This window comes from Bidens hawaiensis, unplaced genomic scaffold (genome assembly GCF_021521415.1).
Source record: "Bidens hawaiensis isolate Kalapana, Puna unplaced genomic scaffold, B.hawaiensis_p1.1 tig00015444_1, whole genome shotgun sequence".
Lineage (NCBI taxonomy): Eukaryota > Viridiplantae > Streptophyta > Magnoliopsida > Asterales > Asteraceae > Bidens > Bidens hawaiensis.
Genome location: NW_027492376.1, coordinates 504,795 through 570,366, shown reverse-complemented (window position 1 = coordinate 570,366; position 65,572 = coordinate 504,795). Strand labels below are relative to the sequence as shown.

Below are 65,572 nucleotides of genomic sequence, written 5' to 3'. Positions count from 1 at the left end.
GCATATAACATTGTATGAATGAGTTGACAATTTTTAAAATTACTAACATTGTTTAACATTGTTTTTCAAGATTATCCAAATTTATACATCTCTTATATTACTAACGTATAAAAAGCTTTAGTTTTTTCTTTAGAAAAAGTCGAGAACTTATACAACTCAACCATATGCCGAACACTAAATGCATAAATAGGAGGTAGCTTACACCAAGATCTAAAAAGATGTTGACAAAATCATTAAACCTTTTTATTAGTTTTCTGATAAAGAAACCCTAAATAAAATGCAAATGATAATATCAATGGACCTTTATTATAGGTTATATCAAGTTTCATACACTAGCCGAGAATATGAAACTTTTCTGTAGGCCAACTTTTTTTAAAATGCCAGTCCCCTGAACTTCGATTATAAGATGATACATAAAATCCATCTAGTGTTACTAACCAATAACAATGTTGCGTCCCAAGGTATATAATACCGCATAGGTATCGAATCTTTTTATCAAACAATGCCAAAGATTGGAATTTTGAACCCGCCCAAAAATAGCCATAGAAAAGAGTGGTACCAAAAGCATTGTCACAAAAAGACCAAGTATAATATCCATTGAATGGAATTGTATGATTACCTAGATCATCATCTCCTGATTTGACATGAGCAACGATGTTATCCGTCATATTATTCAAAATATAAAGATTCCATTTTGGAGTAAACACAGTGCATGCACGAGTTATAGAGACAGTAAAAGATGATAAAATAAGAAGGGTGAAGAGACTACGCATTGCAAGAGAAGAAGAAATCAAATTAGTTTCAGGTTAGCTTTAAGTATTGAAAGTAATATACCCAAAATATATGTTGATGGTTAAGTAATATACCTAAAATATATGTTGATGGTTACTTATATGGTATGATTTAATAGTTGTATTAAATGTTTTGTAACTTCACTTTTTTTAACCTAGTAAATATTAAATTAAACAAATGAAATATATCGAGAATTCTTAATTATCAAGTTAAATTATTTTAAATGCATGGTTCTGAAACTTAAAAAGGAATTAGTTTTCTTTGTATCAAATTTATTTCGTTGTTCTATTTAGTCAACACATTTTATTTATTGGGAGCAAAACGTCCGTTAATTTAAAAGCATTTTCATTCATTCTCATAATTTTAAATTTAATATTATATTAAAACAAATTACATTCTCTTTTATTTTCAATTAAATAATATCTTTTAATTTTTATTATTATATTTTCTCTCTCGTTCATTTACAACTACTTTCAAAATATACTAAAAAATTTAAAAGGTGCTACACGAGCTTTTCATATATACAGAAAAATCACTGCATTTTCTGTATTCTCCACTCACAAACACCCTAAACCATTCCATGTATTATAAAACGCCACTAACTAAATTTGATCGACGGTTTGTGAATGCTCTAATTCAAGGAAATTCGTCGTTCCGGTCATTTATTTCTCCATGTTTATCGCCTGCCACAAATAAAACCAAAATTTAGTTTCATTTAATGTCTTAACGTATTGAAATATTTGCACTCTTTTTAACGACAAAATTCATTAAACAGAACCAACGGCTAGCAAGAAAGCAGATTACAAATCAAAGCATTTCCATCTATTCCAATCTAACGAAATAATCTTAAAACTAAGTTGGTAAGGGTTAACAAGTGTCATACCACTTCATGGGTTAAAGGCGTTAAATGAAATGCATGTTAACATATTAACGGGCTTTAAAATCCTCTACACACACAATAACTTAAGAATCAAATTTACATTAAATAAAGAAAGGTAAAGGGGATTAAGCAATTTCCTTGGGGGTAAGGTGAAGTGAAGTGGGATAAAGTAGGTGATGTGGTGTCTACGTGGGTCTACGTGGACTTAAGTTATATGTACTGAGGCGAGATGTTGCGCCAATTTAGGCAAATGTTGAGCGTAACACCGCCAACCCACCACCCCCCCCCCCCCCCCGACGATAAGATGTGGGGACATGAACTTGTCGCCTGATTTGTGAATAAAAATAATAATAATAATAATAATAATAAAGTGTCCGCTTGTTACGGTCAAAACCAAAAAAAAATTCAAAACGATACACACACACACACCCTCTTCTTCTCCAAAAAATACATATTTCATCTCCAACATTTTTAATATTTCAAACAAAAATACCATATTTCTTCTCTAAAAATACCTATAAAAATGAACCCTAGAAACAACTCGAACCATCCATTCCCCGGTTTTGAGCAATACCATACTCCACAAAAACCAACCGAACCTAAAATATTCATGGCTCGGTTTTCGGCAACACCATACTCCGCAAAACCAACAAACCTACTTCCCGAACACCGGAAACGAACCTAACCAAACTACCCATTTCATTTTCTAAGACCTGAACTTAAGCATGTACGCCAACTTTCTCAACCCCAAAAACTCATGCCGGTGTACGGGTCTTGCCAAACAAAGACGGTGTTGGAGACTAAACCGCCGCGGGCCTCCGATTCAACCCGAAAGGGGGGGGCGTAAACACAAAAAGAAGGAAGCAGGGGATCCGATTGCCCCACATGACAACATAACGTTGACGACGGATAAGGAACTAGCTCTCACACAAGCTTGGATCGACATTTCATAGTAGAGATGATCAAATTCGGTATTGGCACCGGTACTAGTACCGAATCGGTACCAAAGTTTTGAGTTTTCGGTACCAGTACAGCACCGGTATTTCCAGAATTTTACCTTAAACACCGGTACCGTTCCGGTACCAGCCGATACCGAACCGAACATTTCGGTACCGGTACGGTACCAAGCTCATCCCTATTTCGAAGGATCTCGAAGTTTTCAAGTTATTAATATTAAGTATTTATTTAACTTTATTTAGTATTTATTAAAAATTAATATTAATTGTAGCAAATTTTCAATCCTTCATAATATTTTTGACAAAAATCTTTTAACTTATGGGTCCAGATCTCTGGAAAATCGGGTGATTATCGGGGTAAAGAAGGGGTTCAAGCCCATTGGAATGTCATAAACCAATATTGCCAAAGATATCGTGGGATATACAACCGACTGAAGCAAGCTGGTTGGAGTAGAGGCAAAAACGACGTCAACATCCAATCTCGAGCGTTAGCCGATGTCACACCCCCCATCTTAGGCCTAGGAGTGCGACCAACAGTTGGTACAACATTTATATATAAATCAAAGTTATGGTTATATAGCGGAAGACATATAAAACATGTGGATTAAAGTTATATTACAAAAGATGGAACGAAAGTTCCATTTACGTTTTACTTGTTTATAATTTACAAACCAACATTCTTTAATATTTAAGTTAACAAAATATCCGAGCCATCGGAATCATGAGCACTTCGCCTCTACAAACGCTATTCTTGATTACCTCCAAAATGTTAAGAAAATACGTCAGCAACGAATGCTGGTGAATATGTTGACGCTAAAATATTTTATTTTACTTGATCGCCCCTCAAGACCACGTAAGTCTTGGCCCATCTTGGCTTAGGAATAATCAAGTTAAAACAAAATAATTTATAAACTCAAGTCTCTACACAAGTCACCCCAGCAAAACACCGCAGCGTTTCGACATACTTAGGTACCATATATATACACATGGTCAGTCTCACTCGAACGTACTTAGGTCCGGCCCATCGTGGCTGGAGGTCGTGACTAAGCGTGTGCGATGTGCCCACCGCATTTTACCACATATGTAAGGATCCAGACAAACGTATACTATAGCCTGAAGGCTAGGTTTTTACTCTTATTTATAAATGTTTTAGAGACACGTAGTCCCATGTAAACCCTTTTTCACATAACATGTTTGACTCATTTGAACTAGGTTTGTAAAGTTGAGGCGTATTCACCTTTTCGCTTTGGATCGGCTTCAACACCGTCCGAGGGTCTTTCCCTTTTGCTATCTCGCACCTATAGTACGAGTATAACCTTTTGTTAATCGGATATACAATCCGGCTTAAGACCTTTAGTCTTAGTTTTATAATCGCCACCTCGATTTACTTTAAAACCTCTAGTTTATAAACTAATCTCTTTTCTTTTTAAACCTTTAGTTTAAAAAATTTTTCTTTATAAGATAACCTATAGATATCTTATTTATAAAACCCTAGGTTTCTTCTTCTTTAAGAAACGTATATCTTTTCTTTATTATTTAAGAATACTCATTATTACTTAAATAATATTTATAAATAACAAAGAATAATCACTCATATATATATATATATATATATATATATATATATATATTGTAACATCCTACTTTCGGTTATAATAATAAAGTAAATTCCGTCTATTTTATAGCGGGTCGTTATCGGTTTAGATAAATAAAATGTGAGTTGGGCTAATATTGGGTTAATGGGTATAGGTTATGGACTTGGGTTATGAAAGAAAGAAGGAGAGTCCATGGGCTTGAGCCCATGATCCATAAATATATAAACCATAAACACCACTTAATTCCTCATTTACACATATTCCATACACCATTCAAAACACACACTTAATATCTCTCTCTAGTTCTTCCCTTTTCTCTAGCCGAAACCAAGAAGGAAACCGAGCACCGACCCGAGGTAATGATAGTTTAATATTATATGAGCTTAACCTTTAGATATAGTCACGAAACAACGAGCCGACACCGTTAAACCGTTTAAGTCACGAGATCCGGGTGGAATCGGGTATAAACCGAACCTATGATGAGCTTAGGGGTCACCCTAGCTCAGATCTGGATCAAATGGGACGAAAACGGTGAAAAACGAGCTAAAACTCGTTTTTCCGACGTGTTCGCGGTTTTCCAGCGGCTTTCCGGCAATGGCGGCGCCGGAAAAGTGTGTACGAGGATGTCAGGAATGTCAGGGAATGTTCTGACCTAACCCTAGTTCGCTATGGGAACCTAACGAATTGGAAGGTGATTCGCTAGTTGATTCGCATAAGGGAGCATAACGAACTAGCTCTCGTTCGTCCCTGATTCGTTAGGGGAAAAGGGTAACGAATTACCCTTGATTCGTGATGAACCAGTTCATTAGAAGAGATAACGAATTAAATGGACTAATTCGTTATATGGACTGGTTCGCTATGGAACTGATTCGTTAAGGAGTCCAGTTCGTTAAAGGGTCCAATTCGTTATAGGAACCTGTTCGCTAAGATAAGCCAATTCGTTATGAACCAGTAACGAATTAGAATTTTAACGGAATGACAAGAACAGTCCCTGGACTTAGAAAAAGAATGAATTAATTACAATAAAGCCCTTGAACTTTTGAGTTAGCGAATTAAATAATGATTTAAAATCCTAATGGAAAATGTGTTACGACGGTTAATGGAAATAAAATTTTTCCAAGCTGACCTGGCAGTTCGACCCTAGCCAGGGGCTCTGCCCCTTGGACCCTGCTAGGGGCTGCCGCCCCTAGACCCCGCTGCCAGGGGCGCTGCCCCCCGGACCCCTGTTCGTTATGTGTCATAAGTAGACTAGAAAGACGTTATAGATAGTGGTAGATAATTGATACGTGTAATTATTATACAGTTAGCCGTGCCCAACTGAAGAAAGGAATAACAATTAACGGTGAACGTAACCGACTTCAGGTGAGTTTCTAGCCCCATTCCTTGTTATGTTTTCGGGGCTGTGTGCATACTCGATGTGATTAGTTAATACACTTATCCTAAGTGATAAGTGTATGCCATATATGTATTATATGAAATGTGTGAATGATTTCTTGTTGATACATGAACGATCTTCGGAATTGCATGTATTGCCAGAAAATGGTTGATGTTATATGTATGTTGTAAGATGAAGAATGAATGATGTATGTATGTGAAAAACTTACGATTATGTATATAGAAAGTATGTTAAGGAGGTATGGAAGAAAGGGTACCGGACCCTAATAATATCCGAGGATGGAGGGTACCGGACCCTAATAATATCCGAGGATGAAGGGTACCGGACCCTAATAATATCCGAGGTATGTAGGGCGAATGCTCTTTATAACATAAGGTTAATTATGATTGTGTATGATGAATGAAGGACGGGTTAAGTATGTAATGCGTACCTTCGGGCACGTATATGTGTATGTAAAGTAAGTTATGTGATTAACTAGAACTCACTCAGCGTAGCTGACTTTTAGTATGCACGCAGGCAAATAGGTTGAGGCAGCTCGCGTGATTGAAGACACATGGCATGGAATCGAAGATACTAGTATCTCGAAGAAATGTTGTGATGTTTTAAAAGACTATGTTTTATGTTTAAATAAATTTGAATGTTTGTTATGGCAAGATTTGATAGTTTTGTAATATGTTATGGTTGAAGTTATATTTCGCGTAAAGTTTTAATTAACTCTGATATTTAGAACTGTGTTTATGAGTAAATCCAACACCAAATGTAGGGTACCGGTAACAGGGCCTTACATATATATATATATATATATATATATATATATATTCTTTTCTTTTTCTTTCTTTTCTTTGTTATATATTTCTTTTATTTATCGAGGTATCGAGTATAACCTCGACTTACGGTATTTAAGCCTTTATAATATTTTATTATTATTTTATTCGGGAATTATGCCTACCTTCGTCGGTTTATAATACTCTAAAAAGTCGAGCAGCACTTCGACGCCGTTTATCTCATTTCGACTCTTGTTTGATCAACACTTCAATTGAGCACGCAAATCGAGACACCAATACTTCACAACACGTACTTCGAGATGATCGTCGGAAATGTCGGGATGGTCTCACCTTCTTAATATGAACGTCGTCGGGTGGTGGCACAATTATCGAAGTATGGCACGGAAATCGAGGTGATGGTACGGGAAACGAGGGATCGAGGACACGTTTATCGAGGTGAATCGAGGGTTGGGTTCTTGGAGTTTAGAGAGATGTTTAGAGAGAGAGGGGATATCAATTTTGGTGTGAAAATATGAAATCCCGAGCTTGCTATTTATAGGCATTTTCTGGAAGCCCGCCGCGATACACGATGGCCTTATGCAAGCCCGTCGCGTATCGCGACGTAGCCTTGCTATGTCACCACGTAGGTCTGCCACGTGACGTTGTGCCACGTGTTGACACGTGGCGAACGGTGTGCCACGTGTGGCCATGTGGCGGGACACGTGACGAACGATGTGCCACGTGGCAGGCCACGCGTCTCGCTGTCAGACAACCCATCGCGATACGCAATGGGTTTCTCTTCTGATCCATCGCGTATCGCGATGGGTCAGGAAACCAGAATTTTTGATTTTGACCTTGAAGTTTGGAATTTGGCAGATTTGGTCCCTCGACTTTGGAATCTTGACATTTTTGGCTCGAAATTTCCGTGATGTTACAGCCGACTATTAAACTCAAGGGCAACAAGAAGGGTGGCAAGGAAGACATTAAAGTATTTAACTTCTTGGGAAAGACTTCGGTTTTGCCTGAAATGGAACGGGTTTTGGTCGCTCGACGATCTGGCACGCCATTCCAAGCATCATCACGAGCTCCAAAACGGTCGAAGACCTCGTCTTAGACAAATCCGAGCACACCTGCAACACCCTTGTCTTAGCCAATAAAAAACCGCCACGTGTTCACAATTGGGCATCCAATGGTTTGAACTTGATTGTATTACCTCGTCCAATGGCTTGAAATAAAGAGGTCCATGTATAACCCTCGTGTTCGCTATATGCTCTTAGCATTGCTCAACCAACTGTTAGGTAACATTCACTGTTAAAGCTAGCTACGTGTAGTCAAAACCATGACAGGTGGTCACAAATGGTCGTCTACTTGAACTCATTTAGCTTCTAATAACTAACGACCTAAATTGAGGCGTTTGTAAATCAAGTACCTTCCCCATAACCCCAATACATAACTACAGTCTACAGTAGGTCTGAATCAACATATATAACTTGTTTTTTTTTTTACCAAAATGCACTTGGACACAAATTATGCACATAAACAACACGCTTAGTTCAAAACCTAAATCAAGCCAAGCCAAACCAAACCAAACCAAACCAAACCAACGAGAGTGTGAATTACATTCACTCATTGGCTATTACTCATATAATTACAATACTTTTCATGCACAACAATATACCATATAGTCATAGGAGCTATATTAATCCAGTTCATTAGATAAAAATATATAAGATAGCCACTATATGTTTTTAAAAAAATCTGAATCCGAATTATTATAAATTACGGATATCCGAGATAGTGATTATGGAAATTTTCGGATACTTTGAATATCAGAAAACCTAATTTTTTTTAATTTATTATATATGTGTAAACCGTTTAGAAACCTAAACCCTTTGAAACTACACAGCCACCGTCATGACTCACTGGTGTGGCCTCACATTAACCCACTGGTGTGGCCTCACGATTATTCTCATTGAACCACCGGCCAACGTCATGACCTCACGACAGCCTCACGCTGTCGCGTCTTGCCTTCACCGATGGACGATTGGACACGTTAGAGGTTGCATCTCGCCTTTACCCTCGTCGCATCTCGCATTCACAGTTCGGAGGTCACATCTATTCAAACCTTCACCTTCGTATCCCACATTCAGTCCCTCTAGGTTGGATTTGATTATATGATAAGGATTTTGTTAACCGATAGCAATTGGTATTCTTTTAATTTGACAAATTTGTTATGGATTTATTAATATTTGAGATTCTTTGTAGATCTATGAAAAAAATGACAGATTTGTTACAGTATTGAATTTTATTTTATTTTTCAGATATTTGTTTCACTATCCAAACAGGTATCCTAACTTTGAATATCCTAAATTTCAGATACGAATTCGAATAGTAAAATCTACTATTCGAACTGTTTTGATATCCAAAACTCCGAATTTCCGATTGTGAGCACCCCTAATAGTAGGCACTATAGATTATATTTCTTCTTACACACTGAAAAAACACTACAAAAGATTAATGAACTTGTAAAAAGCTTATATAAAAGAGAAACAAGTGAAGATCAAACCTTTATGCTCACAAGTCATTGAACAACGAAGACCAAATAAAAGAACCCAAACTCAATCATAAAACATTTTTTCAAGTAAAACTACAAAGTTGACACTGATACACACAAATGACCAACTTCAATCAACTCAAATGCCAGCACAAGTTAACCAAATCACAATCAAATCATTGCAGCATACATAACAAAAAGAGCATAGAAACAAATCATGAATCCAAAGATGATATCAAAGATCCAAAACTTTTAGTCTTTACAAAAGCATAACAAATGTCACCACGCTAACATTTTGTGATCTCACCAAAAACAAGTAATAAAAAGCTAGCATAACATAACAAAGATCAAAACAGCTTTCTTGATCAATCACCCTTCCGCCGGAAAGAGCATCCTTCAGTGAGTCTTGCACGACCACCAGTCGGCTGGCACAATACCGTTTGGCAGTTTCCACATACCACCACAGTTTGAGAATGGCTAAATACAGTTGTTCTGAACAACCAGGTAACACATTTAACATAAATTACAATTCTAACAACAATATAGTGAGAAGAATAGAAATACTTACATATTGAAGCATCCTTGACACTTAACATCCTGTTTAGATGCAATTGAACAAGATTAGAACTTTGAAGTTTAAATAGGGCTTTAAACGAACCGCAAACTGTTGGGCAAGAAGTTTGTTTGTGTTTATTCGTTAAATAAATAAACAAACATGAACAAAGAATTTCAGTCAATTAAGAGGATGTTTGGCTGAGCTTATTTAACTCCAAAAGTGCTTTTGGCTATAGTGTTTATTTACTTATGGCTGTTCCAAAAGTAATTTATTTAAATGTTTTTGGATTAGCTTTCGTGGTTGGAAAAAAACAAAAAGTAGATAAAATGACCAAAGAGACATTTTTATATATTTGCTAGTTTTACAGGTAATGAAATGGTGACCGGCGAGCATATTTGTAATTTGATATCCAAAATGCAAAAGATAAAACAAAAGCTTAGATTTTTTTGCTTCTGAAAAACAGCTTTTTAACCCGTAACAAAAACCAAATAAGCAAGTTTTAATAAGCTTAGCCAAACATGCCCTAAATAAATAAGTATACACGAACAATGCCTATGTTTGTTCAATTGTATTCGTTAACACTCAATAATGTGTTCACTTACGTCCATCTTTTGAATTAGTTCAAATTTGTTTGTTTATTAAACCATCAGTATCTTATCGTGAAAATTAAAGAAAAATTATTAACTATAAAACAAAATTAGAAATCAATTAGACGTCTCATTTTGTTCGATTGGGTTCGTTTACAGCCCTAAATATAAAATATAATATCACAAAAACGGAATTACAGAGAGATAAATGAAAACTTACCATGAAGAAGGAGTTCGGAGACTGAACAAGACGCTTAAGCTTATGCTTCTTCTTCTCCAACTCAGCTGGAGGATTCAGCAGATCAACATCGTTAGGCAAAACCTGCAATTTTCATCAGATCAATTACATCAGTCAACGGCCGGTAGAATATTCGCAAATCAAATCACATCCGAGACTACTTACCATATTGATTACAGATTTGTGGACTGATGGCGGTTTTGAACAACGAATATGCACAAAAACCCTAGTTAATCATACGTGTAGATGCCTTTTATATATCTGCGTGTGGAGCGAGTCACAGCCGTTGGATATTGGTATGTAATATCGGCCGTTGGATCTAGGGTGAGCCCGGTCCAGAAAATACTATATTGTGGTTCGGTGGATAATAATTTGGGCCGCGAAACGGACTGCTTTTTCTCTCAATACAGGCCCGTTTAAAAATAGTGTAAATTACTGCTAGAACTGGGTCGAGTTCATACCCGGATTGGATACTGTTAGAATACCCAACCCTGTATGACCCGGGTATGAAAAACTTTAGATATTACAAAACCCGGTACAACCAATGGGGTTGAAGCTTGTTATGTGTACAAACCAAGTGCGGTTAAAAAAATCGAAAACAAATATGTGCATGTTGAGTAGGGTCCGGGTATGGTCGAACTGAGTATAGATCATTTACAGGTTTAAACCCTGTACGAATCTTGGCCAATCTTTTTCCTTCTCTCACAAAGACCGCCCCCTTACCTCCGGTTTGTGCATCGTCGATTGGCTATGATTACTCGGAGAAAGGATATCAAGATACCATATATTTCTTCATAAATTGTTTAATTTGAGTTTGCATCTTTAGTTAACATATAAGGTTAAGTTTGATATGATCTTACCTCGATTGCTTGTTTGAGGGCTTAACGAAAGATAATGGAATCCATTGCACAAGTTCAAAAGATTTGGGTAATAACGGTTTTAATATGCTAATTTGACCAGTTTTAATGTTGATATAGTGTTAATCTATATTGATTTTTTTCAAAAATTTCCTATAAGATAGTCTCTACCTTATGTAATCAGACATATACATACACACATGCGTGTGTTAACGAATCTTTCTAATTTGTAGAAGTTATGGAACAATTACTATTTATATCATATAGTAAAAATTGACTCATGCATACCCATAGTCAAATTATTATATATGAATGTACTTGAATTTGATGTTTGGAAAATTACAATTATGCAAAACAGTTAGTATTTAATGCACACGCACACACTAATGAAATTTTTTATTGGTAAAATAAATCAACTACTTAGGGTCTCATCGACTAAAAAGGATTTTCAAAAATTATATTTGGTTTAGATATGGTGAGTCAGAGTATGTACGTTTATTTAATTTATTACTTGTATTTAAGTTGGCAAAGAAGTTAGCTGTAATAAACATAATAGACAAGATTAAAGCAGAAACACAAATTTAAACTCAAAATTACAGACTTATAGTACACACTAGCAATACATTATTGTGCATATGTTGCGTGCCTCTTAAAAACCCAAAACAATTCTAAATTAATTAAATTTGTATGTAATTATTACATTATTATACTATCGACGTAACTTGTTATCAGTTTTTCTTTTTATCAATATAAACAGTACCTTTTTAATTTCATAAAACTATTCTTTTTTTTTTTCTGACGGATATCTTTTAATATTTTTAATGACATTATGAGTTGCCCTGCTAGGAATCAAATGCGAGTCTTTTCCAATGTGGTTTTTGTAACAGGAAGCCTGATTTTCTCAATAGTGTCTCATGTTTAATCCCTACAGACAATACTTTTGAGGAACGGAGGATGGGTGGGTGGCACAATGAAAAAAAACTGAAATATTTGTGATCTTTTGTTCGATTCTAATTGCGTCCGGTTTTCGCCACCGGTGGGCACTCAAGTGGGTGAGTTGTCTACGGAAGAACTGAAAAACGTGGTGGTGGGTCCAGGAAACAGCAATCCAACGGCAGTGATCCTCGCAAACACGTCACTCCGATCAAGCCCACCACTCTCCACTTTCCGACTCAATTCACTTCACTGAGATCCCATTCTCCGATCAAACTTATTATTATTATTATTATTCCGGCAAACATGCTCCCGCTGGACCTCCAATCCCGTCCGTACCACCCCTACAACTTCCCCACTACCACCAGTAACCGCCGTTCTCTCAACAACAACTCCTCTCGCTTCACTCCTTCATCCTTCACCCACAACGCTAGGCTTTCCATCACACTCGTCCCCTGCGCCGCCTTCCTCCTAGACCTCGGCGGCACTCCAGTCGTAGCCATCCTAACCCTAGGCCTTATGATCGCCTACATTCTCGACTCCTTTAACTTCAAGTCCGGTTCCTTCTTTGCCGTCTGGCTTTCGCTTATTTCCGCACAAATCGCCTTCTTCTTTAGCTCCTATATGTTCTCCTCTTTCAATTCGATAACTCTCGGTTTACTTGCTTGTTTAGTTTGTGCCCTAGCTAATTTTTTAATTGGAGTTTGGGCTTCTCTTCAGTTTAAGTGGATTCAAATCGAGTATCCGACGATTGTGCTCGCGCTCGAACGCCTTTTGTTTGCGTGTACTCCGTTTATCGGTTCGGTGCTTTTCACTTGGGCCACGGTTTCCGCTGTTGGTATGGCGAATGCTGCGTATTATCATATGATGTTTAATTGTGTGTTTTACTGGTTGTATTCCATACCTAGGGTTTCGTCGTTTAAGTTGAAGCAGGAAGTGAGTTACCATGGCGGAGAGGTTCCGGATGATAATTTAATACTTGGCCAGCTCGAGAGTTGTTTACACACGCTAAACTTGTTATTCTTTCCTTTGATGTTTCACATCGCGTCTCATTATTGGGTTGTGTTTTCGTCTGCTGCGGCGGTTTGTGACGTGCTTCTACTCTTTTGGGTCCCGTTTTTGTTTCAATTGTATGCATCTACCAGAGGGGCTCTCTGGTGGGTTACCAAGAGTGAAAATCAGTTGAGGAGTATTAGAGTGGTGAATGGCGTTGTTGCTTTGGTTATTGTGATTCTTTGTTTGGAGTTTAGGGTTGTTTTCCATTCGTTTGCTCGGTACATTCAGGTTCCTTGTCCATTGAATTATGTTCTGGTTACTGCCACAATGCTAGGAGGGGCTGCTGGTGCCGGTGCATATGAAATGGGCATGATTACGGATGCTTCTGGTTCATTGGCTTTCACTGGTTTGGCGGTCGTTGTGAGTGCTGCTGGAGCAATCGTTGTGGGATTTCCCCTATTGGTATGTCATTTTCAAGCAAAATGCTAATTTTAATTTGTCAATTTTATAAGTCATGTGTGTGTAAATGATTGAACTCCTAGGTTGTATAATGTAATTAAGTTGTCTTCATTTTGCCACCTAGTTAGCGGATTACTCTAATAAGAAAGTTGACTAGTCAATCACTTTGACTTTCTACTGACAGGCTAAGTAAGTATCCAACCAGTTTGACTAGCAAAGTAGTCGATTTATTGAGAAAGTAAGCTAAAATGAATAGTGAACCAAAATAGTTTACTGTTTGTGTTGCCAATTGGATCAATCATCTACCCTTCATAGTGGACCGAAATAGTGTACTAAATATGCCCCCTAACCTTTGTAGTTTACCAAAATGACAACTTTTTAAGTTGGCCAAAATGATTTACTGTTTAAGGGGCGAATCCAAGTCAAACTAACAGCAGCTCAACAGGGTTTGTTAAACTAGTTCCTAATGATAGTGGTTTCTCTTATGTACCTCAAAGGCTCAAACTAGGTTACCTTGCTAGGAAAATGCGGTACAGCAGTTTGGAGTTAAAATCATTGGTCATAAGACTAACAATGACACTATGCTACTATTTTTTTTTACAAAGGTCAGTTTATATATATATTATCATTGATGCAGGACAGATTTTGGCCTAGAAAGTAGAAAGTCATGGTTATTCAAGTGGTTTCTATCTGGTTGCTCTTGCATGCCCTAGTTCATGCTACTACTTGCTCTCGTATAGTAATGTTTGCATTACATGTTATGCCTTTAGTTGTGATAATTCGATTTGCATAAAAAAGGGAAAAACAAAATGTGTGGTTTTCATTAATCTAGTTTGAGGCATATTTTTTTTTATATTCTAACAAATGCTTTGGAACAGATAGAATGCATGATTTTTTTGAAATTCATCATTATCATAGTTTCTTGGTCAAAGAAAAAAAAATAAAAGATTATAGACTTTTAGAAGCAGTTTTTATTCTAGATATATTATTCAAGAATCTCTCTTTTGGTTTCCAATTCCTTGTCAGAAGGGTTGTGATAAGAACTAGAAACTTAGATGCTTGAATTAAACCGAAAACAAGTACAGATAGTGCCCAATTTCGAGAATGGGTGATCTTCAATACAAGGTATAAAACCCTAATTTTGATAATAAAACATCGACACTGACAAGAAAAGAAAGCCTACTATTAATACTAATCCTAATTAAACAGTTACTAAAATAACTCCTACCAAAATAACTCCTCCACTAAATCAGCCCCCACTCCTTGTTTTCTTCTTTTTCCCGCTCACTAATTCCCCTTTATGCGGGATTGTATCAATACTTCCTGCCCGAACAAACGACTTGTCCTCAAGTCGGGTCTGATTAAAATGAGCTGTTGTTCCAGCATTAAGTTCCTCAAAGGGCTCGATAGTGAGATTACGAAAAGTAGCAGTCTGCAAAGCATCATCTGTTGGCATTCCCTGCAGCTTATAGTTCTTACCATTGATTGTGAACATCATGAACATTTGCTTCCAATTTGCCTGAACTGTGTTAAGGGTGGCTAACCATTGTATACCGAGTACAACATCAGCTCCCCCTAAGGCGAATGGGTAAAAATCTTGGGATACTTGGAGGTCAGAAAGTTGCAGTGAGAGATCCTTACAAACTTGGCTGCATCGGATGATATCACCATTTCCAATTTGAACACCAAAGGGAGTGATCAACTGAGTGATGAGTTTTAGTTCTCTGACCAATGTGTCTGATATGAAGTTATGTGTAGATCCGCTATCTATTAGAACCAGAACTTCAGTTGTGCCCAACACACCGCGAAGTTTCATGGTCGGTATAGGAGGCTGACCAAATAGCGCATTGAGGCTAATCTCAGCCACTTCGGGAGAGTATTTCTGTTCTGAAATGCTTATTCCCTCTCGATTCTGCTCTTCTCCCTCATCAGTAATCTCTAACAGTTTGAAGGTGCCCGTCTTGCACCTGTGACCCGGTGAAAATTTGTCACCGCACCTATAGCATTCTCCTCTTGCATATCGTGCTTGTTTTTTGGCATCAAAGACACGAGGATGTAGCTGCTGCTGGTCTGCGGTTGAAGGTTTAACCAAATCAGACGGTTTATTATCGGCGCTCAAAGGTTTTAAATTTGAAGTCGAGATTGACCCCTTTTCAGTCCGGGTATGACTGATTTTAGATTCGTATTCAAGAGCTAAACTCATGGCTTTGAAGACGGTTTTCGGTTTATGAATTCTGACATCGGTTTTGAGTTCTTCTTTGAAACCGTTGAGACAAATAGCTAGGAGGCAATGTTCTGGCCAATTGGTAACTCGGGATGATCTTTTTGCAAATTCTTGACGGTACTCTTGCACATTACCGGTTTGTTTGATACTGCAGAGGTGTTCATCTGGGTTTTGAAATTCTGCAGGACCAAAATTTTTCTGAAGGGCATGAACTAGATCCTCCCAAAACTCGATTTCCCGATCAGTTGAAAGCCATGAGTAAAAATCCAATGCGTCTCCTTCCAAATGCATTGAAGCCACATCAACCTTTTCTTCCTCGGGTATGTTGTAGTAACGAAAATATTTTTCAGCCTTGAGTACCCACCCACGAGGGTCCCCATCACTGAATGTTGGGAAATCAATTTTGTTGTAGGGTCGGTAACGGCGATGACTGCTTCCCGAAGAATCTTCATCATCGAATCTGCTAGACCCCCCGCTGGATTTCTCCTTCTTCTTGTCGCGCGCTTTCAGAACAGCAACTTCAGTTTGCAGGGACTCCATGGAGGCTGCGATGGCTGCCAATTGGGCAGCCACAGGGTCAAAGGTCGTTTGGTTTGGGTCTGACGTACTCCGGGTTTGAGGAGCCATTGTGTTTCAGAGTTTAGTTGTGAAAATGGGAATTCAAGGTTGGATTTGGAGTTGTGGAGATTGAGATTTTCCCGGCAATGGAACCAATGATAAGAACTAGAAACTTAGATGCTTGAATTAAACCGAAAACAAGTACAGATAGTGCCCAATTTTGAGAATGGGTGATCTCCAATACAAGGTATAAAACCAATTTTGATAATAAAACATCGACACTGAAGAAAAGAAAACCTACTATTAATACTAATCCTAATTAAACAGTTACCAAAATAACTCCTCCACTAAATCAGCCCCCACTCCTTGTTTTCTTCTTTTTCCCGCTCACTAATTCCCCTTTATGCGGGATTGTATCAGGTTGTATCAATTATCTCATAGTTTTAAGGGTATAGCACAAAGGGAAGTACAAACTATAAAACATTGAAACTAAGAAAATCAGAAGAGAAGCTAATGTCAAACTATGTAGTTAAGGGCAAGGCAAGGCCTAGTCGCCTCAAACATATGCAACACAATTTTGGCTAGCTCATTGGTCTGCTTATGGTTTCTTGTTTCCAACCTACCCACCCATCACAAATCTTCCTTGCCAGCTTTCTTTACATGAAGCAATGTGGGATTAAAAGCCAAATTTTATTTATTTTTAGGACTTTGTCCTTTGTTTAAAAAGGAAAGCATATTCGGCTTTGTATTATATTTCTAGAATAGTGTTAAGTTATCAATTTTATATTTCTATTAGGGAAAATACCATAAAGAAACAACATACTTTCTGTTTTTTCTTGTTAAAGTCCCTCAACAATTTTTTGCACGTTAAAGTCCCTCCACATGTTTAATTTGAACAAAAATGTGACATAACTTATAAAACAGTATAAACATATTTTTTTTGCTCTTACATTTTAGTATTGCTGCCTGCTGGATCAAATACGCTTCAATACGAGACAATTTATAGTTATACAACATAAATTTCGATAAGAAAGAAGTTATTTGTAGTGGCGCATGTTAAACTAATCTGAATTATCTAGCATTTCCCATCCTAAAACTTTACTCAATTGAATTCGTAAAAATCATATTTATTTTGCCATATATATATATATATATATTAACAGTAAATGGCGAGCAAAGTTAATGCAAATGGAATTGGAGAAAGATGGAAAGTAACTCACCAAATTGAAGGAGACAATACTGAAAAAAAGGATCTACTTGGTTATATAATTTTAATCAAAACGGCTTAGTTTTAGATGATTTTTAATCAAAAGAATCAGTACCATATTGTTTTTAGAAGTTATGTCACATTTTTGTTCATATTTAATATGTGGAGGGACTTTAACGTGTAAAAAGTTGTTAAGAGACTTTAACGAGAAAAAACAGAAAGTATGTTGGTTTTTTATGGCATTTGCGCTTTCTATTATTTATTATTATTATGCACATCTTTTTTGTCTCGGGGCGCGCCTTGCTCCCTTGACTACGTAGGTGTCAAATCATATGAGGTTGCACTAAGAAAGAATGTAATAGGTAATGCTTAGGTCAAATAGCACACATTTCTTCTCAGGGATAGGCATAATATGGCTTGTTACACTGGCTAAGTAATTCTTAAAATGTGAATGTTATGCAAACTGAGGGAGCGCTAATTGGTTCTTGTATATATGTGTGAATAAAGAAGATTTTAAAACTGCACGAGTAATCAAATGGTTGTGCTTAGGAGCATAAATAAAACTATGGGAGGTAGTCATTGATTATAGATCAAGTTATGGGAACAATAATTATTATGGTCTTATGAAGGAGGTTCAACAGGGCTTATTTATTGGATTAATTTGTTAAGATAATTAATATGGCCTTATGCTTGAGTTTCAACAAGACCTTATTTTATGGGATCAGTTTGTTAAGAAAATAACTACTCTTGGAAAGTTATACCACAATTAGTTTGGTATAAAGTCTTGTCTATCACTGTTGTTCCTCGCAAACATCAAAACAAAATAAACACACAAGTTTAAATGAGAAAAGCCGTCTGATCAATTACTCTTTTTAATCTAGAGCTCAATAAGATTAGACGTAAAATTATATTTTATTTCGTTTTTCCGAAGGAGTAAGATTCAGTACCCTCTCAACTGCAAGAAGAACAACGAAGGTTAATTACACACTATTTCATATAGAACTTAAACAAAATTAGTCATAAGATTAGTCCTAATAAGCCACAATTAGATGTCAATGTTATTTATTTTTGAAGGAGTGAGATTCAACAAAGCATCTACTGCAAAAAGAACAAGGAATACGGTCTATGAAAAGGGAGAACAAAATGCAAAAGCAAAACAGAACATCATCCACCTTTGTAGAACTGTTTGAAAGCAATACAAATAGGAGAAATCGAAAACTATTGCAACATCTAGATTGGTTACAAAGGTTTAGTATGATATATCATCATTTAATAAACCACAATATTGGGTCCAGAAAAAGTGTTAATATAAGTGCAGTTGATGGACTGATAGTTGGCAGGGAGCAGTTCTGCACAACCAATTTCTCATGCAAAAGAAAAGGTAGAAAAGAGAAATAGTTTAGAACCTAATATATATCAGGTTTCAGATAAACTAAAATTACCAACTTGCATTTTATGCCTTATAAGGAGGCGCTAAGCTACACCACATTCTTTTTCCAAAATTGCATGTGTTTATTTAACATAATACAGATGCTTTATGTTGTAGTATTATATAACTCAGTCTGAAACTAAGTTCACTTTTGTTGTCATAAACACGTGAAGTATGAATTATATAGAACCTACTTCTCTTATTTGTATTCTTTTCGACTATGTGAAGCATGAACTATAAAGAAGATATGTCCATACAAAAAGAATTTGCTGTTAACTTTTCAGTACCTTGTTGCAGTTCATTCCACTCCCTGCAGTAGCTGGATTCTATTTAGCGCATTTTCTCACAAAGAAAATTATCTCGTCATATTTTGCATTTGTTATGTTTGGGAGCTTAATGGTGACATGGTTTGTATATCACAATTTCTGGGATCTCAATATTTGGCTTGCAGGCATGTCACTAAAATCCTTCTGTAAGCTTATAGTTGCTGATGTCATCTTAGCAATGGCTGTTCCTGGTCTAGCTCTTCTTCCACAAAAGCTTCATTACTTAACGGAAGTCGGTTTAATTGGTCATGCCTTACTTTTGTGCTACATTGAGAATCGTTTTTATCAATATTCTGGCATTTATTACTATAGCTTTGATGATGAGATCATGTACCCTAGTTACATGGTGGTTCTAACGACTTTTGTGGGATTGGCTCTTGTGAGAAGACTTTCTGTTGACCACCGTATTGGACCAAAAGCTGTTTGGGTGCTAACTTGCTTGTATTCATCAAAGTTGTCCATGTTGTTTATGACATCAAAAGCTGCTTTATGGGCATCAGCCATTCTTTTATTGGCTGTTTCTCCTCCATTGCTTCTATACAAGTATTTGCTTTACCTTAGTTTTTCATTACTTTAGATGTTAATTTTACTTTTTTTTTACAAACTTTATAATAATGTGCAGGGATCGTTCAAGAACAGCATCTAAGATGAAACCATGGCAAGGATATACACACGCAGCTGTTTTTGCTTTGTCAGTCTGGTTTTGTCGTGAGACCATCTTTGAAGCTTTGCAGTGGTGGAATGGTAGATCGCCATCTGGCGGGTTACTTTTGGGATTTTGTATCCTTTTGACAGGATTGGCTTGCGTTCCCATTGTTGCTCTCCACTTTTCTCATGTCATGGTAAACAAAATCGCCATACTTGTTCTTTCTCATGTTCTGGTCCCAAGATGATCATCTCAATTTGACCCACAGACAGTCAATGTGTTAAATACAATGACAACTACTATATTATTAAAATATATTATAAAGTAAAACAGTATAGGGTATTGTAAGCACAATATGTATACCTAGGATGAATTTCAACCTTTCATACAATGACCAAATCAACCCATTCATTGATATATTTAATACAAATATATATTCTTTTAAAGGTTCAAAATTTTAATACAAACCTTCTAAATGGTACAATATCAAATTTACTGGCTTAAAACATCAATGGGTTGGAGTATTTGAACAAATTAGGCCATTTAACAAATCTGACCAGAGATGATCATAATATCTTTTAGTGTTTAAAAGTTAAGGAGTTCAAACATCATCTATAAATAATTTTCTAGTATTTTTTAATAACAAACGCGTTACATACGTAGGCGCATCAAACATATGCTTTTAGGATTAAAACGCATCGAATTGCAATGTGCTTTTTAAAATCAATGACCAATCTAGCCATTTCATAATAAGTAAAATAGATTATATTACTTACCAACTACCTATATCACTAAATAAACAAAAAGAACATTATGCGTTGAGATGATTCATAGCAATAACATTGTTTTTTTTGTCCATTTATCCAGTAAAACAAACTGTTATAAGTAATTGGTTTTATCTATTTTTGTTAAATTGGTATATATGATAACTTTTAGTGTTTCATAATATATAAAATTAATCCTTCTTTTAGTTCTGTCTTAAAACTGTTTAATGTTTTTAACTCCTATGCTAACTTCTTATTAATCTTCTTGTTGTATGTAGTCTGCGAAGAGAAACTTGGTACTAGTTATAGCAACAGGTCTCCTTTTCATAGTTATGCAACCGCCGCTACCATCTTCATGGACATACCATTCTGAATTAATCAAAGCCGCCCGCCAATCATCTGATGACATCTCAATATACGGTTTCATCACATCAAAGCCTACTTGGCCATCATGGCTACTGATCTCAGCAATTCTCCTCACACTTTCTGCACTCACCTCCATAATTCCTATCAAATACATAGTCGAACTAAGAACAATATTTTCAATTGCAATGGGAATCGCTCTCGGTGTTTACATATCTGCAGAATATTTCCTACAAGCAACCGTTTTGCACATTCTCATTGTCACAACCATGGTTTGCACCTCTGTGTTTGTGGTCTTCACCCACCTTCCATCTGCTTCAAGCACCAAGGTCCTGCCATGGGTGTTTGCTCTACTCGTGGCTCTATTCCCGGTCACTTATTTGTTAGAAGGTCAGGTTAGGGTCAAGACCATGTTGGCCGCGAGTGGTATTGATATGATGGGTGAGGAAGATAGTAAGTTGACCGCCTTGCTGGCGGTTGAGGGTGCAAGAACGTCTCTTCTAGGGTTGTATGCTGCTATCTTTATGCTTATTGCACTTGAGATAAAGTTTGAGCTAGCATCACTCATGCGAGAAAAAGTCAACGAAAGGGGCGGTGGTCTTAAACAGTCATTTTGGTCAAAGTAGCAACTCTCTTGCTACCTTTCCGGCTAAAACGAGATTCACACAGCAACGTCGTGTGTCGACCATACCCGCTTTCACAATAAAGTGGATGGCTGCAGAGGGTGCGTGGATGCCAGCTGTCGGAAATGTGGCAACCGTCATGTGCTTTGCCATCTGTCTCATATTAAATGTTAATCTTACGGGTGGGTCAACCCGTGCAATATTTTTGTTGGCGCCTATATTATTGTTGCTTAATCAAGATTCAGATTTTGTAGCGGGATTTGGGGACAAACAGAGGTATTTCCCTGTCACGGTTGTGATATCTGGTTATCTGATTTTGACTTCATTATACAGTATCTGGGAAGAGATCTGGCAAGGGAATGTTGGTTGGGGGATGCAAATTGGTGGGGCTGATTGGTTTTTTGCTGTAAAAAATATGGTGATGTTGGTTTTCACGTTACTGAGTCATATCATGTTTAATCAGTTTGTGTGGAGCTATAAAAAGAGGAACGACTCGATGCCGTTGCTTACGATACCTCTTAATTTGGCTTCATCTATAGTAGCAGATGTTGTGAAGATAAGGATATTGGGGCTGCTAGGGATTGTATATTCCTTGAGTCAGTATTTAATATCCAGACAACAATATATGTCAGGATTGAAGTATATTTAGGAGTTATAAGAGAAAAGAAAAACAGAGGTAGTGAAACATTTGTACAATTAATGGTTTTATTTTTGGATAATTTCGGATTCGGGCGGTGAACTGGTGTCCTCCCCATGAAAAAAGAACCAACACGGGCAATTTAATTAAGAAAATAATGAAGTAAAAAAATTTCAACAGCCGGTGATGTGTATTATTAATCAGAAACTCCAGCAATAAACTGGATGTTACAGAGGGAAATATATGAAGTTAAACTTACACCATTTATCCCATTCTAAAGGTGCATACTTTAATCTGTGTTTTAACCCATAGAAAAGAGCTTGCCCATAGATACCTGCAAACCGATCACGCAGGGTGAATTTGGCCCACCCGTCGACTACCCAAAATTAGATATCTTTTTCGCAGCTCACCTCTTCAATCATATTATCTTGCAAATTAAAGCATGTTTTTGACTGAATAATTTTAATTTTAGAGATGGTCTTCTACACTCCCACAATAGTCGACTTAATCCGGATAGCTTTTGGTACCATGTGGTTTGTATGCATGATTGATACCACCTTGCTCAAAGGTAAGAGTTTTCCTTTTTAAACCTCCACCACTGCTTGGTTAGTATACCAAGATTAGCCTACTTTAGACCGTCTACCCCAAGCTATCAGTGTTCCTTAGGTGCCAACACTTTATCCCAACCTGCCCAACTGATTTTAGAGTTTTTGATTTCCAATTGATAGTTTTGATTTCAACTTATCTATAACCGGTTTCCAGTTTTCTTTAAGGTATATGTTTACAAGTAAATAAACGGGAAGTTCTTTCATGTTGTAAGATATATGTCATGTCAAATTGTGTCGGCTCCACCTCGGTTCTAATTTCTAAACACTTCATTCTTATTAAAGTTTACTTTTAGTCCCAAAGCTGGGGGGGGGGGGGGGGGGGACATTTAAGAATGGTAGCTGAATTGTGGAAGTCTGAAAACAAATTGTACGTAGTTGGCATGGAATAAGATTGTGTTATTTGGAGTTCAACTACTTGAATAACCTTCAAGAAGTGTGCAATGCATGTAATCAACTTGGCCTCTCTTTCCACCAACTCGGTTCATGTCATTCGCACCAACCATGGCGTGACTGTGGCCAAGTGCACAATTACACCAGCCCTTCCTCTTTCCACCAATCTAGCACATGCCATTTGCACTAATCATGATGTGACAAGTGACTCAAGAGTGAACAATTACACCAGTCCCCTTTCCAGCAACCGGATAAGGTAACGTAAGAGTGAAGTCGTTTAATTATTATTTTTTTATAACCGGTCAAATGTTACACTCTACAATAATTAAACATTTGACATCCTATATTGGCAGGAGTCATTGTTGATCTCGGCAATTGTTTTGATCAAAATACCCACTTTAATGATTTTACCTTTATTTTTCACGCTTTTATTTTTTATTTTTTTCGTTTAAGACCGACCCTAAATGTAAATTCCTGATTCCGATTTCCATCTATGAATTGATTGGAAAATGATAAGACCTGAACCAAGAGTTGCCATAATCGAAAACAGGGTTTTTGCTTGATTTAAAGTTAAACACACAAAAGTCATACATTGTGACAAGCAACTGGCCTAGTGCAATCAAACCCACACATGATCACAAGTTTAAGGTCGGTTCAAATGTAAGGATAGAGATTGTATTATCACATAACCATGAGCTGCAACAGAAATTTGTCAAAGATCTGGTGCTGTAGAAGCCGTTGAAACCACTCTTAGCCAGGACCAACTTTTGGAATGTCATAGTGCTCACTCATGTTGGCAAGATACTGATTGAATTCTGAAAGCCTGTCACGATGCGACTTATTTGATGTCTTTGCCATTTTCTGCATGTCTATTTTCTGCCTTTGCTCCATATAACGTTTCTCTGCCGGAGTCAAACTGTCAATATGTGAACCACCTTTCGCCTTGGAACCGGAACCATCGTTCATCTCTTCCTCGTCCATTTTTCCCGTGCCTACACATCCATTACTCAAAATCATTATATGCATTTAAAATGCACAGTAAGCATATAGCTTTTTAGATACACAGCTGATTAATAAAAAAACACCCCTTCATATATGACCTCAAATAAAATGTTTGTTCTGATAGTTGAAGTTTCTACTCAGTTTCTACTCATCACGCCTATAAACTACAATTTTAAGTGAAGGGACTTCAAGACTTTGGCATCTAAGGGACGATTACTTGTATAAGGAAGTCTCTATTGCTTGTCCAAGAAACAAACACTTAAAAGGGGTTGCCTCTTGTCCAAAAGTAAAAGATGTATGTTGAAACTGTCCCAAGAGAAAACATCATGCCTCTGTCCGTTTCTTGAAAAACTTTTGGGGGTTTATTTCCAGTATCAGAAAGAGACTTTTGGCCATTTTAAAACGATTAAGACTATGGTTGAGAATAAAATTGACGCAAAACTAAGTTGTCTAAGAAGTGATTGATAGTTCAAGGAACTGTTTGCCATTGAGAATAAAAAGACCATTAACATCATATACAGTACAACAAAAGTGTTGTATATGCGGTTAGGTTAACGGCTAGAAACTTTGAGATGAACGGATAGAAATGGACAGCCGACGGGTCAAAAGGGATACAGAAACAGCACCCGGTTCAAACTGAGGAGCAATCTGATACAAGTTTAGGATACAGAAAGCACCACCTAAACCTGTGATTAGGTTCCAAACTCCAAAGAGCACCACCAAAGTTGCTATCTTGGATTGGCAATGGAATAATAAACTGATTTAACCAGAAAACGCAGCAACAAAATTCAAGTATAAAACACCCCATTTCATTAACTAACAGTCAAGAACATATAGGAAGAAAAAACATATACCACTAACCCACGTCTTGGAAAGCTGCTAGATAACAAGTACCACTAGAAAAACATAAACTAGTTTGACGTTTGAACATGTGGATGTACCAACCCAATCGTTCATATAAATTTCCAACGGATAATTCTAGTAAAACCATAATACTTTTCTAATTAAGTTTACCTCTGTTAAAACGGGTACCACAGAAAAGAAAATTTGTAACCATGAACATGGTTTTAACTGAGAACATGCCAAAGAAGTTTTGAGACATCCTAAACATAAGTACTACATCAGCACTAAACGAACAAACACCACAAGAATGCTGGAGTGATCTTAAGCCTACTGTTGATCATTTCAAAGTTTTTGTCATTGGACGTGTTGAAATCCAACCAGAAAAGAGAGTAAAATTGGATAAAACTAAAAGGAGTCACAAATGCATTAGTTAAGGGTATACTAATAATATATTACACGTATGAAAGCATCACATTACCTTCAGAAATTTCACTATCGATCGTTTGAATAACTTGATCAGACAAATGTCTGGTCGTCGTCTTCTTCTTCTTCTTCTTCTTCTTGCTGCCACCAGCTTTCATCAAGAGCCTTCCCCTTCAACTTCAGCTTTCCTCCAACAACATTCTCGTATTCCGACATTCCCACTGCAATTTAAAACTTCTTGTTAGTTACATAACAGCTGTTTATAACTTATAACCTCAAGCATCAAACTTTCTGTTAAAAGCCCTAATTTTTATTTATCAAACACTCGTATTCCAATTTTTAAGATAATAAATAATACGTAACAGTTGTTTATAAATTATAACCTCAAGCAGCCGATACTATTAAAAGCCCTAATTTATATTAAACATATATCGACATGATAGCAAACCCTAATAAGAGAAAATACATGGATGGATAAGAAGATACCGGAATATTCTATTTCTTCAAACGCCGGCTAACTGTTAGCTCAACCTCCGGTGATCGGAGGGATAGATGATGAGAGGGTTAAAGAGGGAGGATGTGTCGTCTTTTGTTGGTTTTAACTTTCAACCCACTCATGCTATTGACGGATAGTATTCTTAACTTTTTAATTTTCTCGCTACTGATTTGGACATGCTTTAACCATGAAATTCGGATAAAACTTAACATTGTTAAGTGTTTTTTTAACGAAGGTATAATGAGAGTAAAATTTTTAAATGTTCGGATCACCAGCAAGAGTATATTCTCAATTGACATTATTATCAGCCAATAACAATAAGTTGGAATTATCAAAATCTAGTTTGTCCATTTAGTTATTTCAAATTTTATAGAACCGTGTTCTATACCCGATCTAACACTAGTCGATATCGGGTTTATCTGTTAATTTGTAAAAAACTGATAATGATGATGATGATGTTTCTAAATATATCTTCTTAAGGTTTGAATATTTAATTTATATAAAAATAACTAGAAATATATAAAACCAAAAGTTATTAATTGACTTTTTTTATATATTTAAGTATGTTTCGGATTGTTGGGTCGGATATCACCTAACCTAGCCTCATACCATCTCATTATTTGTCATGAGTGTTTTAGGAGAACCAGGCATGCTCAGGTTCATTCGCCATCCCTATGCATGCTTGCGTATCCCGTCCGAGCTCGTACCACCACATTTATTCCATTTGACATAAGATATATTTTAAAAGAGGCATGCTTAAGGTTTTGTTTTAAGTGAGCTTTATTTTTTAAGGATCTAGAAGGGGCATGCCTAAAGGGGGCTTGATCAAAGTTAGGAGAACTTTACTTCTTTTTCTTGTTGAAATGGCAATAAACATAAAATTGTTTAGATATTTCGTACGGGATGACTCAATGATAAAAGGTCATTGCCAGCTGGTCTAATTCAGTAGTACGGAGCCTTTAAACGCCTCTAAGTGATCCTTATTTTAGAGAAAACTCACCCCTTCCCGAATACCCACTGGTGATAAAACCTGGACGCTCTAGGGATGGCAACGGGCCGGTATAATCCCATGCCTATATCCGTTTCTAAAACCATGTCCCACCCAAGCCCATTACCCGTCGGGTATTTTTCGAATAATTACCTGTCTGGTATCGGGTATGCCCATTGAGATGTTCAAGTCTATTTTTTTTATCATCATAATTCTTTTATACATTTTATTCATACAACAGTTATTACAGTTAAAATTTAATACACTCCAAATATATATGCGTTACAATAAATAAATAATATTAGGGGAAAGTGAATACGATGCTGTTAGCTGCCTAACCTTACACGAAAAACACATCAAAACTACGTAGTTTTGATTAAAATAAACCCTAAAACTAAAATTGACAAAAACAACATACCTGCCTCTTCTCTCCAATGCATCGCCTATGCTCTCTAATGCATCTTTGCAAAGCCAAGGTTCGTCAGGTCAAGCCATTGACAATTAACAAGGACAAAGATTGGATTCTAGCCATCACATCAGGTTAGATTTACGGTGTGACATTCGTCAAATTCGGGTCCGATTTGTATTCGTTTTGTAAATGTTTATCGTGTAAACTGACCCGTTTTGTAAACCGAAACTTATGATATAATCAAAATGATGGATTTTATGTCACAATATTGTTTTACACTTGTTGGGTCTTGAAAACATCCTTTTCGGTCCTTAAAACGCGTTAAAAACACTTAAAACGAACTTCAGGGGCCAAATTGTCATTTTTGAAACTTTTGAAAATTCCTGCCACCCACCCCATCGCGCTATGAGATGGGGGAGCTTCCTTTGGGTCGCTTAGCGCGAAGACAAGCAGACCAGAGCTGCAGGTTTGTGTTTATTTGTTGGTTTTATTATCCAAAATCCGGTTTTTACCCTATAAATCACTTGTTTAACCTTTTTAAGCATATCCTATAAATACATGGCCCTCTTCCACATTAATCCCTGCTCATAAACCATTTCCTCACTCAAATTCAAATGATTACAAGGTTGTTTTTCTTTGTTTTTGATAAGTTTGACTTTCAAAGTCAAACTGACCAAGTCTTGTATTTTAATTAGTTTACTTAGTCTTAATTAATACTTGAAGCATATGGCACAACATATATATAATATACACCCCTTGTTATCTTTGGTGGTCACTTTTCCGGTCTCGGTCGGTTGAGTGTCGGGCCTCGTAAGGCAAGGCTACATGGAGGACTTTTGTAGTCCTTGATATATATATATATATATATATATACACACACACTTATATAACTTGTTTATACATATTAATCATGCTTAAGTTCTGATCATTTTAGTTTTTACATCATATTTATGAAGTTCTATGGTTATGGGTTTGTAGAGACTAGCCTTGGTTTAACCGTAAATAACTCTAAACCGTAAACCGAACTTGTTTACTAGTTTTGTTAAATAATTGTTTAAACATGCTTTATGCTAGATTTAAGTTTCTAAAATCATTTTTATAAGTTCTATGGTTATGGGTTTGTAGAATTTTACCTCGGTCTTAACCCGAAACAAGATCCAAACCGAAAACTGAACTTTTGTTTAAAGACTTTGTTGTTAACTTTTTGGTTGTAAAACTTAAGTATCATCATTTATAAATTATTATACAAGTTCTTTGATATTTGGGCATGTGGCAACCATTCTTGAACTTATTGTGAGATGGAAACCGAACCAAACCGAACTAAACCGATTTTACTCGCTTAAGACACACAGGTCTGTTTTTAGCCATCAAGACTTGTATAAATCTTTAAAAATACTTTACAAACTGATTTTAATTATTTTCTTAAGTACTTGGAAATGTTGGATCCAACTTGATCTCATAAAAAAGTTTGGACCGACAAAACCGAACACTCGCTTAGCAGACATTGTTAGTTCTAAAACAATAGAACTATATACTTGGTTAAGTCTTATTAGATTTTTATGAGTCATCTCATAGCATTTAACATTTTGGAAAGTTGACTTTGGGTTTGACCAATTATCAAGACCCGAACCAACAACCCGAACACTCGTTAAAACCCGTTTTAGTATCTATATTATAAAGGGACTTGCATTCTAGCATTTTTACCCACCTTATTACTTAACATAGGTTGAGTAAATATTAAGGCTAGATACTTTAACCCGGTTTCGAGCAAATTTATATTTTTAAAGGACTAGTATTACATTTTCTTAAATATTTACATTTTAAACCTTAAACTTTAAATTGTTTACATTTCTTAACATTTATTTTCATTAAATGACTTCCAAGACAACTTTCCTAATATAAGTCTTCTTTTATTTTAGGCTTCGTTCGTTAAACCCGACGTTCCAGTTAAACTAAAAATCATACATCTTTCAAGTTTATTACTTGAATGTGAGTACTTTCATACCCCGTTTTTCATATTTCGTTTTGGGGGTGATATTGCATATTTATTCAAACTAAATGCTTTATACTTAAGTCTTAAACCACAAACTTTATTGTATAATTTACTTAAATAAATGCTCGATTTTGTGTTCTATGCTTACATGCTTATATGCTAATTTGTTTACCGCTTTTTGTGAGTTGATTCATAAATCCTTAGCTATTTGATATTCTCTTATAGCAAGGTGTCGTTAATGTATTCTTATTAACGATCTCATACGAAATCCGAATCTATTTGGTATTCTCTTATAGACGGTGTCGTTAATGTATGTTTATTAACGATCTCATATAAAAATCCGAATCTATTTGGTATTCTCTTATAGACGGTGTCGCTAATGTATTCTTATTAGCGATCTTGATGCAGTTTCGGAAGCGATCAATGGCTCGAGAGACTCATGATTAATCAAAAGACGAAAAATCGAACCGAAGTTCCAAGAACAATGTTCTTTATATTAAAACTCAATTAAAAACTGAATAACAAAGAAACCCTAGTACCCTATTTATACTAAAAGAAAAGAAGATAAACATGGAAACGAGATAACCGTAAAACAATAAAAGATAAACTAATAAATAAAAAGATTCTCGATGCTCCTGCATCATACTCCTAGTCTTCGAAAAAACTCGACCTCGAGTTTTGTTTATTTGGACCAAAGCCGCCTGGGTCGAAAGGAACATCAACACGATTCCCATCCATTATAACCATGACCCGCCCAAACCGTTTAACTTCACGGGTCGACTCCCTCGTTATCTCACCCGACTCTAAACTCGTACCACCTAGGTCTATCGGGTTGCTGGTTATGTCCACCTCCTTCTCCCCGTCTTCGAAAAAGACTCGTCCTCGAGTCTTGAGAACGTCGAAAAAATCATTGACACCCCAAGAATAAAGAATGGCTCCTTTGTTCTTGTTACTAAACAACTTGAAAATCTTTAAAAACAAACTTGAAAACTTCAAAGGCAAGTCACCGGTTCAAATGGAGCATTGTAGTGTTCCTTGTTTACTTTATCCACTCTAAAAAAGTTCCATGCATTCCACGTAAATTGGTCATGAGATGCATGCTTGCCTCAAACTTCCAACCCATAATTTCTCTAATTTGAAGATCACATGCATATGGAATATTTAAATCAATAGACTTATTATCGGAAATTTTGCATAAACATTTAGCAACCACTATCTTCTCTTCTAGCTGGAAATTCATATTCCTAATATATCCCGATTCTTGTGAATTCAATTCCATAGGAGATCTCGTAATAGTCAAACCTTCCATAATATTTGCCGGCACTAATGGAGCTTCCGAACCAACACCACCCGCTACCTCATCATCCGTATCCACAGCAAAATTACCATTGATGGTTGTGATACCCATTAAGAACTCGCCGCCAAAATTAACCGCGGAGAGTCTCGCGTAGTCTTGAATCTCCTGATTTAGTGATTTTCCATTCAAACCTTCATTGTTTGCCACCGTGTATTCTTCCTCGTCATAGTATTTATCAAACATGGGCGGTGATTCATAGATATTTTTCACAAACAAACATTCTTCTTCATCGAAATCAATCCCGTCTTCATCGAATCTGGGTTTGTCTTCCGATAAACACTCTTCTTGATAGATCGATTCATAGAACCGGGGTGGGTGACGACCAAACGGATGCTGCTCTCCGTCGCCACCTTTGTCCCAGACGATAGTGCTCGACTCGGTTTCCGCCTTGCGCATCTCCCGTTGTAACTCAAGATCACGAACTCGTTTTCGGAGCCGTTCAATCTCTTCAAGATCGCGAACTCGTTGTCGGAGTCGCTTAATCTTCATAAGATCTCGTGGGTCGGAACATAATTCACCGTTGCCTCGGTCGGCGAATCTGCGAGTAGGATATCGATCTTCTCCATGAGCACGTGAACAGAAAAATACTCCTATCGTTGCCTCTGTCGGCGACTCTACGATCAAGAAAGTATTCTCCCCCACGTCGAGCCATTTGAGAAACAAAAGCTCTGATACCAACTGATGCAGTTCGGAAGCGATCAATGGCCCGAGAGACTCATGATTAATCAAAAGGCGATAAATCGAACTGAAGTTCCAAGAACAATGTTCTTTATATTAGAACCCAATCAAAAACTGAATAACAAATAAACCCTAGCACCCTATATATACTAAAAGAAAAGGAGATAAACATGGAAACGAGATAAACGTAAAATAATAAAAGATAAACTAATAAATAAAAAGATTCTCGATGGTCCTGCATCATAATACCGATTCCACGGCTTTACTCAAATGGCTCAAGAACAATTGATCATAATCAAAATAACCCAAACCGAAATACTCGGTAGACAAACTTAAAGCTTACAAATTCTTTATTAAAAATAATCAACTGATTTAACAACAGACCTAACAACCATATTTATAACTAAAAATAACTATTTGGGCCGGGCCGACTTAATGGACCGGATCCCGCATCATACTCCCCTTCTTTGAAAAAACTCGTCCTCGAGTTTTGCCTTCAAAAGCAAGCCACCCGGATCAAATGGAACATCAACCCGATTCTAAATTATTATTATTATTATCATGACCCGAATAAACAATTTAACTTCACAAAACGCCTCACGCGACTCTGAACATATACCACCCGGGTCGAATGAAGCATTGAAGCGTTTCTTGTTCACTTTACTCGTTGTCGGTGACACATTCTGTTGACGTATAACAAAAGGAACTGTGTCAGGTTGGACTTGAGTAGCATCGAAGGCCCTTTCATTTAGGCTTCTCAAACCGTTTAATCCCTGTTTGCAATTCTTCATAAGGCTTAGGAAAGTTAAGGTGTGGTGAGGCCCACATATAACTGACATAAATTGATTAGGTTCCACAACACCCGAGTGGCTGGATTAATATATAGGCCGCCTTTTTCTCTTGAAATATCCAATTTAGAAACATGAAGCCCACGTATCTTTATTCCTTGTTGCGTGGTGTGTATGCCACCATTGTGCCTGACACACATATAATCATATTTAATGGGTAAATAATTCCTATATTTGCTAAAATCGATATCAATATCAACCATAATAATTCCGAAACTTGTGGCTCAATATCCCAACCATTCCCGTTTACTTGAATTTTAAAATCCTTTCCAACTTGAAATGCCGAAACTATAGGATCTTTAGGCAAACAACTCGGCTTAGATGTACACTGCGGGCGTAAGGTCGCTGAGCAGTCATTGAACCCATATGATTGGGATCCATGCTCACCAGTTTTCCATCTACAACTGTAACATCTTTCGGAGAACAATTATAAATTTCCAATGCCATCTTTGCACAATCAAAGATTTCTTTTTCATCTGCAACAATCAAACCGCCAATCATCCAATAATACCACTCATTATCCTGGTAGTCATCATATATGGGCGGAGAATTATAGATAGTTTCGCCATCGGTAGGATGCTCCTCATCCCCGATTGAATCGTCCCTGATGGGTTCTTCCGGTTCCGTTTCCTTCCATGTCGATGATGCCTTAAGATCTTGGATCCGTTGCTTGAGTTGCTGAATCTCATGTTGTAACTCGAGGTCGCATACTCGTTGTCGGAGTCTTTTGATCTTAAGATCCCGCGGGTCGGGAAAGATTCCACTGCTGCCTCTGGCGGCGACTCCGCAAGTAGAATACCAACCTCTACCGTGGGCACGTGAATCGAACATACTTCTCTCGTTGCCTCCGGCGGCGAATCTACGATCAAGCAAGCATCTCTCTCCACGCAGAGCCATTTGAACAACCAAAGCTCTGATACCAAATGATACCGATTCCACGGCTTTACTCAAATGGCTCAAGAACAATTGATCATAATCAAAATAACCCAAACCAAAATACTCGGTAGACAAGCTTAAAGCTTACAAATTCTTTATTAAAAATAATAAACTGATTTAACAAAAGACCTAACCACCATATTTATAACTAAAATAACTATTTGGGTCGGGCCGACTTAATAGACCGGATCCCGCATCAGATCTCATTTATCCAAATTATTGTTATTATTTATTGTTTCGTATACAAGTTGTGGAATTTCTTATTATATACATATTTGTTCAAAACTATGAATTGCTCACCAACCTTTGTGTTGATAAACCTTATTTTATGCAATCTTACAGGTTTGACTTATTTTTGACTCGAGATTTGAAGGAAAACGTAATCAAGACCGTTAGGATATTAGCAAAAATGAACAATATATTATTTGCTATGTTTTGTTTCGGTTATTGTATGAACAAGCATGTTATGTGACATCTTATGATTTTTGTGGAATTAAATGAGTTGATTAAATATTGTCGCTTAAATAACGTCTTGTGTATTTGGGCAACCGTTGCAACCCGGCATGTTCCGCCGCCTTTGGTCGGGGTGTGACATACGGTTTATAATTGAATAATGTGTTCTCAGTTTGAAATTGACGTGTTTGGTGTGTGATTGTTTCAATTTTTCTAGGTTTTGATGCAGCAGATATTGAGATTGATCATCGAATTATGTGTTTTAGACACATATTTATAGAGAATAGGTTTTAATTTGAATCTAACATTTTAATTGGTCTATAAACTCTAATCCCCTAAATCTTAATTTTTTTACCCAATCTAGCTATTTCTCTCTTCACACAAGTTGCTAATTCCATGTATTTTCTGTCCACTCTAATTTTTTTACTCAATTTCAGATTATGTAGCTTGTTATTCTTGATAGATGCAAGCTACTGAACATGTTTTATCTTTAACCTTCATGTTACTAATCTTAGTTCGTCGTTTTTCCTATACTACTGTTATTAATAAAATTTGAGATTGTGTTGGCTTTGCGGCTCTTTCGTCCATGGTGGCTCATTTGTTATTAATAAAATTTGAGATTGTGTCGGCTTTGCGGCTCTATTGTCCAGATTTTTTTTTATTATAGACTTGGGTACTTTGAAATAATGTGATTACATAGGAGTATTACTTTGATTATAAACAGAGGGTTACATCATATTGTTTCAGCTTTATCCATTTATGAGAAAATAAGAAATCCTAAGTCAAGTTAAAGAGTCTATTCGGGTGTGTTTTTACCTCAAGCGCGTCATAGTAAGCGTTGAAACCTATCTTAACTAGTCGTTTTGTGGGGCATTACAATGAGATATGGGAGCAAATCAAGTTTCACATGAAAGGGACATACATACTAGACTACTGAGCAGTTAAGCAAGTGCCTGAATGGTGGTTTTGATACATACTTTTTGTAATTAAATAACATCTAACCAATTCTAATTAATTTGAAAATTTTTTGCTTCCCATTACCCATCATCACATAAGTCCACAACAAAATAAATGTTGGGGTCTTCTAATAATTTGTCTTGGAAATGTTTAATAAGACCATAAAACTCTTACCTTTGTATTGTTTTTGTATTGTTTTCGTTGTTCATTCAAGACATCGGCACATTGTTTTGACGTGACATCATTTTCACCTGGATTTTCCATGGTATTAATGACTTTCTTGATTTGACAATGTCTCAACCCAGATTGACCAAGTTCCAACATTATAGATTTGCAAGCCTGTGAGGGGTGAAACTTTTCATGAGACTTTTGTTTCATTACTTTGGACAGAGCAATAGTTAGCTCATGGTTATGTGCATCATCAAATTCATCCACTAATCATTTACCATCATTACCAATTGAAATCCGAAAAAACGTTTCACATCCGGTCCTTAAATCCCTACGACGTTTCTTAGCATCTCCCTCATAATTACCACGCTTCAAATCTTTAAAACCCTCTTTGTTGCATACATATTTTATTCGATAAGCCACATTTGTTGTCCTATTTTTAAAAGTTGAACAAATGCGTATTCCAAATCCATGTAAAAACACATAGCTATTATAGAAATCATATGCCTCATCAGGAGTATCAAAAACTTGTCTGATTACTTCATTTGCTATTTCCTTTTCAACTCCAAAATCCAGGTACGCATCTTCTGTTTTCTCTACTTCAACATCTGACCCGGTATTTATGACCAAATACCCATTTGCATCAATATGTTCAAACAAATTTGTTTCAAGATCTTCTTTCTCTGATTGAACTTTTAAATCCATTAAGGTGTAGACGTCCTGTATCAACAAAAGAGGAATATCAGAACACAGAATAAGGCTGATAATCAACAAGCGAAGGAAAGTATAAGGAACTGAAAACAAAAATTAGAGTTACGTGATCACCAGAACTTATTAGATTAAATAATCAGTATGTTGATCTTATTTATAGATTTAAGAACTAGTTTATAGACCAATTAAAATGTTAGATTCAAATTAAAACCTATTCTCTATAAATCTGTGTCTTAAACACATAATTCGATGATCAATCTCAATATCTACCGCATCAAAACCTAGAAAAACTGAAATAATCACACACCAAACGCATCAATTTCAAACTGAGAACACATTATTCAATTATAAACTGTAAACCTTACCTGATGTGATGGTTGGAATCCAATCTTTGTCCTTGTTAATTGTCAATGGCTTGACCTACCTAGGCTTTGCAAAGATGCATTAGAGAGCAGAGGCGATGCACTAGAGAGAAAAGGCAGGTACGTGTTTTTGTCAATTTTAGTTTTAGGGTTTATTTTAATCAAAACTGTAGTTTTGATGTGTTTTTCGTGTAAGGTTAGGCGGCTGACAACACCGTATTCACTTTCTCCATAATTTTATTATAATATATATATACACACACACACACAACCTACAAAATACAAATAATTTTTCGGGCATGCGATTCATGTATATGATTCGAGTAAACAGGTATGCATTTTCTGGTAATCGGGCCATGTATCATCTAATCCCATACTCGCGAAAATTTTCAAATCCTAATCCAATACCCATCAGGTTACGAGTATATCCGTCCCATTTGTTTCGTGTTTCGGGTATACCCATCAAGTTAAGGCTTTTTGCCATCCCTAGGACACCCTCTTGATCGAACTGAATATCACAAAGATCCTGATCGTTCTTTATTAAGACACTCATGCTCCCTTTAAAGTGTTGTCAGTGGGGTTTAAACATAGATGTAAACAATTTAGGCTTCTTATTATTACACCTCATTAAATTGAACAAGATGTCTTTTCCTTACTAAGCATAACATAAATTTGTTTGTTGAACGGTAAAATGGATGCATAATTAGAGGTGAGACCGGGTATATAAATTATTGTGAAAAAAGTTTGCATGAACAAGACGAGTATGGTATTGTGAGATATTTGACATGATTATCAGATCATACATATCCGTTACGTAAACCATATTCAAAAACATTTATTATTATTATTATTATTATTAATTTTTTGGTCTTTGATAATAGAAAAATATACTAATTTAAAAAATTTTAGTTGTTATATTTCTAATTTCCTTGGCAATGAAATTGTATAAAAACTAAATGGTAAGAAATGTATTTGAAAATCCTAATTGGTAGTTATTAACAACTAAATGTATGCTTCGTATCCGACGGATATTATGAAACATGATTTCACAATCAAGTATGAGACTGGTTATCAAATGTCATTTCATTGACATCCATATTAAAGCATTAATAAAGTTTATTATTCCTGTTTTAATCTCCTTTAAACTCGTAATTCCTTCATTTTCTTCAACAATGGCTAACTCAGTGCAAGCCGCAAAGAGAGGCTCGAATTGGTTGTAAGCTCCAACAGAACCAAATCCACAATTTCAATTTTCCAGTTATTCGGTTTTCCAGTTTTAGAAAACCATCCGGTCTCAACTTTCGGCTCTCGGTTCACCTACCGATTTTGTTCTACGGTTATCAGTTCGATTCGGTTAATTCGTTATCAGATTTTCTCGACCAATGATAGGTTTCCAAAACGAACATAAAGGGCAAAAGAGTCTTGTATTTTTTATTATTATTACCCAACAAAACCTGTCGGCATCTCCCAACTAAAACAGTAATAACAAGTTGGTTGAACATTATTATTATTATTCTTCTTCGTTCCAAACTCTCTTCATTCATTCACTAAAGACACACATCAATCTCTCTTCTTTCGATTCGACTCTCATCAACACTCTTTCTTTCCATCCCGATGATCCACCGGTACTTTTATTTATTTATTTTGAAACCCTAACCCCCATCTTCTTAGTTTTTTTTTATTAAATTATATTATTATTAGTCGCACGTACCTAATATACACATCCAATTAAATTTGCCTCTTGTGTAATAATACGATACTAGGGTTATACTGTCAATATTTGGATTGGATTGGATTGAATTTTAACCGATACTAACAGACTAGTATTGTAAAAATCCGTCTACGCGAGTTTCTTTAACGAACCCGACATTACTTGGAATCGGTCCAACTAATAAATATTAATAATTAATAAATGTTATAAATATTAGTGAACTTATGATATTTGACCGACCTCGCAGCAGCCGACTTCTGTATGATTAAAACTGTTCAAAGTCATATGTATGCAGCTACCATATATTTTGTTTATTTTATTTAATGATTGATGATACCAAATAATGTTATATTTGTTGTTAAATTACAGTATTCTGTTCTAAGTTAAGAGATGGACGCTATTTGCTGCTGTCCGTGTGGTGATGACTTTGACGAGTTTCCAACTAATGTCGTGTATCGATATTGCTTGTGCTTAAGATTCTTTTTCCACCAGTTGTTTACTGGGGTAAGTGTAATTATATTCGCAAGCTTTACATTTATGATTCTCAGTTGTTTTATAGTTTACGTCTTATGGTGACAAAGTTACGGTTATTTCTGTTTATGGCTGGTTTATGTTGCTGAAGCACGCTTACTTACCTATGAAGTTATTAGAGTTACATAATAATCGACAGTTTGTATTGTTTTTGGGGATAAGAGTTACTATAGGAAGGACTGTAAGTGGTATAAAGTAGAAACGATCGTTACAATAACTTACTAAATTTTAGCGTCCAACATAAAATTAAGTGGAAGATAGAAACTAACTTAAATTTTATAGCCGATTATGGTAAACAAGTTACATTTTATATATTATTACCAGCTGTAGCAATGGATCAGCGGTTGCTTATTTTTTGAAAATTGATGACGGTGTGTTATCTGTAATATTAATATACGTACGGCGTGTACATGCCATTTGTGTCTGATGCGAATTTTAATAGTAAGTTTTAGGTTATCTTTTTTCTCGTGGTCTATTTTGCGTACTTGCCATCTGATGCGGCGGTTGACACAACGTAAAAATGAGGCCGGTTGCTAAAGTTGGTAATAAGTTATAAGCTGGTTTCTGTTTCATGCAGTTTGCCCGAATCGCTACTATTTTACGCAAGATGCAAATTTTACGAAAGTTGTCTGTTTTTTAATAAATTAGCCATTATTGTATGGTAAATGACTCTTAATCTAGCCATTATCGTATGGTAAATGACTCTTAATCTGGTTATGTTACAATATGCAGTATGGCGCGTTGTTTCAGAGGATTGAAGGACTACCCGTATCATCACCTATACAAGGAACCACTTCATCTTCGAGTGCTGGTTTAACTAATGAAAATCCTTTGGCTACGCGACCCTTGGCTTATGATTCTGATCATAGGTTCACACGTCTGCAACGTGGCCTAGTTCTTAGACGTGAGAAATCCATGACTCATTTTCAAGAAGATTCACAATCTGGTATTGAATTTGTGGACCTTGCAAAAAGAAAATCTAGTATTGATTCTACGGTTGAAGATTCTAAACGTGGTAATTTAGAGCATTCAGAGAAGTCTTTGAAAGTCAAAGATTCAGAAGGTCTTCTTTATGTGCAATCTGCTGATAATGAAGATGTTTGTCCTACATGTCTTGATGGTAAATTCTTTAATGATATTCATTCACACCGATTTTAAATTCTTTGTGTTAACAATGTCATGAAACAAAACTGCAGAATATACTTTGGAGAATCCTAAGATTGTGACACAATGTTCTCATCATTTTCACCTCGGTTGTATATACGAATGGATGGAAAGAAGTGAGACATGTCCCATGTGTGGCAGGGTGATGGAGTTTCGTGAAAGCCCGTAGTTGTTTCTCGAGTATGGTTATAAAGTAAAAGAGGTTAATAGTCAAAAGTAGGTTGTACTGTTAATAATGCAAAGTGTACTTAAAGCTAACTGAATCGTGTTTTGTCATGCATAATGAGTTATAGAATGTCTTTACTTTTATGGATCGTTCTTATTTTGTTGCGGTGTTAACATGCTTAGGACTCGGGTTCGGTTTCTTTAGCTGATGCTGGATTGATGAGGTTGTTGTTCATGTTAATGTTCTTTGATTGGTTCATGTATTTTTCTTAATTGGAAGGTTTATGATAAAGAAATTAGAATAATATGATAAAGAATTTAGAAAAGTGAAAGAAGTTGTGAATTATCTGATAAGTACCCAATTTTTACAATTACATTGCATTCTGAACGTGATTGTCTGATACTGAATAAATCAGAGAAGCATAACTGGTTGTAACAAATGGGCTGCTGGAGTTATGTTTGATCTTTTTGTAAATCTGGTAGGTTTTACAAAAAGGACTTGTAAAACCGGTATGTATTTTTTTACTTGTAAAACCATCATATATTTTTTTGAGTAAACTGCGGTTTTCGTCCATGTGGTTTGTTCAAATCTGCGGTTTTAATCCAATAGTTTTAAATTTGCGATTTTCGTTCATGTGGTTTCAATTTACTTGCAGTTAAACCCGAATCCACTAACCCCGTTAAGTTTGATCGTTAAACCCATCAGCGTGCCCCTCACGTCAGGGCAGTTTTGTCTTTTTTTCTCCCAAAATAAACCGCAATCATAATTCGCAAGCCCCCTCACGTGAGGGGTTGGGTTGTATTTGGGGAGAAAAATGGACAAATTTGCCCCTCACGTTAAGGGCGCGCTGATGGGTTTAACGATCAAGCTTAACGGGGTTAGTGAATTCGGGTTTAATTGCAGGTAAAATCAAACCACAGGGACGAATATTGCAAATTTAAAACTATTAGACTAAAACTGCAAATTTAGACAAAATACATGGACGAAAACCACAGTTTACTCTATTTTTTACTTGTAAATAGGTGTGTGGATTCGCAGTCCTAACTGCGAATTCAGAAGACCATAAAATAGAATAGATAAAAAAACAAAAACTTAGAATTCACACTCTCTAATAGTGAATTCACTTTTATAAAATGCAAGTTTTTTATATATTAATTTTAACTTAATATTCTGTTTCACTTCAATTCCAAACATTGAAGCCGGTCACTTTCGTTGTGAGAGCTTTGCTCCCATTCGGCCAAATGCGTGAAACCGTTGTACCCATAAGCAGTAGAAGCCAATCGCTTTTGACAGATATTTTGTGAGAGCTTTGTGCCCACGGGGCCAACTGCACTGGACTGGCCATCGCCTAGCTAAGGCCGTTTCTAACGTGGCCTGAAATTTTAATTTTTAATTGCATGTATAGAACTTTATAAAACAATTAAACTTATGAACCTTTTCTAGACTTGCAAATTTTATTAAAACTCAAGAAACAATAAACCACTTAACCCATTAAACAATTTAAAACCCAAAAAATAAAAAAATATCTGCCCATTAGAAATTTAAATCAATTACCCTACAACTAGAGGTGCACAAAATAACCGGTTCCGGATCCGAAAAAAACCCGGAGGAACTGATCAAAGTCCAACCCGGAACCGGTCAAATACCCGACTATACCCGGAACCGGTTCCTACCCGAACCCGATTTGAATTTTGTTGACCATACCCGGAACCGGTTCCTACCCAGTTCCGGGTTTAAAAAATACCCGATTTTGTGCACGTCTACCTACAACTAAATTATAACCAGCAACACATGCCTTATGCCCATTTTTAAGTACTCGCTCACGACACTTAAAACCTCGAAGACGGCCTAAGAAGAATTTGATGGCGAATAAAATGGAAGATATTTACCACGGATCAATAATCTTTATGGGTTGTATAGTTCCATCAAGGTACAATCTTTAAGCAACAAAAAGGGATTTGTTTATCCAATGTGATTAAAAATCACAACAATCACCATATTAGTTTTGAAACAAAACAGAAAACAAGCTAAAACTTTAATTAATATTTGTTTTCATTTCATAAAAGATCAATGGCAGCCTCATTTAACTGATATAATAAAAACAATTGAAGAATGGGACAGAAACAGAATCAATAACCACCACACAAGCAGCAAGGCATGTAAAGATAAGGCAAAATCAATCATAAAACTCCCATTACACAATCAATCTTTCATTCACTTACACAGCCATTCTTTATTATTATTATTATCTTTCAAGTCTGTTGAAACACACATGAAGGTGGTCTACAGGTTGACTAATTTGAGAGAGTTGGCCTTCTCTTGCAGGCTATCAAGCAGGCTGTCAAAGCTTTTCTTGAATGAGTCTACACCTTCAAGCTCCAACTGGGCCCCCACTTGGCTCCAATTGATTCCAAACTTCTCGAGCGCGCTGTAAATTCCTTCAGCCTCTGATACATTTGCGTCGATTATTCTTCCGACTGTACCATGGTCGATAAATGCTTGCAGAGCTTGATCAGGCATGGTTGACACCTAGTCAACAAGATTAACACAAACACATTAACAGGTAATTTTAATATCAACTATGGTTTACAAAGATTATATTATTTTAAGATAATTTTTTTACGTTGCGTATTCAACCCGTTAGAAAGAAAACATGATCCAAGCCAAACCTGTTTAGAGGTAACAGGTCAAAACAGATTAACTATGGTACAACTCAGGTTGACCCGAAACCTAATTCTTATCCATAATTTAACTTGTTTTTATATGCAATTAGGTTGCCCGCTATGGTTACAAAAACTACAATCAAAACTTTTGTATTAAAAGACCGGGTAATTGTTGGAAAACCTGTTGAATACGCATACAAGTCCTTTTCGTTTTTGCATGATAATATCACAGGGACTTTTAAAACATAACAAAATGAGCCTTTATTCACAGTTTAGAGAGGTAAGCATGCAAAAAATGAAGGATCTTTGCATTGTTTTATAAAAAATTTCAAGAATTTAATCATGCATAGAAGGAACCTTTTGTTATAAACAAAATCAAGAGACTCACCGTGTCTGGGCCAACAAGTGGGGCCACATAAAGGGTGTCGGGGTAGGCCGGGTTCTTGACACTGGTTGAAGCCCATAGCAACCGTTGCTTCTTAGCTCCTTTCTTCACAAGGGCCTCCCATCGTGGGCCCGAGAACTTCTTTTGGTAAAGTTGGAAAGCTAGAGCTGCTTGAGCATTTGCAGCCTGTAAAGTCAACCACATGGTTAAAAAGGAATATTAAAGATAAAAATGCAACTATTTATCTTTAAGATTGTCTTTTTACCTTGCCTCGAAGAGCCAGGGCCTCAGGGGTCCCAACTTTTTCAAGCAGTTTGTCAACAAGTGTGTCCACCCGACTAACAAAAAAGGAAGCAACACTTGTAACCCTAGACAGGTCATCAAGACCTGAAGCCTCCAATCCATCTAAATAAGCATCAATAATCGCCTCATATCTTGATAGTGAAAATATGAGCTGTGACAAATCATAAAAACAAAAAAGATTTATTAGTAATGAACTATAAACTAGCTACGAATGTAAAGAAACAACTTACGGTAACATTAACACTAATTCCAAGAGAAATAACATCCTTAATGGAAGGTACACATGCAGCAGTTGCAGGAATTTTGATGTAAACATTTGGACGGTTAACAACTTTATGCAAACATTTTGCAGCATCAACGGTTCCTTGAGTATCATCAGCAAGCCGAGGTGAAACCTCAACAGAAACGTAACCATCACCGCCGTCTGTTTCATCATAAATTGGCTCAAATAGTCTGCAGGCATCTTGGATATCTTTTACCACAAGTTCCCAATATGCACTTTCAATGTCTTTCCCACCTTGTACAAGTTCCCTGAATTGATCATTGTAAGCATTTGATGTTGAAATTGCTTTTTGAAAAATCTGTAATCACATATAGAACATGTCATTAGGACTATTATAGATTTGTAATTTGGAAAGAACATATTTATCATTTTGAATCATGAATATATATATTAGTAGAAATTAAAGGGTTAATTACCGCAGGGTTGCTTGTAACACCTCTCACGCCACTTTCAATTAGGGGAATAAGGTCCGTAACGGGGCGGCAGAGGTTATCATACCACGGACTCTGCCCTTGTTTCTCATAAAGATCATGAAGAGTTGTTCTCTTAACAGCGCTTCCGTTTCCACCGTTTTGGCTACATTTCACACTTTTAAAAAAGAATCAAGTCAGCAACAAGTGTGCAGATCTTTCAAATTTCACTAAACTTGAGTAAAATAAAAGTACATAAAGCAAGTCAAAACACCAACAGTAATTACATGCATCCCAAAAAACAAAAAATTACAGGAAAAAAAACAGCAAAAAACTCCTAAAGATATATAAATTAATTACACCACAAAAAGATTGAATCTTTTAGGACATAGCTATAATCACAAGTGTACAAATCTTTCAAATTCCAATAAATGAGTAAATAACAATAAGTCAAACCATTAATAGTTACATGCAACCCAAAAAACAAACCAAAAAACAAAATTACAGGCAAAAACTAGCCTAAAACACCTAAAAGAAACATGTAAAACCATCACAACACAAAAAAGATTAAATTTTTTAGTTCATAACTAAAAACCCAACTGTATTAAACTCAATTGATTAAAACCCTAACAGATTTTCATAATCAAGATTCTAAATTTCTCATCACATACCCTTGATCAAGATTCAACAACCCAAAAAAACTCAATCTTTAATAAAAAAGAACAATAAAGAATTATAAAAATTAATAAAAAGAATGCTTACATCAAAGAGGCGGCAAGAGGCGCAGTGGAGGAAGAAAGTTTGAGTCTTGCCGGAAAACCCAGGTGGACGGCGGCAGGTGGTGGTGGAAGCACCGGCGATGACTTTAAGGGTGTGATCGAAGAAGAAAGATTGGAAATTGAAACCATGGTATGGAGGTTGGTGGGTCTGTGTATGTGCGTGTTTGATCTGAGTGAGTGAGATCTATAAAGAGGTGAGAAATTTGGCTTCTATTTCACCAACCCCAAACTCAAGTGTGATTTGTTGGATTTTATTAAATTATTATTAATCAAAGTTTTTATTATTAGGGTTAATCTTAATATCAGGTAGGTAAGTTGGATCAACTTTGATGCCTCTGGTCTTGGCGGCTCTCACACAAGCATTATTCATTTTTGATTAATTTTTTATTGCAGGTTTAAACATACCATTTTAAGTTGAGGTTTTTGTTGACATGGTTTGTTTAAATATGTGGTTTCAGTCTAACAGTGCCATGTTTGTTATTTCCGTCAATGTAATTTCATTTCATTTACAATTAAACTGGACTCCACTAATTCCATTAAGTATGGTCGTTTAGCGTATCAGTGTACCCCTCACATGGGAAGAAGTTTTTTCTATTTTTCTCCTTAAATAAATCTGGCTCTAATTCGCATGCCCCTCGCGTGAGGGGATAGGGTGTGTTTGGGATTAAAAGATTACAAGATTGTCCCTCATGCAAGAAGCACGCTGATGGGTTTAACGACGAGACTAAAGAGGTCAGTGAGGTCGGGTTTAATTGCAAGTGAAATGAAACCACAATGACAAAAATTGCAAATTTGAAACTATTGGCCTAGAAACGTATATTCAGACAAACCACATGGATGAAAACCGCACTTCACTTTTTTAAGTTTTAGCAATTATTAATCATGTACGTGTCATCGTGAGACTAGCTCATGTGATGATCGAGACTGATGTAAATCTTTTAGATGAGAGGCCTTGAGTTCAATCCTAAATAAATATAAATTTGGTGTAACTTGAAAAGTAGGATAGAAGTAACATTTGGAAAAATTAATAATAATAAATTAAATAATACACTATGCCTTTGAAGAAATATTTCATTAGTGTATTAATTTGACTAAACATGCACTCACATAAAAAGAATCACGTTTGTGATTGGGTTTTAGTTAATGAACATTATTAGAACAAGTTTCTCAAGAGACAATAAACGAGCAACATGGCGTACATGAGCAATGAGTAGCGATAGAGGTGTACAAGTCGGTTAACCGGTTATTTTGCTAATCGTTTTTTTTTCGGGCATTAACTGTTTATACCGGTTTTTCGGTTAGGGTAGTAACTGGTTTTGGCCGGCTAGAGAAGCGGTTTTGACTGGTTAGGCTGGATCGGTTAACCGGTTAATAACCGGTTTTTATAAAATAATAATTAAAAAAATCGGTTAACCGGTTTATAACCGGTTTTGAAATCAAGAATACAAACCGGTTACTAACCGGCGGTTAGGATCGGTTAATAACCGGTTAGGATTGGACCGGTTACTAACCGGTTACAAAATCGGTTAGAAACCGGTTAACCGATTTCTGTGTGCACCTCTAAGTAGCAACCTAACGGGTACCTAACAAGCGACAAGTATGGGTAGGGTCGGTCCAATGAAACAACAAGCAGGGCGCCGACCCAGGCTCAGTCTCTCAAAAGACACATAATTATTAAAAAATATATATTGTTTATATATAATTTTGTTTTAAAACACAAGGCTACAAAATTACCCACTAATACAATGAAAAAAATGTTAGTCTATTGAACCAAAGGTCATGGATCATTTGATCCCAAAACGGTCTTTTTTATACAGAGAAAAAAATTTCTTTGTGTTTTATATGATACATTTTAGTAATTTGTTTATTTTATTATTATTATTTATTGATTTTTGTTTTGGTTAATATTGTTTTGAAAATGCAATACAATTTGTAAAATTGTTAAATGATTTATCGATAATCCAAAGCATGATTTTACAGTCCTTTTATTTATCGTTTAGAGCCATGAAATTTTAAGTAATTCTCATAAACTATCCTGGGTATTGGAATTGCTAATACTATCTCTTGCTTCTAGTGAATTATGACCACTAAGTATAGAATTTTACTTTTATGTAATCATTTAATCTTAAAAACCATATTTTCAAGTGAAGTAACAAAAATGAGCCTTTGGGAGGTTGCAAAGGGTCCAAATCAACAGTGACGACTTTTAATCAAATGGACGAGCCATACTCCATAGCACCCTTTTCAAGACACTTTATTTTCTACTAAACTAGTATGTATCTCACCATCCACGTAAAATATGCATATTTTGTTCATAATGCGTTTAAATTAAATCTGATTATATTACAGGTTTGTCAATTATTTAGTACTATTGTATGTTTAAATATTTAAGATATTTTTATATTTTGTTTGATAATAATAATTTTTTTAACGGCTAAACTTGCCATTTTGGCAGAGGAATCCACCAAAACACCTAATACCGTCTGACAAATAAATGCCATAAGCATTCTCTGAAACGAATTTAACTGGCCTTTGAGTTTGTGTTCATTAATTAAGGATTAGAATCGATTAACTTGATTTTAAATATTTTTTTTACTTAAAAACATGTAATTACCAAGCGAGCTATATATTTAATTTCAATCCACAAAGGGTTTATATATTAAGCCAAATACTTTATAAATGTCTTGAGAATTTGGTCTAGTGGTAAGAGGCATGCACTCTATATGTAGAGATGAATATTTGATTCTCACTTGGGCTGGTTCAAAGGACATCTGAGTGAAGGGATGAATCAAGGTTTTAATCTCGGGGGCGAACCTAACAGAGGGTGAGGGTTTACGGATTCTATCCGGTTCCCGCGCATAAGGGGCTACGGTCTCATGGCGGTCAAGGAGTCGACTTTGAGCATGGCTCCAAAAGGATAAGTTTACACGTGAGATTCTCTGGTGTTAAAAAAAATACTTTATAAAAAATGTAGATTTTGATGTTTTTGTTAAATTTATAACATCCTAAACTTTGAAGACACCCATTAACAATCATAATCATAAGACCGAACCAAATGCAATGTAGTTAGGTTAACATGGATGATGAGTTGGAGAAGAGACAGAGAGAGTGTGTAGTGAAATCTTTAACCAAGTCCTTTCATTTAGGGAGGGAGGGAGGGAGGGGTGGTGGATGTGATGGCATCACTCATCACACACCCCACCCTATTATATTATGTCACATCACCAACCCAAAATCCATCACATGTGATGGTCTTTTACTAGGGGTGGTGGTGTGTGTGTGGTGTGGTGTGGTGTGATGGAATTTTTTATTTTTTATTTTTATTTGTAACTTAAAAATAAAAACAATATTTAATAGAACTTAAAAATAAAAACAATAGTTTAATAGAACATAATTCAACTTAACATTTAGAAATAAAAAATAAAAGTTACTACGAACGTCTACTCCTCGTTTGAATCCGGAAATTCCAAACCTAAAGAACCTTATGCGCAACAAGATCCCATCTCAACCGATAATGAATATCTTCATCCCGCAAGTCTAATTGGACATCATCGGGAACGGGAACTTGAGTCGGAGGATCCGGTACCCAATCTGGAGAAATTGCATTTCCATCTTCTTTTATTAACATATTGTGTAATATGATGCATGCATACAAGTAGCTAGAGATCGTGGGTTTTTTCATTACACGAACCGGTCGACTGAGTATGCACCATCTACCATTTAAAACACCGAAAGCTCTCTCGACATCTTTTCTTGCCGATTTTTGCAACTTCTTGAACGCCTTTTCACTGGTCTTGACAGGAAACGAAAAGGCTTTCACAAAAACAGACCATTGCGGGTAGATACCGTCGACAAGATAGTAGCCACGTCTGTAATATCTCTCGTTGACAAAGTACGGATAGAAAGGTGCGGTGCCATCTATTACGCTCTGAAACAACGGTGATGTGTACAGAACAGTGATGCCGTTGTTTGAGCCGGGAACACCAAAATAAGAATGCCAAATCCATAAATCATTTGACGCAACCGCTTCTAGTGAGATGGTCGGTCGTTTGATATCACCCCTAACATACGCCCCTCGCAACTCATGTGGACAATTCCTCCATTCGATATGTGTACAATCGATGCTACCGAGCATCCCTGGAAAATGCCATCTAGCCTCGTGTGCGGCGTAAAGACGTGTAATGTCGTGTCTTGTTGGTTTTCGTAGAAACTCTTTGGCATACAATTTTATAATCGCGTTACAAAAGAATTGTAGACATTCACGTGAAGTTCTCTTAGACATTTGTAAGTATTCATCGAATTGGTCGGGTGGGTTACCTGTCGCTAGTTGACGAATAGCGGATGTGCATTTTTGAAGCGGCGTAAAACTTCGTTTGCCTCTCGCGTCGTAAGATTCTTGAAATCATTCTTCGTTTGCTTCGACGTCGCCTACAATCTTTAAGAATAAAGATTTCGGCAAACGAAAGCGTTCCCTAAACGTCTCGTCATTGTACTTCGGCTCCTCCACAAAATAGTCGTTCATTAGCACGTCGTGGGCATGTATACGATCACGCACCACCACTTTTTTCTTTGGACGGCTCGGGCCTTCAAGTTCTTTGTATAGCAACGGGAACCATTCGAGAATGTCATCGTCCGAAGACGAAGAGCTATCGGTGTCTAAGGGCATCGAGTGTTTCGGAAATTCCATATTTTTTTGTTGTGAATGAATGAGAAGTTTGAGAGTGTTTTTGAGTTGGATTTGGATTTGGTTTATGTTTTTCTTTTGGTTTTATATTGGTTTTTTTATATAAACCCCCCCCCCCCCCCCCACTCCTCCAACGGCTACATCCAACGGATCTTTTTCTTGGAATACACCCATCATCACACGTGACAACCATCACATAAACACCCTCTTTTCAGCGTGACAAGGGGACGACGGCGGTGTGCTAAGGGCCACCACGCTTGATGGGGAGGCCACCACGCGGTGCCCCGTCTACCCTTAGGATGATGATGTGAGTGGGAATGAGAGAGAAAATGAATATAATAGATGATGTGACATATATTTACATATTTTGCATCAATTATCTAATTATATATTTTTAATAGAGGAAAAATACTTATTTTTTTTATTTTGTTTACTTTTAAACATATTTCTCTTCTAAAAAAATGCTCCATTAATCTTCTAAACTCCAATGAATAAATTGATAACTTTTAAAAACGTACATGAAGTTTTTGTTTTTCGCTAAAACTACGTATAAGTTTATTTTTTCCTTTTAAAATCACTCAATTTTCATCAATTATTTCAATCACTCAAAATATAATACTTTTATCAGGTTATCAGTTACCAAATTAACATGCAATTTTTACTTTAACTCTAATAGCTTACATGATATGAAAGATATGACGTGGATTAAAAAAAAAGTTAATTTAGAAAAGTATATGGCATACTACCATCAAACACAAAGAAATAGTAATTATAAGATGAAGTGTAACAATTTAAACATTAAAGAAGTCACTAGAGTTGACATTATGCCTCTACTTATAATTGTATTTAACTTTGGAAATATGATATCATATTGACATTGCTATAAGCAATGTATCATATGAATGTCAAATATATGAGCACCCCTAACAATAAAAGTCTAGTCGACATTAGCATTTATCTCTCCTTAACATTACACCATCTTCACAAGAGAAAAAAATACACCACGAATGCCTCTACTAGGTGTGCTGAGAGATATATTATCGATATGCCTCGCTTCATTACGATTATAGCTTTCAAAATAATGACAAACATAAAATTATAAAATCTTTAACAAAAATAATAATTCTAATTCAATGTCAATATCATAAAATGAAAGGATTAGCAAGAAACTAAAAAGAAAACGAAAATAGAGAACAAGATCGATTAAGTATTAAACCATAACAAGCTCTTAAAACTTATTCCTATTTTTTTATCTAGTTGAACGAATGAATTGGCATCATATTTGTTGTGACATCATATACAAATTAACATCATATAATCCGTTCATTGGGACATAACAAATGATCTTGACCCTCACACGAGTAACCAAAAAGAACACACATCTTAAGTAATGGCCTCAAACCTTTCACACATCATCATCATCATCATCATCATCATCATCATCGTACTCAGTATATCCCATCAATAGCAAAACTATGGTAGTGTCTGAGGGTAAGATGTAGACAATCTTACCTCTACCCTGTAGGAATAGATAACCTCAAACCTTTCACACGAGTAACCAAAAAGAACACGAGTAGCGTGCAAAACAATAAGCGAGCTATAGCAGGCAAAACAAACGAGCACTGTCAACTTAAAAAAGAAAAAAAACAGGATTTTGCAGTGTTATTTATCAGCTTATGAAATCTCAAAAGAACATGACCAAAGGAGTACATATACAATTCACCAGCCAGTCCATCAAGAACAGGTTCTCAAGTCTCAACCACCCCAAATAAGCCAAAGTCAAACTCTTAACAACAATAAGCACCCCATAGTTGAACCCCTTTTTCCTTAAAACCTATACTGTGTGTTTTGTGTGAAAAAGAGAGGGTATAAAACTCAATGAAAGAAATGATCCCTAGAGTTAAAGCAAACAAATCACAACATATATAAAACAAACATTCCAACAAATAAAACACCTGATGCTGCCTTATTCATAACTTTGATGCAGCCCATACAAAAAAATATCTGATACATAGAATGACAAGAAAACTATAACAAAATTAAAACATTAGTCTCTGCTTTCTTTCAGCACTTTTTGTAGTAAACCTTGCTTATAACATTCTCAACCTATCAGCAACTTATTGTCACCCAAGAAGCTATAAGTAGGCACCTCCAGATTATAAGGAGCCGGACCCTTTCGGATTCTTCCAGATATATCATAGTGGGATCCATGGCACGGGCAAAACCAACCACCAAAGTCACCTGCATTCGGCAACGGGATGCAACCCAGATGGGTGCACACACCAACAACTATGAGCCACTCTGGGTCTTTAACCCTAACCGCATCCTCCTGTGGGTCCCTCAGAGAGTTCACATCAACACTGTTGGCTAGGTCGATGTCAGCTTCGGTCCTGCGCCTGATGAAAACAGGTTTCCCACGCCACTTGACGGTTACTGTGGTCCCTGGCTCGATGCTTGAGAGGTCAACTTCAAGTGAAGCAAGGGCAAGAACGTCTTTACTTGCAGACATGCTTAGAACAAACTTGAGTACCAAGAGACGGATTAGTGATGCGTAAACGAATCGACCACCGGTCAACACGAAGTATGCAAAAGCACGCTTGCTGGGGTCGCCAGGTGGATATCGTTCGTGATTGTACTCGTCGTAAGTGATTTTGGATGTTGGGTTCTGAATGGCGGCTACAGTAGGAGGGACATCAAAACCTAGGTCGTTTGTTGGAGTGATTGAACCAGTAGAAAGACCTGAAAGAAAGAGTCGATGTCTATATTGAACCATAATATGGAATAGAAGTCAAAGTTCAGAACAGAAAACTAATAATCAACCTAACATGGGACATTAAAACTTTTTATTAGTAAAAGTTGATCTGTGTTGAGGGACAAAGATGATACATGTTTACATTATCAACGTAACATTTACACATACTCATCGTTCATGCAGTTGTCTAGATAATAATATTGCACTTCATGAGAACCCGTATTCAGTTAAAGAGTGACAGCAAAAGGTATAAACCATTAAAATGGTGTGATTTCAGGTTATCATAAAACAAGTCAAAATGGGTGGGTCCATTACTAAAAAGTTACAGATAACATAGAAGTTTAGCAGATAAAAAGAATTGTCTAAAAATTTGTACCGACCAGAATGCAAATAAGTTCTAATGGTGTTTGCTTTGTGAAAAAGACACAAGCAGCCACATTCACCCATGTCATGAGGCACCAAGATTAAAGACTAAGCATGCATCGACATTTACACAAAAAATGAGCTAATCAACCAAACAATCCATGACAAACTAACAAACGACATACTGGCCTATCATGCCTGCAAAAGCTTACACACTCTAGAGCACCTAATTTGACCAAAAATCCAGTTCCAAAGTCGTTTCAACTTCAAACAAATACAGATGTGTGCACACAGTTTGAAAGCAGAATGTTAATGATGCTCTCGAAAAGATTGGAAATAAACTTATTTTAAGACATTCTAATTATTCGTTTGAGCAAATGAAGTGCAAATGACACACAAAGAGCAGTATTTGACGCATATCAATTTATTTTGTTTCTGCAATAAAAAGATAAAGCAAGAATGCACTAACTCATACAACAGTCGAAAAAACAAAAAGGCAGTGAATTTCCTCATCACGGAGCATAAACTTTATTGCACAAATTAGCTGCTCTCAATCCTAATTAATAGCAATGGGACATATATTTGAAAGAGCTTTGTAATTAATAGCAAAACCCAACCGGCCTAAAAACCTAGAAGGAACAATATAAGTTTCTCACTTCTCAGTATTTAAGGTGTAGGATAAAAGAGTATGTCCTCTAGGCATGAGCTACTTGTATAGTACAATCAACTGATGCGCAACATTTCATTACTAGTATATACAATACTGTTTTAGTAAAAACTGATGTGAATTTTCTTTTTTGTGTTTATACAGCTACAAGTGTTGTTGCAAAACAAGTGTGGGTCGCTACGTGATATATATGCCTTTAGCTCTCGCCTCAACTATCACTCAAAAGCAGGGTATGGATCGGGTTTTTTTGCACAATGTCTCTGCTATCTTTCATGTGCAACACTTATTATGCTAATATATAGCCATTAGCAAAACACCAAGAGAAATATTAACATCTACCAATCCTGGTAGCATATGATGATAACTACATAACAACACGAAACACGGGTGCCTTCAATTGAATTAATGTACCCATATCCCGACCCAACGAAATTCATATCACAGACAGACCTTGCAGAATCTAATGGCCCTTACGACTTCAAAGAACGAGGGAAACAAACACATATTATCAAATCATACATTTACAAGCAACCCAATGTCTAAAATGAATTACAACAATAACAAAATAACATTTAAGAAAGAAAGTTTTGATCTTTAACCGCAGTAAATAAATAAAAGCCAACAAACCCTAAATCGTAATCCGTAAAGAGTTAAATGAAACATAAATCAAAACCCAATAATAATAATAATAATAATAATAATAATAATAATAATAATAATAATAATAATAATAATAATAATAATAATAATAATAATAATAATAATAATAATAATAATAATAATAATAATAATAATAATAATAATAATAATAATAATAATAATAATAATAATAATAATAATAATAATAATAATAATAATAATAATAATAATAATAATAATAATAATAATATAATAATAATAATAATAATAATAATAATTATAATAATAATAATAATAATAATAATAATAATAATAATAATAATAATAATAATAATAATAATAATAATAATAATAATAATAATAATAATAATAATAATAATAATAATAATAATAATAATAATAATAATAATAATAATAATAATAATAATATAATAATAATAATAATAATAATAATAATAATAATAATAATAATAATATAATAATAATAATAATAATAATAATAATAATAATAATAATAATAATAATAAACGGAGTGAGTGACTGACCTCTGATATGATTAAGGAAGATGGAATTGAGGTATGAAGGGTAAGGAATGGAAATGGATCTGGGGGGCGTCGGAGGTGGAATGATCAACGGCGGTTGCGTTGTTGATCGGATTGCGATGGACGACGGCGGAGGAAGACGACCACCATGAAGAACAGCATCTCCTCCCGGCGACTCGTAACATTTTCTTGATTTCCGATTTAGGTTAGGGTTTCTTCTGCAAAAGGGGAAGGAAGATAGATGCAAAAATGGTGGATTGTCTACTTTTTTTTACAAATAAATGGGAGAACGGTATATATGGATTTTGCTTCTTATTTTATTTTATTTAGTTTTATCAAGGTAATTTTATATCCGCAGTTCAAAAAGAAACTAGGATTTAGGATGCTTCGTGACAGGACCATTAAACGGAACAAAAAAGCATACCTAAAAACGTTAAATCACAACGTGCTGGGCGAATAAGCTTGTATCGAGTTACAACATTGAAACTAAATAAAAGAAATTAATAAACCTGTCAATGCCAAAATACAACAAATTATCATATATAAAGTAATATTATAAAGATAAGGATATTAATTCTGTTAAAAAATGAAAACTTATATGTTTTGTTGTTCTTGAAGACATGCCCAAGTATGCTAATAAGCTTGCAACCCAGTTTTCGTTTGATGACATTGACTATTTGATCTCTCCAGGGCCAGTCAAGAAAGAACCTTTCAAGTCTACTTCGGCTCCTAGCCTTCATAACGTAACTACCAGAGCTAAGGCTCAGTCTGTGAAAAAGAGGAAGTTACCCGATCCCCAAGCAGAGGTTCATGAAGTCGAGAAGCAGCTTCACGAGGCGGTTACTCAAGCGGTTACCCAGGTAAGGATCCTTTATTCATCTTGTTAATCTTGTTAGACAATTGTTGTTGATCCTAGGCCTGTGGGTTGTAGGGTGTCCAAGGTTTCTGTTCTTACTACGGATCAATTATCAAAGATCTTGAGGAAACTTTGTCAGGGATGAGGATTCTTGCTGCTGCTGCTGCTGTTGCTAAGCTGATTGCGAAGGTTGCTAAGGAGAATAAACAAGCAGACTCCCAACTTCTTGCTATGGAAATGAAGATGAAGGATGGGATAAAAGAGGCTAATGATTGTTTTGGACAAAAATCAGCTAAGGATCAAGTATCCAAATCTGTTATGTGAGGTAAGGTGCTAATTCGATAATAACAAATGTATAAGCGTGATATCGGTGAACACAATGGTTTGATCACGAGGGAAAAAGCCCTTAATCACGATAGTCTTACTTCGGTCAAAACTTATCGAGGCAATCGTTGGTAAAATAGCTCCGGTCGAAGATTAATAGGATAATCTTTGGTCGAAGTACTTTAGTCAATGATCAACAAGGTAACCTTTGGTCGATGAGTATATGGTTATCGTGGTCTCCGGCACAAAAAACCCCCGGACGGTGAAAACTATCACCGTCGAGTTTATTAATGAACAAACGGTGATTACAAATATTTGTGGAGTATATGATCGAGATTACAATGAAAGCTAGTGTATAGAGAGAATAATTGCTTCTGCTCTAGTGTGTGTGTGAGTACATGTGTCTATTCCTATCGATCATACTCAAATATATAAGGAAAAAGTAATTAACAAACTTAACGACTTCATCCTATAAATCCGCTAGTCTTCCATTCTTCATCAATGTGCTCTTTGACCATGTGCTGATAGCCACTCACTAGCGAATAAAGCGGTAGACCAGGTTTAGATACCGTTGTTGTTATTTAAACGTCAATCCTCTAGAGTGTTCGTCCATAATCAGCTATGTTGAATTTTAGGATCCTAGATCCATGTTCCAGCTACATGATGTCCCATGAGGATAATTGATGCAAGTTCATCTTGAAGTCGATATACCTGTCTAACACATCACCATACTAAATGCAATTATTAGTAAACAAACAATACCGAGGATCGTCGATCCTTTATATCCTGATATATATTTCAAGGATAAACTATCCATAAGACAGTCAAGGATAAAGGATCCTCAGTATAAAAATCGTGGCCTAACAATTGCCCCCAAAATGACGGTTGACAGCAGAGCACAGCTGTCATTTTGAAATATAAAATCCTGCAAAAACTGAATGATGGGACGGTTTTGCCAGAAAATTTACCATTTAGCCCCCAAGGTTAATTATAACCGTCTATATATGCCGCCCTATATCTTGGATTATATACACCTTCATCCGACGCATCAGGTATTCTTCTAACCTATGTATCTTATTTTCTTTAATCATGTCCGCCGCTTCTTCTTCTTCTTCTTCTTCTTCTCCAGCCCCTTCTAAACCTTCTGAACATTCATCCGGCGGTTCTGAACTAGTCGAAATGGAACCTCAAGGTCTGCTTTCCAACCCATCTTCCGAAATTTATAAGCTCACGGATCCCGAGGTCGACAATTTTCAAACATTATTTCCTCCAGAAACCCTGTTCCGACCCTACGAATCCAACATTAGATGCGATATTTACTCCAAGGTTTGGGTATGCTTTCCGGCAACTCCCTTTCTTATCGGCTATAAATACCCCTTTCCGCCTTTTACCCAAAGTTTTTTCGATTCTACCGGCATATCTTACATACAAGCCATGCCGATGATCTGGAGGGTTCTTAACACTATCGAAAGAATCATCGAGGAGGAAAAAATCAATTTTGGCCTTCCGGAGTTGTCATATCTGTATACCCTTACTACCTTCGGTTCTGCCCGTTTTATCTTCAAATCCAAGCCCCGACAGCCCCATCCGATCTCCAAAGCCACACTAAATGATTCCGTGTGGAGGAATCAATTTTTCTTCGTTAAACACGACTTGATACCAGGTGGGACTGATCTTCCTTCAACGTGGGTCACGAAGGGTAGGATCCTGGATCCTTTAGGAATAGCAGGATCCTTTTTTCTTCAGTTTTAAGACTTATTCTTTTCTGTTGTCTGCAGTTGAGAACTTCGCTTCATTGAGTAAGCTACCTGGAACAGAAGAAAAGGCAAAACGGTTCCTAGCACTGGATACCAAAGTTAGGACCTTTCAAGCTCGGTTTGTAGAAGGTTTTTGTGACATATCCTCAAGTTCAAACATGTCAAGTAAGTTAATCATTTTAAAGTAAATAAAATAAAATAGAATACTTATCTGTTGATTTCTCTTCTACAGGCACTAAGAAATCTGGAAAATCCGCTCTCAAGTTCTCCCTTGACGACATTGATTGTATGATTACTTCTCCTGCTGTCAAGAAGGAGGCTTCAAAGGCTGGCACAAGCTCCGAACCCAAGACCGCCACTACCAGAGTCAAATCCGCAGCTTCCAAGAGGAAAAGATCCTCCGATCCCGAGACTCACTGTGACATTGTCTGCTCTGTAAGTATACCGTATTTTCCCCTTTAGGATCCAGTATTGTCTTAGTTTTGACATGAAATTTATTGGTAGGATGTGATTGCTATGAGGGACCATTATGAAATGACTATCCTCCAGATGAGCAAGAAAATGTCCGGGTTAGGGAAAGCTGCGGTTGCTAAGGATAAAGCTATGATCCGACTCAAGAAACAATTGGAGGATCAGATATCCTCAGCCGAAACCCAATGTCAAGAGGCAGTGGAGCAGGCGACTGATGAAGCCAAGGTGTGGGCTGCCAGGTCGGTATTCCAGGCGCGGATCAAGATGGCGAAGGAGGCCGGTGATCCTGCTTTTGACAAGTCAGCCTGGGATGTAGAGAAATGGAAGGCTGCTCTTGACGACCTTGGTGGCGAGGATGATGAGGAGATGGTTGAGAACACCGAGGCTGGGACCAGTGGCGTTAAGGAGGCGGTTGAAGCGGGCAAGGGGGAAGGTGATGCTGCAGTTGAAGATGCAGCTTAAGTGGGCGATGAAGGATATTAAAGACAAGGCCCGAGCCCTTTTTTTATTTGGTGTTGAAGTTTTTATGAACAATTTCTATGGTCTGTAATAAACAATAGTATTTAGGGTAAAGGATCTATGATCCTTAAGACAATCTGCGGGGGTGACAAAGGTGGAGGGATCCTCTGTTTGTGGGGATGAAGCCTTTGTTGCCCTTGTTTTTAATTTCCCTTCACTTTATGAACTATTAGTAACTTTCACTTAACCCGGATGGATGGTCCATCTTTTCGTATGGTGAAGTCCGGGTTAAGGATTTTGGATAAGTCCTTGGGGCTTATTTTAATTAATATATAAATCTTTTGACTATTTACTTGTCATTTATTTTCAAAAACTTGTTAAATATAAGTTTGGCATTGTTAATAGTTTGACAAATAATTTTGAGTAAAAGATTTTTTTTTTAGGATAAAAGATCCTTAAAAATTGTTTAGAATAGAATATCTTTAAATCGTAAATCTTAGGATAAAACATTCTTAATAGTTGATAACATTTATAAAAGAGAATTTCCTTGCAGGGCAAGTTTTAGGATAACGTATCCTTAAAATGGCTAAAGATTTTAGTAATCAAATTACTTTAAGAGAATAGCTTCTCAAACTGAAATTCTCAAAATAATTGCAACAAATAATACACATAAGTTAACTAATAGAGAACATACCAGAAGGTCTAGATAGACCTAAGTTACTAGGAGTATCGAACTCTTAATGATCCTTACAAGAGTAGCATTAGGATCCGGGATCCTTAGTTTCTTGATCTTCAGAAAAAACTTAGAAAATCCGCTGCAAAGAATTCATATTATCAACTAGGATCGAACCCATTAAACTGGGGACAAGCCCAATAAATAAACTGGGGACAAGCCCGTGCAACTGGGGACAAGCCCGTGTAATCTGGGGACAAGCCCGTGCAACTGGGGACAAGCCCATAAAATAAACTGGGGACAAGCCCAACAAACTGGGGACAAGCCCAAACTGGGGACTGGCCCAAAGATTCGGATGTAAACTGGGGACTCGCCCAAACCGGGATTTAGCCCAAATGTGAGATAACGTGAAAACGTTATAAACCGGAGGTATGGTACGTCTACCATAATTCGTAGGATCCTCCATATAGCCGGAGACAACGAAATTATCAACCACTAAGCGTGTACTGGCCCCGCTGCCCCGAACTATACGTCGGATAGCGTGCGCAACTGGCGATCGTGAGAAAGGTGAAAACCTTTAAACCGTAGGGGATATGACCATCGGGGGTCATATCCAGTCGTGGGCTAGGCCAAGGGAAATAAGATAGTACCTCAAACGTAAAGGAAAGGTGGCCAACCTCTTGAACATCAACTGAATTATTGTAATCCTGCATGGTTATTCAAAACTTGGAAAAGATATAGTGTTAAGAATACATTATCCTTAAATTAACAGTAATAATTCAAAAAGAATAACTGATCAGAAAGATGTTACCGATTTAAGGATCCTAGTTCCTTTTTTGGATAATATATACTCTTAGGATAGTGGATCCTGATCAGAAAAAATATTTCTTGAGGTGGATGACATTCCATGCTTTCGGTAACCTATTGCCTTCCATTGTGAGCAAATGATATGTCCCCTTTCCTGCCTCCGACTCAATTTGATAAGGTCCTTCCCATTTGGGCGCTAGCTTCCCATCAGCCGGATTTGTTGTGTTTTGAAAGGCTTTCCTTAACACTAGATCTTCTTCTTGAAATCTTCTGATTCTGATGTTTTTGTTATATGTCCCAGCTACCCTTTGTTGATAAGCTGCCATTCTGATTTTTGCTAGATCCCTGAGTTCTTCTATAGTATCCAAGTCTTCAAGAAGGACTTCTTTATTTTTGCTAGATCACGGATGTTGGTTCTCGCAGTAGGAACCACCATTTCTGTGGGAATTACTGCTTCTGATCCAAACACCAAAGAGAAGGGTGTCTGGCCTGTTGCATTTTTGGTTGTAGTTCTGTCTGCCCAAAGAACATAAGGAAGTTCTTCAGCCCATTTTCCCTTCTTGGATCCTAGCTTTTTCTTTAGATTGTTGATGATGATCTTGTTGCTAGACTCTGCTTGGCCATTGGCTTGAGGATGAACCGAGTTGAAGTAATCATTTTGGTGCCCCAACTGTCACAAAAGTTAGTTGTTCTCTTCCCGATAAACTGGGAACCATTGTCACAAATAATTTCAGCGGGAATACCAAATCTAGTTATAATATTTCGTTTAATAAAAGATATTACTTCCCTTTCTCGGACTTGTACAAATGCTTCTGCCTCAATCCATTTGGAGAAGTAGTCAGTCATAGCAAGCATGAAGACTTTTCCACCTGGTGCTTTTGGCAGTTTGCCTACAATATCCATACCCCATTTCATGAAAGGCCATGAGGAGGATATAGGATATAGAGGCTCCGCTGGTTGATGAAGGATGTTCGCGTGTCTTTGACAAGCATCACACCTTTTTGAATACTCCACTGCATCCTTCTTCATTGTTGGCCAGAAGTATCCAGTTCTAAGTATCCTGGAAAATAATGCTCTTCCACCTGTGTGATTGCCGCAATCTCCTTCTTGAAAATCCTTAAGTACTTCCTGGATCTCAGGATCTTCGATGCATCTCAGATATGGACCTGCAAGAGATTTTCTATATACCATATTATCTAATAAAATATATTGGGATACCTTGAGTTTGAAGGACTTGGGATTTTCTGTGGCTGGAATTTCTCCAGTCTGAATATAGTTCTTGATAGGATGGATCCATGATCCTTTGTTATTTGAGAATGAAGGATCCCAGAGTAAGATTTCCTTATCATTTGTTATGTCTCCAACTTCCTGTTCTCCTATCGCTGGTTACAGAATGTGGATTATTGGGATTTTCAAATCTTCAGGAATCTTCAGAGATGAGGCTAAGTTTGCTAAGGCATCTGCCCCAGCGTTTTCTTCCCTCGGTACCTGTGTAATACTAAATACTTCAAAAAATTTCGACAATTCCTTCACAACATCTAAATATTTCATTAGTTTCTCACCTTTAACAGCATACGAGCCATTAAAGTGGTTAGTTATCAATAAAGAATCTACATAAACTTGAAGATACCTGATCCTCATGCTTTTGGCTAATTGCAAACCTGTGATTAAAGCCTCGTACTCTGCTTCATTGTTTGTTGCCTGGAATTCACAAGCTATGGATTGGGGTAATATGCCCCCCTGTGGCGATTTCAGTAGGATCCCCAATCCTGTTCCTCTCACGTTGGACGCTCCATCTGTGAAGAGTATCCAAGGATCCTTGGTCTTTTCCAGTTGTTGGACTTCCAAATCAGCTTCTCTTTGTAGATCACTAGTGAAATCAGCCACAAAGTCCGCTAGTGCTTGAGACTTGATTGTTGTTCTCGGCTCGTATTGGATATCATATGCACTTAACTTTACAGCCCACTTAGCCATTCTACCTGATAACTCTGGTTTTCTAAGAACATTCTTTACATGATAGTTAGTTCTCAAAATAATAGGGTGAGTTTCAAAATAATGTCTCAGTTTAGTCGAAGCCATAATAAGTGCAAGAATTAATTTCTCTAAATGGGAGTACCTGGATTCTGCATCTAAAAGACTCTTACTTACATAATACACAGGGTGTTGTTCACCATCGTGGTCCTTTACCAAGACGGCACCTATTGCATTGCCTGACACTGCGAGATATAGAAACAAGGGTTCTCCATCTATAGGCTTCATCAAGGCTAGTGCTGAGGATAAGTAATCCTTCAAAGCCTTGAGTGCAGCCTCATGTCTTTCAGTCCACTCAAATTTCTTGTTCTTTCTTAGGATATCATAGAAGTCTTTGCACTTCTCGGAGGATCTTGAAATGAATCTATTCAAAGCCGCTATTCTTCCGGTGAGTCTCTGGACATCTTTGACATTTGTAGGAGACTTGAGATTGGTGATGGCTTCGATCTGTTCCAGGCTTGCTTCAATTCCCCTCTTTGTGACCATGTATCCCAGAAACTTTCCAGCCTTAACGCCAAAGTGGCATTTGGATGGATTTAGTTTCATGTTATAGTGATCAAGGATATTGAATGCTTCCTCAAGGTCTCTGAGGTGATCCTCTGCTTTCTTTGACTTTATCACCATATCATCTATGTATACCTCCATAGTCTCTCCCAATTGGTCCTTGAACATCATGTTGACTAGTCTTTGTTACGTCGCCCCTGCATTTCTTAGTCCAAACGGCATAGCAGTATAACAATATATGCCGGTTGGAGTCATGAATGCTGTATCCTCTTGATCAGATGGTTCCATTTGAATTTGTTGAAATCCAGAGGAAGCATCCATAAATATGAGCATTTCATGTCTAGCCGTCGCGTCCACCATGGCATCTATATGTGGTAATGGGAAAGGATCCTTGGGGCATGCCTTGTTTAAGTCCGTAAAATCGACACACACCCTCCACTTTCCATTCTTTTTTGAAACAACGACCACATTAGCTAGCCATCAAGGATATTGAATCTCTCTGATCATACCGGCCTTAAGAAGTTTTTCAACTTCTTCTTGTATGATCTTGTTCCTCTCAGGAGCTAATTTCTTTCGCTTCTGATGGACAGGTTTCACAGTTAAATCAAGGCCAAGTTTATGAGTGATTACCTCTTTTGAAATACCTGTCATGTCTGATTGTTTGAAGGCAAAAGTAGATCTTCTTCGCCCTAAGAAGGATATTATATCCTCCTCGATCTTACTGGGGATATTGGATCCTAGGAACACTTTTATTTCTGGATCTTCGGGGTCCAATGATACTTCTTTAAGGTCTTTCTCCTGAGCTTCCAGCACGTCCCTAGGATGTTGCTGTGGTTGCTATGCTATAGTTGGTTTGGCTGTTGGCTTCATTGATGATGAATAATAGTTCTTGGCCTCCGCTTGGTCACCCATTATCTTCACAACTCCCTAAGGAGTAGGTAACATGATGCATTGGTGATAAGTTGAAGCAACAGCTTTCATCCCATGGAGCCAAGGCCTACCTAAAATAACATTATAACAGGAAAGGTTATCTATTACACAAAATTTTTGATATGAGTTTAACCCTTCAATATAAATTGGGAGGTTGATGTCCCCCAATGTTTTCTTGGTTTCACCACTGAAACCGACTAGCACCGATGTTCTAGGAATAATTTCTGAATCCGGGATGTTCATCTTCTTGAGTACATCATGTTGGATAATGTTGACTGAGCTGCCACCGTCCACTAGGATCCTGCGTACATAATGGTTAGAGATAAATAAAGTAATAATCAAACCGTCATGATGAGGATCCTGAATGTTCAACTTGTCTTCTTCGTCGAAGAAGATTCTCTTGTCTGTTGTTAATGTGGTTGACACTATCGGATGATCCCTGTTATCCATCTTGATCTCCTTGGCGAATCTTTTTGCTGCAGAGAAAGAAGTTCCACAGATGTCTGAACCTCCGAAGATGAAATTGATTGCTTGCACACCCAGCTTGTCCTGTTGAGGATCCGGGATCCTTGAATTGAAAAAGATTCTCTGATCAGTTACTCGAGTGGTGGGAATGAGTGGTCTTCTCTCATTATCCAACTCGAATTCTTTTATGGACTTTCTTCTATGGTACAAGAATCTCTAAATAGTTCGTAGTCTCTGGAGAGAAAGTTGATCACATGAGCATCTGGTGGTGGTGGTGTTGCTTTTTGTGGAAGGTCTTCAGGATCTTGGATCTTGGATTTCTTCCTTCCCAAGAGTTCTTTAAAGTGACCCTTACTCAGGAGGTATCTAATCTCCTTCCTTAAGCTGATGCACTCGTCTGTCGCGTGGCCAAAATCTTCGTGGAAGGCACACCACTTAGACTTGTCCTTGAAGCCCACAACCTTCTCATTCTTTCGGGGCCACCTTGCTTTTTCTCCCAGATCCTTCATGGCACAGATCAGGCCATGAGTATCTACAGAGAAACAATAGTCGGAGATGCACGGATAGTCTTCATCGTCATCCCCTTCTTCAACTGCCCGTACATTTTGATTGTTGAACTTGGCGTATGGCTTCGAGTTGTTGTTCCTATTCCAAGATCCTTTATTCTTTTCGGGAGTTTCTTGTTTTGTTTGTCCCCCGAGATGATCCTGGATCTTCTTATCTTCCTCTAACTGGATGTATCTTAATGCCCTGTTTCTGACTTCATCTAATGTCCTGCATGGAGTCATCACTAAATCATCATAAAAGGGGGAGCTCTTTTGAATTCCCATCTTGAATGCTTCAACAGCAGTAGTCATATCAAGGTTTGAGATTTCTAGAGCTTCCTTGTCAAACCTGGCAACGAAATCCCTAAGGGATTCATCACTAGGTTGAACAACACGATATAAATCACTGGTTAACCTCTCAAATTTCCGACTACAGGAAAATTGAGTGTTAAATAAATTAACTAAATGAGAGAAAGATGTAACCGAGAAAGGAGGGAGACTTAGCAGCCATTTTAGTGCAGCTCCTGTTAGTGTGGCTCCAAATCCTTTACAAAGGCAAGCCTCCTTGAGTCTTTCAGGAATGGGATTAATTTCCATCCTCTCCCTATACTGTGCAACATGTTCCTCCGGATCGGTACTTCCATCATACGTCTTCATGCTGGGAGTTTGGACCCGCTTCGGGATTTCAGCATCACATATGGGTGGAGCGAATCTGGATAATTTGTGACTTCCCTCAGGTATCTCAGGAATTGGACGTATTACTCCCGGGACACTGGATATCATATCCTTTAGCTTCTGTAACTCTTTGGCCATGGCCTGGTTGATACCTGAATCCTGCATGGGAACATGGTTAGTATCTAAAGATATAGGATCGTACCAGTTACCTCTCTGTTGGGTTGAGTTTGGTATTCCAGATGAGTATCTGGGATAAGAGGAGTCAGCAATCAGAGTGGGTCCTCCAGAAGCTATGGTTTGCATGGGGATTATGTCCCCATCACGGACTTCGGAAGATCGTTGATGTTGGGATCCAAAGGATCCCTGATCCTGAAAGAGGGATCCTTGATAAGGAATCCCGGAGGACCCTGGCGGAAGCTCCCCTGATCCCCTTTGGAACATCGAGGAACTCTGCATTGGTTGACCTATTGACCCATGGTTGAAGCTAGATGGTCCTTGCTGGAAATCCGAGTATCCTTGAACCTGAGGACCCATGGATCCTTGTTGAAGGATGAATGATCCTGGCTGAAAGACTGAGGATCCTTGAGTTTGCTGGCCCATGGACCCTGGTTGCAGGATAGAGGATCCTGGCTGAAACATTGAGGATCCTTGAACCGGTTGACCCATGGACCCTTGTTGAAGGATATGTGATCCTGACTGAAAGAGTGAAGATCCTTGCGAAAGTTGAGCCATGGATCCTGGACTGGTGAAATCCAGCATCTTGGGCACCAGGGGAGTGAGATCTTCTGCTGGCCTCTTATTCTTCCTGAGATCTTCTATCTCACGAAGGATCCTCTGGTTAGTCTTGTTCTGCTGCTCCATATATGCTTTAACCTGCGAAAACATAGAGGAAACGTCATTGTTAGAGTTTACCGCCGAAGTAGCAATGGTTGTTCTCGAGCTCTGGAAGACTGGTATTTGAGTCTTGCTCCCAGAAGTAGCAGCCTTTGGTGCTCCCATGATTGGCAGAGGCATCGGCGGCAAGGTTCTTGAGGAGAGAGAAACCGAAGACGGCATAGTTGACGATGCAGA

General features: G+C 36.9%; 3 protein-coding genes and 3 pseudogenes across 7 annotated transcripts; 2 read left to right on the top strand and 4 right to left on the bottom strand.

Moving 5' to 3' along the window:
• Window positions 1-9,144: 9,144 nt before the first annotated feature.
• Window positions 9,145-10,557, bottom strand: LOC143549139 (small ribosomal subunit protein eS27y-like). Its single transcript, XM_077040121.1, has 4 exons — window positions 10,484-10,557; window positions 10,301-10,402; window positions 9,506-9,534; window positions 9,145-9,429 (listed from the first exon to the last, which is right to left on the bottom strand). The coding sequence occupies exons 1-4, from the start codon at window positions 10,484-10,486 to the stop codon at window positions 9,303-9,305; spliced, it is 261 nt and encodes an 86-aa protein (XP_076896236.1). The 5' UTR covers window positions 10,487-10,557; the 3' UTR covers window positions 9,145-9,302.
• A 1,700-nt stretch (window positions 10,558-12,257) lies between these two features.
• LOC143549147 (uncharacterized) lies at window positions 12,258-22,673 on the top strand (annotated as a pseudogene). The gene is made up of 4 exons (XR_013138092.1): window positions 12,258-13,566; window positions 19,279-19,850; window positions 19,930-20,149; window positions 20,996-22,673. The product of XR_013138092.1 is annotated as an uncharacterized LOC143549147 (transcript).
• A 1,202-nt stretch (window positions 22,674-23,875) lies between these two features.
• On the bottom strand, window positions 23,876-26,209 carry LOC143549138 (uncharacterized; annotated as a pseudogene). The gene is made up of 3 exons (XR_013138090.1): window positions 26,093-26,209; window positions 25,662-25,827; window positions 23,876-24,330 (listed from the first exon to the last, which is right to left on the bottom strand). The product of XR_013138090.1 is annotated as an uncharacterized LOC143549138 (transcript).
• An 11,292-nt stretch (window positions 26,210-37,501) lies between these two features.
• Window positions 37,502-39,650, top strand: LOC143549137 (E3 ubiquitin-protein ligase At3g02290-like). 2 transcript variants are annotated; one of them, XM_077040119.1, is made up of 4 exons: window positions 37,502-37,587; window positions 38,043-38,177; window positions 38,937-39,324; window positions 39,401-39,650. In XM_077040119.1, the coding sequence occupies exons 2-4, from the start codon at window positions 38,064-38,066 to the stop codon at window positions 39,535-39,537; spliced, it is 639 nt and encodes a 212-aa protein (XP_076896234.1). In that variant the 5' UTR covers window positions 37,502-37,587; window positions 38,043-38,063; the 3' UTR covers window positions 39,538-39,650. The 2 variants fall into 2 exon arrangements, with proteins under 2 accessions (XP_076896234.1, XP_076896235.1); XM_077040120.1 differs by having other exon boundaries at window positions 37,548-37,587; window positions 38,057-38,177.
• A 2,044-nt stretch (window positions 39,651-41,694) lies between these two features.
• LOC143549146 (uncharacterized) lies at window positions 41,695-44,533 on the bottom strand. The gene is made up of 6 exons (XM_077040126.1): window positions 44,341-44,533; window positions 43,585-43,756; window positions 43,116-43,466; window positions 42,848-43,036; window positions 42,586-42,768; window positions 41,695-42,063 (listed from the first exon to the last, which is right to left on the bottom strand). Exons 1-6 carry the CDS (start codon window positions 44,484-44,486, stop codon window positions 41,818-41,820), a joined length of 1,287 nt encoding a protein of 428 aa, XP_076896241.1. The 5' UTR covers window positions 44,487-44,533; the 3' UTR covers window positions 41,695-41,817.
• A 6,408-nt stretch (window positions 44,534-50,941) lies between these two features.
• Window positions 50,942-54,251, bottom strand: LOC143549145 (cytochrome b-c1 complex subunit Rieske-4, mitochondrial-like; annotated as a pseudogene). Its single transcript, XR_013138091.1, has 2 exons — window positions 54,008-54,251; window positions 50,942-51,780 (listed from the first exon to the last, which is right to left on the bottom strand). The product of XR_013138091.1 is annotated as a cytochrome b-c1 complex subunit Rieske-4, mitochondrial-like (transcript).
• Between the last annotated feature and the right edge of the window lie 11,321 nt (window positions 54,252-65,572).

Excerpts from the sequence above, each read along its gene's own strand:
- LOC143549139 (XM_077040121.1), bottom strand. Across the intron at positions 9,535-10,300 it reads CTCCGAACTCCTTCTTCATG|GATGTTAAGTGTCAAGGATG; the intron begins GTAAGTTTTCAT and ends GCATCTAAACAG. Across the intron at positions 9,430-9,505 it reads TGTCAAGGATGCTTCAATAT|AACAACTGTATTTAGCCATT; the intron begins GTAAGTATTTCT and ends CTGGTTGTTCAG.
- LOC143549137 (XM_077040119.1), top strand. The coding sequence starts at position 38,064 with ATGGACGCTATTTGCTGCTGTCCGTGTGGTGATGACTTTGACGAGTTT. Across the intron at positions 38,178-38,936 it reads TCCACCAGTTGTTTACTGGG|TATGGCGCGTTGTTTCAGAG; the intron begins GTAAGTGTAATT and ends TACAATATGCAG. Across the intron at positions 39,325-39,400 it reads TTGTCCTACATGTCTTGATG|AATATACTTTGGAGAATCCT; the intron begins GTAAATTCTTTA and ends ACAAAACTGCAG.
- LOC143549146 (XM_077040126.1), bottom strand. The coding sequence starts at position 44,486 with ATGGTTTCAATTTCCAATCTTTCTTCTTCGATCACACCCTTAAAGTCA. Across the intron at positions 43,757-44,340 it reads CCTCTTGCCGCCTCTTTGAT|TGTGAAATGTAGCCAAAACG; the intron begins GTAAGCATTCTT and ends CTTTTTTAAAAG. Across the intron at positions 42,064-42,585 it reads CACTTGTTGGCCCAGACACG|GTGTCAACCATGCCTGATCA; the intron begins GTGAGTCTCTTG and ends CTTGTTGACTAG.